The sequence below is a fragment of the Arvicola amphibius genome, chromosome 14 (genome assembly GCF_903992535.2).
Source record: "Arvicola amphibius chromosome 14, mArvAmp1.2, whole genome shotgun sequence".
Taxonomy (NCBI): domain Eukaryota; kingdom Metazoa; phylum Chordata; class Mammalia; order Rodentia; family Cricetidae; genus Arvicola; species Arvicola amphibius.
Window position 1 is genome coordinate 7,051,655 of NC_052060.1, and position 69,452 is coordinate 7,121,106.

The following is a 69,452-nucleotide window of genomic DNA, read 5'->3' on the forward strand; positions in this document are numbered from 1 at the left end:
CTTTCTAACCTGTGGGATCACACTAGTGTTCCCATTGCTTACTCAGAATCTGGACCACTTCCCGGCATGGCGCTTTCCGCCTGGCGTTACTCTGTACTCAGAAATGTACAAGATTTGCACTCTTCTCTCCTTGGCGTTTCTGTTCATTTTGGCCCCAGGGAAGCCTTTCTGACACTCTTGATTGCTAGTTCTCTTTTCTTACTGTACGTGTAGGCAACATCTATCATATTCATCTAAATTGACTTCCGCTTAGTGCCTACCCTCTGACTCCGTAGTTCACTGATATATCTTAAATACTTAACACTCGCACAATTAAGTACTTAATAAAAACTTGTCTTCCGTGGCATGTCCTCCACTACACCCCCAAAAAATGCAATACAAAAACAATTTTTTTAAAGAATGGAAATTCCTCTGGGAAAGGCGGGAGGAGTGGATATCGGTTAGATAAAAAAGTGCAGTTAGGTAAATTACTTCCGGTGTTGTACAGCATGTGCCACCATGCCAGCTTTAACTTCAGTCTTTTTTTTTGTTTTGTTTTGTTTTTCGAGACAGGGTTTCCCTGTAGTTTCTAGAGCCTGTCCTAAAAACTAGCTCTTGTAGACCAGGCTGGCCTCGAACTCACAGAGATCCGCCTGCCTCTGCCTCCCGAGTGCTGGGATTAAAGGCGTGAGCTACCACTGCCCGGCTTTAACTTCAGTCTTACACCTATGAATGCCCAGTTTTCCAATACTATATTTGCTTTGTTTTGAGATGATCTCGTGTCACCTAGGCTGACCCTAGTGGAGATGACCTTGAACTCCTTAAGTTCCCACCTTCATTTCTTTTCTTGTTTGAGACAGGGTTTCTCTGTGTTTGCCCTCGCCCTGACTGTCCTGAAACACATATATAGACCAGGCTGGCCTCAAACTCAGATCTATTTGCCTTTGCCTCCTAAGTGCTGGAACTAAAGGTATACACCACCACCTGGGCCATCTTCATTTCTTAACAACTGAGATTACAGGCCTGAACCACCAAATCCAGCTCTCCAGCATCTGTTGATCAGGCTGCCCTTTCCCCTTTGAATAGCTTGGATAGCCTTGTCAAAAATCAGATGAGGGCAGAGAGGGACAGAAGAGGTTTTTTGTTTGTTTTTGGTTTTTTTTGCATACACACACATATGTTCAAGCACACATAAATAAAAATAAAAATTTAAAATATCAGATGAGAGCCAGCTCTGTGAGCAGGCGGTGTCTGATAATGGCCTGACTTTCATTCCAGGATCCCAGGAGGCAAGAGGGAAACGGACTCCTAAGAGTTGTCTTCACACCTCCACATGCACACATACACAGATTTTTTTCCCACGCCACAAGAGGGCGTGGGAAATCTCACACACGGGACACAGACGGTCCAGGCCGCTCTGTGACAGAATCGAACAACTTGGGACCAGAACCGGGATTCGAACCCCAGGGCCCTCGGACTCGAAAGCGCCGCGCTTAACAGGCTGAGCTACTGCTTAAATGTTCTTTAAGTCAGCAAACCAGAACTTGGGATGTAGCTCAGTGGTTATTGTGCTTGCCTAGCTTGGTTCAGACCCTGGCTGTGATGCCCACACTACAACAATATCAACAATCTGACCGTGCATGAGCTTATTCTGTACTCCGTTCTACTCATCCACACCTGTTCCTTATACCAGGCCCCAGTCTAGTATGTATTAATACATTATATTTTTTTTTGTTTTTTTTTTTTTGTTTTGTTTGTTTTTCGAGACAGGGTTTCTAATACATTATTTAACCCGCCTGGTACCCTATTGAAGAGGGATTCCTGTTTCCCCCGTCTCCATCTAAGGTCTGTTTTCTCCAGATTGGCGCTGAGTTCCTGGGTGTAAGTGGTCCTCTTCTTCAGTTTGAGTAGTTGGGACTAAACGTGTGTGTCACGGTGCCTGACTCCTTTTGTCATTTCCTAACGGGAGGGAAACGATTCAGAAAATTATATGGAGGAACCACAGCCCGTTACTGAGAGACTAATATTATTTTAAACTCACCTGATTAAATACAAAAAAATAAAATCAGTTCCCCTAAAAACATTCCCCATAGAAATTGAACCCAGACTGTTAAAAAGCACTGAAAGAAGGGAGGGCGTGTTGGCGCAGGCTTTTAATCCCAGCCCGAGTGGCAGAGGCAGTCAGATCTCTGTGAGCTGAAGACCACCAGTGAGACCATGGAATACATTAAACAGGAACACATTTTGGCGGGAAAATCCACTTTATTCTGAGAAATTTCCAGCACTATTACTGAGGACTTTGGTTTTTTTTTTTTTTTAATGTAATTAACCCATTTATTTAGTTGGCTGTGCGTTATCGAGTAGCTTGGGTCTCAAATGGTAGCACTTTGCTGGTCTTTCAGTTCCTTCGGTCTTCTGATGGCAGAACTTCACTGCGACGGCAGTAAGTGTTGAGGTCCAGGCCTGCCAACCGCTGTTTTCATGCAGGACCCACGGCGCCAGATGCCGACGGCTGTCTCTTCATTTGGCTCTGCCACAGAAGGAGCACGTGTGTACTTGGCGTGGTGGCTGATTTCAATTTTCTTCACCATTTTTCCGGAGGGAGGCACCATAGAGGGTCCCCATATTTCCCGACGATCCAACCTCCCAAGGACTTTTTTTTTGTCAGATTCTTGTGAAAACTAAGATTGGAAACTAGCCAAGAACAGGTGTAATGTTTTGAAAACTGCACACTGCAGGCAGCAGCCTCATGAGGACTTGCGCTGGTCTCCAACTTTACACACACTCAGTGAACAACAGGCACAGACCTTGAGGCCAGTGGGGAAGGACCCCACCCACACAGGTAAGCGGCTACTTGGGGTTGGGCAGGGTAGGGAGTAGTCTGTTACAGCCAAACCCGTGCCAGTCAGCGTTCCCGAATGAAGTTTTCTCTATCAATAGCCTGTGTTTTGTGATGTGCTGGGACCAGGAGCTGTAAATGGGAGGACTGCGTGAGCTGTGCGGTGTGATACAGCTCCCCCACCATGTCACTCAAAAGGCAGGCTTTCTTCTGTTCGGTCATGCTACCCTGGCAGGGAAAGTGTGTTTAAGTTTGTATTTTTCAAATGATTGCACCTAGCTTTTAGCTGGGCACGGTGCCCCATGCCTGTACTAAGGGCTGGACAGGGACTGAGGTCGGCACATTACTTGAGCCCAGCCTGAACAATACAGCAAGAACCTCCCTCTTTAAGTCAGTCAACAAACTTTCCTTTAAATTTTATTTATATGCATTGATGTTTTTGGCCGCATGAGGGTATAGGGTCCCCTGGAACTGGACTTACAGACAGGTGTGGGCTGCCATGTGGATGCTGGGAATCGAACCTAGGTCCTCTGTAAGAACAGCTCACGCTCTAATTGCTGAACCAACTCTCCCGCCCCTAATAAACTTTTATATCGTGGAGGGGGGAGGAACTCCAAAAACACCTCATGCTACTGGAACATTCTAATTCCCATCTTTCTAGGAAATAACTGCATTTTCTGATGAGTTTACCACCAAGAAGATAACTTGTAATTTTAGTTCATGTTGGGGTTGGTAAGATCGCCATCAATTCTGGCAACCTGCTCATTTGATCCTCAGGACCCGTAAGGTGGAAGGAGAGAACCAAGTCTGAACATTGTCCTTTGACTTCCGACTGTGTGCTGTGTGCCATGATAACACACACAGAGTAAATAAATGTCTTATTTATTTATTTATTTATTTATTTATTTATTTATTGGTTTTTTCGAGACAGGGTTTCCCTGTAGTTTCTAGAGCCTGTCCTGGAACTAGCTCTTGTAGACCAGGCTGGCCTCGAACTCAGAGACCCGCCTGCCTCTGCCTCCTGAGTGCTGGGATTAAAGGCGTGCGCCACCACCACCCGGCTAAATGTCATTTTTAAAAGTTAATTTTTGGGCAGGCAGGCGGTGGTGATATATGCCTTCAATCTCAGCACTTAGAGACAGAGGCAGGCAGATTTCTAAGTTCCGGGCCAGTATGTTCTACAAAATATGTTCCAGGGACAGCCAAGGCTATACAGTGAGGCCCTGTCGCATTTTTTAGAAAAAGTTTTTGTTTGCAAACATGGAGTTGGATGCAGTGAGATTAGGTATGTAAAACCAATCTCAATTACATATTGAGATTGAGGTCAGTCTGGGCTACAAGGGATATTGAAACCCAACACCCCACTAACATAGTTAAATTTTCATTAATTTGAATGACTCAACAACCTACATTTAAAAACTACACTAAAATAAGAGCAGAAATTTATAAAACTCTTAGAAGACAGCAGGGTTAGTCTTCATTACACTAGACTTGGCAATGACTTCTTTTTTATATTTATTATGGATACAATATCCTGTCTGTGTGTATGCCTGCAGGTGAGAAGAGGGCACCAGATCTCATTATACAGATGGTTGTAAGCCACCGTGTGGTTGCTGGGAATCGAACTCAGGACCTTTGGAAGAGCAGGCAATGCTCTTAACTGCTGAGCCATCTCTCCAGCCAACAAGGAATTCTTGGTTATGACATCAAAGGCAACAAAGCAAAGTACTTCATGGATATGTTAACTTCTGTGCATTTGCCCCGGCATGGTAGCAGATGCCAGTAATCCCCGTCCTGGGGAGGTTGGAACAGGAGGATGGCAAGTTCCAAGCCAGTGGAGGCCACGTCACAACAAACAAGCATCAAAGGAAATGATCAACAGAATAAAAAGGCAGCCTGCAGAGTGGCTCATGCATCAGCCACTAGAGAAGGGAAAACCCTGTAGCATCAGCTGGGGAGGATAAGGCAGGTAGACTGCAAGTCTGCAGCCAGCTTGGGTTACCCTAAAACCCTAACTTAAAATAAAGTCAAGGCTAGAAATCTGAAACAATGCCTTTCACCACAAGGGGAACAAGGTCTACACACTAGCCCCTGAATTCTAACCCTTAAGTCCATGCCGAGAAGGCAGTGTCCCGGGGAGAGTAGGCAGCTAGACTTCCGCCTCTTCTCTGCCTTCTTCCACAGAGGCTGGGGTCAACTCCACAGACCATGAAGGTGCTCCAGTCAGGAGATGGCAGCAGAGAAGGAACAGAAGGCTGCTGTGGGGGAAGGTGCTAGTTGGAGACCCTCCAACTAGAGGCCCAGTGCACACAGGACAAAGGTTTGGCTAGCAGGGAATTAGAATTATCCACAGGCCCAGTAACAGGTTGCTGGACTTGACCTTCCAATTCGGCCCTACGTGCGCTGCACACTCCGATCCTGGACCACTGCACCTCTCCCTCTGAGCACGTCTACTCTTTCCTTACTGTGCATTACTGCATTGTCATCCACTAGTGCGCTGTGCGCGCGCCACCACACACACACACACACACACACACACACACACACACAGCACGCCCCACCCCCTCTTCTCTTAGCCCCTCTAGGAAGCGCAAGGACAGAAAACAGGAGTTAGCCTTCTTAGGTTTATTCTTTGGGATTCTTCCGCACTAGTTTAGTAGTTCTGTATTTTAGAATTTAGTGAGAATATATACATACTTCTCTACTCAAAGGGTGAAGGGTGTAGCTTAATAAATAGTCTCTTCTGCATTTCCCAGTGAGACTTGCTTTGGGCTCATAAAAATTGGGTAGGAAATGCAGTATATTTTTTACAGCTGGAACTTTTCCTTGCCTCTCCTAGATGCTGAAAAGGGGCTTTAAAATTCTAAAAGCATACCAATGTAGCTGGGTGTGTGGTGGCACACCATTGTCAATCCCCAGCACCGTGGAGGCAGAGGCAGATGGATCTAGGTTAGCCCTGGTCTACACAGTAAGATTCTATGTCAAAAATTCAAAAAACCAAACCAAAACCACAATTTTAACCAAGTGTACAACTCGGTAATATTAAAATACATTCACTTACTTAATCTGAAGAGTATTTGGCTTATGTGTATATCTATATACTGTGGGGGTCAGAAAAGAAACTCCCCCAGACTTTGTTGACTCCCCATGGGAACCCTATGGTGGGTGGGCTGGGATGGGTGAGGTGGGGGTGTGAGAAGAGATGGGAGGGATACTGTGGTTGGAATGTAAAATGAAATTTAAAAAAAGAAAAAGAAACTCCCTTGGAACTGGAGTTATAGTTGTGAGCCATCAGGTGGGTGTCAGGCAATTGAAGCCAGGGCCTCTGAAAGAGCAGCCAGTACTCTTAAAGAGCCAAGCCAGCTCTCCAGCCTCCACATTCACTAAAATTTTATTTCTATTCCCCGTGTATAAAGTCTTTTACACACTGAGAAACCCGCCTTAAAGACCAAAAAAAAAAAAAAAAAAGTGTTCCAAGTATGTGTACTACATCCACAAGGCCAGAAGGTGGCGAGAGAGCCCCCTGGAACTGTGAGGTACAGTGAGAAGCACCCAGGTGTTGGAACCAAAACAAGGTCCTCTTTGAAAAGAGCAGCAACCTGAACTGCTGAGTCATCTTTCCAACCCTAATATACATTTTTTAAAACAAATCTTTATAAACAGAAACTGTACTCATTACCTATAACTCCTGATCAGCCCCCCTCCTAGACTAGCAACCACCATTACTGCACCTATTCCATGTTTGGATTAGTTTTTTTTTCCTTTCAATAAAAGAAAGGGTCCATTGTGGATGAATGAGATGGCTTCTATATGTTCGGCCTTCTTGTTCACACGTGATCGAGTTTATTGTAGAGCAAGGTAACAGAGATTGGGTTGTGGGAAGAACAGCCAGACAACAGAACTAACGTGGCCTTAGCAGCCCAGCCATGGATCTGCCCGGTTCTTCCCTCATCAAGAAGTTAATCTTTCGAGCCATTTCCATGTTGTAGATCCTCCGGCATGTTTCATAGCTCTCCCGCTGGCGGCGGCGGCAGGGCTTCTCATAGAAACGCCGCCGCTTTATGACTTCAGTCAGCCCATCGGTAGTGAGGATTCTGTACAAAGACAGCAATGAAGGTCAGTCAGATCTGTGGCTCATCACTGTCCTTGCCCAGGGCCCTGCCCAACAGAAGCCAACAGACAAGAACAACGTGTGTGTGAAAAATTACAGTGGGAAGTGGTAACAACATAGTCCTGACGTCTTGCCAGATGCTCCAATAAGCACATGCGAGATAAATTTAAAAAGTTCTTTCTCTTGGGAGCTTATAGTACGTCATGCTCTCCGACTTTTGACTAGCACAACACACCTGAGCTACCTGGCAGCTTCCCACGGGAACACTGGTCCCTATGCACTGCGTTTTAACAACAGGAGCATTTCAGGAACTACACACAAAGCTGTGTATACGGAAGCAGAAGCAGGCAGATCTCTGTGAGCTGGAGGCCAATTAGGGCTACACAGGAAGACCTGTCTCAAAAAACCAAAACCAAAACATACCACAAATGGGTAAGTCATTCGTAATTAAAAAAAAAAAAAAGTTTGCTTCGGCAGCACGTATATACTATAATAGGAACGATACAGCGAAGATTAGCATGGCATGGTGCAAAGATGACACGCAAATTCGTGAAGCATTCCAGATTTAAAACAAACAATGAAGTGACTCCTATCCATCTTAGTGAGGAATGTGGCTCCTTCCTCTCTTGTATTAAGAATGTGGTGATGGTGCATCTGTCAGCCCAGGGCTTGGGAAGCTGATGCAAGAGGATCTCAAGTTTCAGATCAGCCTGGGCTACTTAGATCTTGCTTTAAAAGTAAAAATCAGTAAATAAATAAAAGGCATATAGCTCAGCAGTTAGAGCACTTGCTAAACTAGTATAAAATAAACCCAGGCAAAAATTTTTTTTGACACAATTGAAGTCTGAGCAATACTGGGGTCTACCTAAATATAGGCCCTCATCGTATCTAGTGATACAAATGGGAACATTATAATAGCCCCACCTGCCATTTCCCCCAGTAGCAGGCGCTCCAGTCACGTGACTCTGTAGACGGTTGTGAAGTGCTTGCGGAAGCTAGGGATCAACCCAGCTCTTTCTCAGGTCCACCCCACCTCACTTTTGTGGAGTGGTGGTTCCTAAATGTGTTTTTGAGACAGGATCTCTGATTGGCTCAAGGGCATCTAATGATTGGGCCAGATTTACGTAGACAATTGGGGGAGGAGAATGGATCTGGGTGAGGCTTCTTAACCAGGGGAAAGAGAAAATAGAAGCCAAGAAAGATGAGGTGCACAGAAGAAAGGAATCATCTCAATATCCAGGCATTTCTCTTTGCCTTAGTGCTGGAGACGAAACCAAGAGTATTTGTAGTGTGGTGGCACACACCTTTAATCCCACTTGGGAGGCCAAAGCAAGTGGATTGCTCTGAGTTCAAGGCCAGACTGACTTACATAGTGAGCTAAAAACTAGCCAGAACTACACAGTGAGACCTTGTCTCAAACAACCAACACAAAAAGAAAAAAATTTAAAAGCACCAGATTAGGCCGGAAAGATAGCTGAGCTCACACAAGACCTGAGTTCCATCCCAGAATCCATGTAAAAAGAATGGGCATGGGTGGTACCCACCTGTAATCCCCCGCACTGAAGGAGGGCAGACAGTTCAGCCCACTGAGACAGACCCAATTTCAAATGAGCAAGAAAAAAGGTGAACAGTGCCGGCGGTGGTGGTGGTGCACCTTTAATCCCAGCACTAGGGAGGCAGAGGCAGGTGGATCTTTGGATCTTTGAGTTGAGTTCGAGGCCAACCTGGTCTACAAGAGCTAGTTCCAGGACAGGCTCAAAGTTACAGAGAAACCCTGTCTCAAAATACCAAAAAAAAAAAAAAAGAAAAAGAAAAAATAAGGTGAATGGTGCTGGAGGAAGGTCTCTGATGTATCTTCTGGCCTCCAATACCAGCATGAGACTCACGGGAAAACACACATTACACTCACGCACGCACGCAGTAGAAGCACTTACTTAACTTTTTAATAGGCAAGGACATAGCTCACTTGGTAGAATGCCTGCCTGCCTGGTGTGAAAGGAGCCTGGTTTGCTCCCCGGTACCACGTAACCCAGTGTGGTGTCGCAACCTGAAGGCAGTTGTTCAAAGTTACACACCAGCCAGCCTAGGATACATGAGACCCTGTCTCAAAAAACCCTAAGACCTACCACATAAACAAAACCCAAAGGTTCAAGTAATACCGAAAGGGCTGTTGTGTAGTTAGTGGTAGAGGGCTTGCCGATCTTAAATGGAAGGCCCCTGGCTCGAGTTCCCAGTTCAGAGGCTGGGGACGTAGCTCAGTGGTAGCACCCGGGGAAGGTGTTACTAGTGCCGCTTCTGTTGCAAGGTAGTTCAAGGGCTAGCACACCAAAGACTGTGCTAGTGGTAAAACAGATCAGCTGGAGTTCTGGTCTGCCTGGCAACCTTACATGAAGGGAAACCAGCTGCCAGTTTTAGTAAAATTCAACTGATTATGTAAAGAGCTGTGCTGCTTACAAGGGAAAGCTGGGGGTGGCAGATTCACATGTCAGTGTAGCCAGCCTACGTCAACGGGCGTCTATTACCAGCAGGAACCCAGAAGCGGGCCCATCAGGAGGAAAGGGGTCAACCGGGCATGCTTCCAATGTGCTTGTCTTTCCTAGTTGGGGGCCAGCCAATCACACCACGGCTTCCCAGCAACCCCCACTCTCCACAGCCTCATCCAGGGCTCTGATGAGCCCGTTATATAACAGGCATTTTGCGGCAGTCTCCCAGGACAGCCACGCTCTTTTCCTTTATAAGGCTGGTTCCCTGTGCTCCCGACACAGCCTCTCTCACTTGCAAGCTACTGTAATCAGATCACCAAAATGAGTGACTTATTTTTTAAACCACAACCATCAGAAGCTGAGGAGAAGACTGGAGTGAGACAGGGTGTATAGAACGGTGACCCCAGAAGGAAGACATCAGAGAAGCGCCGAGGAGAGGAAAGGAAGCGAGGAAGCGTGAATGGTAGCTGGTCAGGAAACAGTGCACTGGCAAGGGAGGACCAGGCCCTCCAGGACCCCACTCGCACAGTGAGCTCACAGTACTTGCCTAGAACAGTTCACTAAGAGCAAAGTATTTGCCCACTTTGTCCCCCCTTAGACTAAATACAACTTATAAGACATTTCCTGTAACATTCCAAGACGTAAAAAAAAAGGATAGAAACACAGCTTTCTTCCACTTTGCAAATATATTTTTTTATACTAAAGTGCAGCTTTTTTGTTGTTTTTGAGACAGCATGCTAAATACCTCAGGCTGGCCTCTGAGGTAATACACAGCCAAGGACCTTGAACTCCTTACTGCCCTGCTGGGCACTCTTGTGCTGGCTGGGATTACAAACAAGAACCACCCTAACCAGTCTTTTAAAAGTCCTAGCTGGCCTAGTGCTCACTCTGTAGAACCAGGCTGGCTGAAACTCAGAGATCCACCTGCTTCTGCCTCCCGAGTGCTGGGATTAAAGTCCTGTGTCACCTTGCCAGGCAGCCAGTGCAGCTTCTGAAGAGTGACGGTGAACTGCCAATCCATCCCTGCACTGTTCCCAAGTCACGTTAAAGGGCTCAAAACCGCAGTGAGTCCAGGCCGTATCTCTTCTGCCACCTCTGTCTAACTCAAGTCTTCCTTTTCCATCGACTCTCCTTCCCGCCCTCCTTCCTTGTAGGTCTCACGTAGCCAGCTCGGCATCAAGCTTGCTGTGTAACCAAGGATAACTTGATCCTCCTGCTTCCCACTCTGAATGCCAGGGTTACAGACACAGGCCGCCATGCGGCATTTTCTACGTTACTGCTTATCCAAATGCCTTCTACCAAGTAAGCTATAGCCCCAGATACTATCTTTCTCTTTTTAGGTAATATAAATTGTCCCCCACCAACTTATAGCTTCCTTTGGTTTTAATAATTGAAGCAAGAAAAACATTATTTTATGAGACAGGGTTTGTGCAGCTCTTGCTGAGATCCTCCTGCCTCAGGCTCTCCAGAGCTGGAACTGCGAGTATAAGTCAACATTCTCAACTGCTTTTACTCTATTTTATTTTCTAAAGGAAACAGGTTTTTAGGCTGGGAAAACGGCTTAAAACTGGCAGCATGCTTCCTGGCATGTACGGACGGAGCCCTGGTTTCCATTCCAGAGCCTGTAGAGAAGGGGAGATTTGTGCGGAGGGGAGAGCACATGGCTGTAATCCCACTTAGGAGATGGTGGCAAGAGGACCAGGAACTTAAGGTTATTCTTGGTTAAATGATAAATTTGAAGCCAACATGGGCTACATAAGAATGTCCCAAAAAGAACAAGAACAGAGTCCTCAGAACAAGATCTGAAATAACACCAGGCCAGATAGTTTCTACACAGCATCTACTTTTTAAAATTATTTATTTATATTTGTGTATGAGGGCTTTGCATGTACACCTGCATGCCAGAAGAGGGCACTATATCTCATCATAGATGGTTGTGAGCCATCATGTTGTTGCTAGGAATTGGAGCTCTGGAAGAGCAGCCAGTGCTCTTAACCACTGAAGTCCATCTGTCCAGCCCCCACAGCATCTACTTTTAAGATTTTTATTTATTATTTTATGTGTGAAAGGGTTTTCCTTATTTTCCTTTATTTATGTGTGTGCAAGGGTGTGTGCCCGGCACCAACAGAGGTCGAAAGATGGTGTCAGATCCCAGGAGCCAGAGTTACAGACAGTTGTGGGCCAGTATATGGGTGCTGAGAATTGAACCAGGAAGGATGGCATTTTATCATATTTATTTAGCATGTGTTATGCACATGCTAGAGGATTAGTGGAGGTCAGAAGGTAATTTCCAAGAGTCAGTTCTCCCATTCCATTATCCACATAGTGGGGATCAAATTCACGTTCGGGTCATCCCCAGGATTGGCCTCAAATTGCAATACAGCCAAGGCCAACCTTGAACTTCTGATCCTCCACCACCACTTTCTAACTGCAGGAATTCTAAGGGGTGTCGACACAACCCAGTTTAAGAAGCCTCACGCACGCCAGGCAAGGCAAAGCGGCTGTGCCAACTCAAGCTCAGTCCCAAGATTACAATCCAGTTCCAGGGGAGTCCACACCTCCTCTGGGGGCACCCGAACACACATGGCATAGATATACATACACGTAAATAAAAAATAAAATAAAATTGGTTTTGTTTTATTTTTTGAGAGACAGCCCTGGTTGTCCTGGAACTCACCATGTAAACCACGCTGGCCTTGAACTCAGAGATCAAGTGCTGGGATTAAAGAAAAATAAATCTTAAACAAGCAAACCCCTAGTAATGATTAAATAAGACTGTGACCTGATGTCAAAGAAGACATGATCACCTTCAGGCAGGGGATGATAAGAATTTTATTTCTCATGTTTGCTTTATAATTTGAAAGTAGAAACGAGGAACACATTCCATTACACAGAACGGACAGAGACAGGAAATGCTGCTGGAAATGAGCAGTAGGTGAAGCGGAGCAGGACTTGGATGCTGGGTACTGCCAGCTGCAAAACTCTCTCCAAAGCCATCTTCATGTTAAAAGGAAGACAAGTATGGCGGGCAACCCACCCGGCACTGGAGGCAGAGTGGGTGGGTCTCGGGGAGCTCGGGGCCAGCCTCATCTACTCAGCAGTTCCAGAGACACACACACACACACACACACACACACACACACAAATTCCACTCACCCCCCAAAAATCAAACGATAACACAGCAAAGAAACAGCTGGAAAGATGGCTCCCTGGCTTCCAGCACCTTCGTCAATGCTCACAACTTTCTGACTCTCAGGCTCCAGGGGGAACTAATGCTTCTGGCCTCCAACAGTGCCTGTACTCAACTGCACATACCCACATACATATACATAATTAAAAATAAATAAAAACTGCAAATAAGGCATGCAAGACGAGGGAAGCCTAAAAGAATAGAGTAGCATGGCACCATTAGGTGGCACACGCCTTTAATCCCAGCATCAGGGAGGCAGAGGCAGGTGGATTTCTGTTTGAGGCTAGCCTGGTCTACAGAGTGAGTTCCAGGACAGCCAGAGATACATAGAGAAACCCTGTCTCAAAAAACCAAAATGACAAAACTATCTATCCAATAGTCTAGTGTTCAAATACATTTCCAGGGAGCCCTTCCTCTCCAGGTATGACTTAAAAAAAAAAAAAAAGACTTATTTATTTATTATATATAGTGTTCTGTCTGCATGTATGCCCGCGGGCCAGAAGAGGGCACCAAATCTTGTTATAAATGGTTTATGTGTCATCATGTGGTTGCTGGGAGTTGAACTCAGAACCTCTGGAAGAGTAGTCAGTGCTCTTAAGTCTGAGTCATCTCTCCAGTCCCAGGTATGACATTTTTAAGTGTAGGTGTGTGTGTGTGTGTATGTATATATATATATGTTTATGTAACCTGTGTGGGTACCTGCAGAAGGCAGAAGAGAGTATCAGATCCCTGACATCAGTTGTGGGTGCTAGGAACTGAACTCGGGCCCTCTCAAAGAGCAGCAAGCACTCCCTGCCAAGGAACCATCTCCCCAGCCTCTATCAAGCACTCCCTGCCATGGGGACATCTCCCCAGCCCCTACCTATATATTTTCGCTTATGCTGTAACTTTCCCTTGAACCTGTGATGCCTTCTCATCTTGACTGGTTTCTCCAAGAACCAAACCAGAACTCACCTTTTCTAACTGGGCACGAAAGTGGCATGGACAAGTCTCAGGACTTGAAGATAAAGGCAGGAGGATCAGGAGTCAAGGTTACCCTGAGCTATACTATAGTCCATTCTAGGCCAGCCTGAGCTACATGAGATGAACAAAATTACAAAGGAATTAAAGGAATTTATCTTTTCCAGTAGCCCTATTCCACAGAAACTCTCTCAGCTAGTTTTCATGCTCTGTGCCTCTTCTCCTAGTTTTTTTTTTGTTTTTGTTTTTGTTTTTAGATGCGGAGAGGTCAGCTGAGACAGAGTCTAGTCGATGTAGCCAAAATTCTTCCTGTCTTCATCTCCCAGGGGCTAAGATTACAGATGTGCACAAGCAGGCACAGACATAGGGGCTCTTTCCAAAACCTCGAGGAGAATTCAGGTTCATCAAGGAATGATGACTCCTTGCTGGAAAAGCTCCACCAAGTTTGATTTGGGGAAGATTTCCATTTTCACACTAAGAAATTGCAGAGCTAACAAGCGTCCAAAATCATAACACTGGGCTGGGACCAGCCTGGGAACAATTTATGATAGGATAAGATGGGTAAAGGATAATCCTACTTTTCCACAAGCAAAACTCTGATTCTTTTTACCTGTTCAGGGTCCTGTATGCACCTTCCACGTTCCCCTCCTGAACCATCACAGTCCTGGCAATGAACTTCAGGTGTTTAGCCATGGCCTTGCTTTCAAATCTTCATTCTTCAGGGCCTACAGGCTGGACAAGGAGCACGGAAACAGGAAAACAAGAAAATCAGTAAGAAAATGAAGCCCAACAGAGTCACACACTGCCATAGGCAGTTTTATTCGCTCTAGAGATAAAACCTTCTCAGGTACCCATGGAAACAGGTTGGAGGAATTTTTCTCATCTTAGAAATCTGGAGTCGCCGGGCGGTGGTGTCACAGGCCTTTAATCCCAGCACTCGGGAGGCAGAGGCAGGTGGATCTCTGAGTTCGAGGCCAGCCTGGTCTACAAGAGCTAGTTCCAGGACAGGCTCTAGAGACTACAGGGAAACCCTGTCTCAAATCTGGAGTCCTCTTGACGCATAGGCATACATGCAGATAGAACACTGTATACGTAATAAATAAATAAATCTTGGGCTGGAGAGATGGCTCAGAGGTTAAGAGCACTGACTGCTCTTCCAGAGGTCCTGAGTTCAATTCCCAGCAACCACATGGTGGCTCACAACCATCTGTAATGAGATCTGGTGCCCTCTTCTGGCCTGCAAGTATACATGCAAGCAGAACACTGTATATGTAATAAATAAATAAATCTTTTAAAAAAAAATCTTAAAAAAAAAAACAACTAAGTATAAGTAGGTCTGGAGAGATGGCTCAGTGGTTAATAAGACCCAGGTTTGATTCCTAGCACCCATATGGTAGCTCACCACCATCTGTAACTCCAGGCCAGAGGATACAATGTCCTCTTCTGGCTTCTGTGGTGCACACACATACATTCGAGCAAAACATGCATACGCAAAAAATATTTTAAAAACTTTTTAAGAAAGAAAAAGTACAAGCGAATTGTTATCAATATCCGTCTTCTCACTGCTCAGCGATATGGCTCAGCAAGTAAAGGCACTTGCAGCCAAGATTGACGACCTGAGTTCGAGCCTTGGACCTATACGGAAGGAGAGGACCAGCTCCTGCAAGTTGTTCTGACTTTCTCACCATCACCCCCCCCCCGCCACACAAACAAATAAGTAAACAAATAAAGGTAATTTTAAAAGCGAGGGGGGGTGAGGGTGGAGGTGCACACATTAATTCCCAGCCTTCGGGAGGCAGAGGCAGGCGGATCTCCGTGAGTTCGAGGACAGTCTTGTCTACATAGCATATGCCAGGACTACATAAATGCTGTCTCAAAACTTGAAAAACGAGGTTTTCGCTGCACGTTGGAAATGAGTCTTGGTCCGTCACTAGTGACCAGGCCGCCACGCGAAATTCTGCCCTCCCGCCACACCCGCTTTGCTCGAAGTCCCGCCGCGAGCTCCTTACCTGCGGCCGTAGCACTCGGACTCCAGGACTCTCCGGAGCGGAAGCGGAAGCTACGGAATCCCCGCGGCGGGAGGAAGCGGTGCCGAAGAACGCAGTCGGTTGCGGAAACCGTGCTTACGACCTGTCCTTGCAAAGGTTCGCTGCTTCTGAGCGCAGGCGCAGGACTCGACATCTGGCAAAGTCAAAGAAACAGCGTCCTCGCTCTCCTGTGGAGCCGGGGTCCTCGGGTCAGACCGATCCGTAGCTCTAATTCCGCTAAACCTTTACTAGATCTGAGCGGTTTCGTTTCCTGGATGGGAGATGGGATGCGTCCTCAGAATGTTTTCTATTTTAAAAGGACAGCTCTGCTCACCCGGTGAAGAACAGATTCACACCCTTCATCTGCCTAAAAGTTAAGGAAAAGAAATTACACAGTGAGCTTCCCGTTTCATCATCTACGTAAGCCACTTCACTAAATCAAGTGGAATCACGAAAGAAAGAAATGGGAAACGCCTGGAGGATTTAAAATCAAACTGTTTGTTTGTTTGTTTTTGTTTGCTTGTTTGTTTTTAAATTCCAACGTAGTCATTTGTTGCCTAGTAAGACCTGGTAGAAACATCTCCATTTCTTTCACACTGTCTTGACAACCTTGTGTGTATGCTGTCCCCACATATCCATGTACGCTTATTTACATGAGTTCAGAAGTAATGAGTGCGGGAAAACTTCCCCACAACACACACAGATGCGTCCTCATCAGTTATTTGTTTAAAAGATTTGTTTTTATTTTATGTGTGTATATATGTGTGCCTGAGTGTATGTACATGCGCCATGTGCCTTAGGAACCTGAAAGATAGGAGCGGTGTTGGATCTCTGGAGCTGGAGTTGTGAGCTGCCATGTGGATGCTGGGAACTGAATTCAGGTCCGCTGCAAGAGAAATAAATGTTCTTAACCCCTGGGCCGTCTATACAGAGCGTCATCAGTTAGCAGGTACTCGCACCAATCTTCAGCCCAGTCCAGAGTACCAAAGTGAAGCTAGACTCTGGGACACTCTTAAGCTGGTCCACAAACTTCTACTGAAATATCTAGCCTCTGCCAGGCACTGTTGCTGCTATTCCAGTGTCTCTTGTATTACTGAAAGACAATAAGTAGACACAAATTTAGGCCGGGTAGCATATAATAAGGGCAAAATTAATTATATGAACAGCCACATAATACTGTGGACAGAGTTTTAATTTCTGTTCAGTTTCTGAGAGCCGTCAGGTGTATGTAGGACTTTGAACAAGTTATTCAACTAGGCGTCTGCACTTTTTTGTATTAATAAAATATTGGAATATTATCCCGTTTATTTGCTGATTGTGTATGACTAGTTTGGGCTACAGCGGTAGAGCTGGATAGACGAAATGGGGCTATGTGACCTACAAATATTTACGATCTGGATCTGTGAGACACAAATTCTCAATCTGCTTCCTTATTTGTAAAACAACTCATAAAACTTGTGTGAATCGAATGGGATAAGATGCAAAGGTACTTTGTGATTTTTTTGTTTTAAGGTTTATTTTATTATTACATGTATACAAGTGTTTTGCCTACATGTGTATACATGTGTACTGCGTATGTGTCTGGTGCTCATGGAGGTCAGAGCAGGGCATTGCATCCCTTGGGTCTGAGTTACCATGTATGTGTAGGGAATTGAACCTGGATTTTCTGCAAGAGCAGCAAGTGCTCTTAACTGCTGAGCCAACTTTCCCATCCCTTTGTTAATTTTTTTCTTTTCTGTTGGATTAAAAAATTTTTAATGTGTATGGGTGTTTTGTCTGCATATATGCCTGGTGTCTAGGGAGGCCAGAAGAAGGCCTCAGATTCCCTGGACCTGGATTTACAGATAGTATGAGCCACCGTATGGGTGCTGGGAATCTAACCTGGGTCCTCGGGAAGCACCGTCGGTACTGTTAACCTCTGAGCCTTCTGCCCAACCTTAGTGCTCCCAAATTTTAAGCCTAGTTATCTGGAAAAATGTTGATAAAGTTAATCCTGTGTACTCAGCCTCAAACACAGGCTTGAGTCACAGCACATGGAGGTCAGAGAACAACTCGCCAAAATCGTTCTCTCCTTCCACCAGGTAGGTCCCATGGCTTGAACTCAGGTCATCAGGCTTTGGTGGTAACAGGGGCCTTTACTCACTGAGCTGTCTGACCAGGCCTTTTATTTTTAAAGACTGGTGTGCGTGTGCTTGCATGCCCATGTGTGAATGCACGTGCAGGTATATGTACAGGCGCATGTTCCTGTGCGTGTGATTCCAGAGGAGGCCCTTAGATTCCTCAGGGCTATAGAGGTATTTGTGAGGTGGCTATGCCTGGCTTATCAGCTAGTTTCCGGGATGCCAGCTCTAGTCCTCGTGATTAGTACCACTGCTCTTGGCAGCCTAGCCATCTCTCCAGGGTTCCACACTTGTTTTTAAAACAGTCTAAGCTGGTCTGGGAGAAGATGTGGGTGGACCTGAGGATGACCTTCAACTTTTGATCCTCCTGAGAGCTGAGCTCACATTGCCACCGTACCCAGTTTTATAGGGTGCTAGGGAGTGTACCCATGGCTTTGTGCATACTTAGCAAGCACTTTATAGAACTACCTCCCCAGCCATAAAGTGCTAAAATTTTAAACAAGTTTTTTGTTTGTTTTTTTCAAGACAGGGTTTCTCTGTGTAGCCCTGGCTGTCCTAAAACTCATAATGTAGACCAGGCCGGCCTCAGATTCAGAGATCTGCTGCCTGTGCCTCTCCCTCCTGAGTGCTGGGTTCAAAGGCCTGTACCAATGTCGCTACCACCACCCAAGCTACAAATTTTTAGTTAACTAAAAAATTTTAGATTTACTTTATGTGTTTAGCCTGCACGTATGTTCTTCATAGGCATGCCTGGTGCCAAAGGAGATCAGAAGAGAGCATCAGATGCCCTGCCACTGGAATTACAAAGGGTTGTGAGCCACCATGTGGGTGCTGGAAACTAAACACTGGTCTTCTGCAAGAGTGCTCTTAATTGCTGAGCAATCGCTCTGGCTCTCAATAGTTCAAAAAGAACAATAAAATATTCCTGTAATGTGTATATATGTGCCTACATGGGTATGTGCTTATTCAGAGACCAGTGAACAACTTGTGGGAGTTGGTTCTCTCCTACCGTGTGAAATCCAAGTATCAAACTCAGTAAGGCTTGTGTACAAGGGTCTTCTTTTTTGTTTATTATGTATACAGTGTTCTGTCTGCATCCAGAAGAGGGCACCAGATCCCATTATAGACAGTTGTGAACCACCATGTAGTTGTTGGAAATTAAACTCGGGACCTCTGGAAGAACAGTCAGTACCTTAACCTCTGAGCCATCTCTCCAGCCCCTGCCTACAAGGGTCTTTAGATAAAGGCCATGAGCCATGTTACCGGTCCCTTCAGTAATTTCTGTATAAGCAGTATATGACTAAAACTCCCCAGCAAAAAACACATGCATTCAGTGTGCCTTCTTAGGACAAACATTAGAGCAGGAAATGAAGATTTAGCATTTGTGTAATTTAAGGAAACAATAAAAGCAATAAAAAACACAAAGTTAACATGTCTGGCTGTACATAGAGAAAAGCCAAGACTGTCACCACAGAGAACACCCACACTCTGGGGTAGGTGGAACTGGAACCATTAAGAAACCTGGAAAGAGCTGCCAGCTGGGTAAGAGGAGCGCGGGACTGTGTCTAAGATGGAAGTAGGAAGGGCTCAGAGGCAGCTCTGCCAGGTGACTGAGTGTGCAGCCTTTGCAAAGGTGCCTGGGTTTCACTGCTGATTAGGGGAAGGTGAATGTAAAACACTGGAAATCTCATTTTGTTGGCTCCTTAGTTACTTTGGAAAGCGTAACAAAATCAAAGTAATGTAAGCCGACTGGACTGCCGGCAGCTAACTGCTGTGGTGAGGAGGAACTATGGAGTGTACTGGGGTGGTGGCTTGTGGTAGAGCACTTGCCTAGCGTGCACAGGGACCAAAGTTCAGTCCCAAATGCTGAGTGGAAGTGGGACTGGGGAAGGACTGGAGAGCAAAGAAGAGGAAGAGGATGGGTAGGCTCAAGCAGGCTTTTCAGTAAGGCTAATGACCCATGACACCAGGAAGTAATTATAAATTACCAAAGTTTCACAAATAGAAAACCTAAGGGGCTGGAAAGAGAGATGGCTCAGCGGTAAGAGCACTTGCTGTTCTTGCAGAGAATCTGAGATCAGTCCCAGCACCTACATGGTGACCCACAAACATCTGTAATTCCAGTTGTAGAGGATCCAATGCCTTCTGACCTTCTTGGGCACCAGGCATGCACATGGTATATCTACATCATATGTGCAGGCAAATAATCATACACATTAAATAAAATAAATCTTAAAAAATCAAACAAGGAGCCGGAATGATGGCTCAACATTGAGAACACTGGCTGCTCTTCCAGAGGACCTGAGTTCAATTCCAACACCCACTTGGCAGCTCAAAACTGTCTGTGGCTCTAGTTCTGGGAATCCGACACCCTCACACAGATATACATGCAGGAAAAACACCAATGCACATGAAAATAAGTAAATTTAAAATAAATAAAATGAATCAGGCATGATGGCTCATGCCTCCTTTAACCCCAGCACTCAGGAGGCAGAGGGAGAGGCAGGCCTGGTCTGTGTAGCAAGTTTTAGGCCAATCAGGGCTACATAGTGAAACCCTGTCGCTCTCTCTCTCTCTCTCTCTCTCTCTCTCTCTCTCTCTCTATATATATATATATATATATATATATATATATATATATATATAGGCAGTGGTGGCGCACACCTTTAATCCCAGCACTCAGGAGGCAGAGGCAGGTAGATCTCCGTGAATTCGAGGCCAGCCTGCTCTACAAGAGCTAGTTCTAGAACAGCTAGGACTGTTACACAGAGAAACCCTGTCTCGAAAAACATATATATTTTCTCCATCAAAGTCACAAATGGAGCTAAGAGTGGTATTTCACAGCTCTAATTCCTGGGACACAAGGATAACTTTGATTTCTAGGCCAACCTGAGCTACACAAATAATAATTTGCCTTAGAAGGAGGTCATATTTTCTGAAATAAAGGGAGGCAATTTATTTACCAGCAATGGGAAAAGCTGTCTGACTAGTGAGAAGCATGCTGAGCAGCTGAGAAGCAGTGACTAAGGTGACAGAATTATCTGATGCACTGGAAAGGCCAAGGATGAGAGAGGAAATGGTTTTGGTAGAAACTGGGACAAATCAGAACGAAAGAAGACACGAGCAGGCTACCACGCCATCCATTCATGGGCTTTGCTCAGTAACACTGGGTAGCTTTCCTTGGCCTAGCATGCCTTTGGCAGTTACAGCTGTTTGAGTCAGGCTATGTATGGCCCAGTCTGAGTCCCCCTATTCTGACCTCAACAATTCTAGGGCACTATGCCCTCTTCAAAATCCTAGTGGCTGTTTTGGCTTTCACTCTTCTGCAGGCAGCAGAAGGTTACATACATGCATTTACCCCCAAGCATCAACAGCTCCCATCAAAGCAGAGCTGCCCCAAAGCAGAAGAACCTGCTTGTCTAGCCAGCTGGGAGAGACAAAGAGAAAGGTACTAGCTCCTGAGTGTGAACAGAAAAAAATAACAACAAACCCACCTCAACTCTGGACCTCTAAGTGTGCCAAGGATGTTTCCGAGGGAAGCAGCAGCCACAGTGTCCCTCACAGCTTTGGTATTATCGCACCCAGACTCTACCTTTGGAGCCTGTATTCACAAACACTCCCATCTTCTTTCAGAAGCCCAGTGGGTAAGATTTAAGGTATTCAAGGCTGAAAGTTTTCAATTTACCACAGTCAGCAAGTGTTTAGGTAAAAAAATGTCTTTAATCAGAAAGGATTTATTTTTCCTCACCACAAATACATTAAAAGTAAAAAAAAAAAAAATACACATAACATAATATTTACACAAATGGGAAATCAGAGGATGTTGTAAAGCCTGAGCCAGGGGCTAAGGACCAGGGGCACCGGCAGGATGGCTGGTCAGCTGTGGCTCTAGGTGTCCTGTAGCTGTCTCTCTGACTGTGGCAGGGAGAGCAGGGGCACAGAGGGTGCAGCTCCGGTCTGATGGCAACGTTACTGGCAAAACTGTGGCAACAAGGCCCCTCTCCAGATGGTTTCTTCAGATCACCAGGGCTGACAGGAGACAGTGCAGCTGGTGGGATCGGAGTGCCGGGGGCAGAGTGGGTGAAGGGTTCTCCTGTCTTCTGGAGCACAAGGATGACACCAATGCTGGCTGCAGTGCCTTGGGAACTGTGGCTGGAGGCGGAGCCTTGGGGACTGAGGGGAGGGTTACAAATTGGAGTGCTATGACTCCAGGTGAGGTTCATAGCTGGCCACTCTGTCAGATGCCAGGGCTGCTTTGGTTTCAACACTACATGTCCATACTGTGTTTGGCCCAGCTTCTCCATGAGAGGTGCAGGAGAGGAGGCAGCTGAGTCACTGTGGGGGCTTGGAAAGTCCTGGACAGTAGGGACAGAAGGAAACAACCAATAGTTAAGAAAGCTGTACAGATTAGCTCCACTTAGCCTGGACCTTTGCTGTCCGTGAGAACGCATTGTGCAGTGCAAACACACATTGTTTTGTGCAACAGATGTGTTCTTGCCAGGTGATGATTAAGTAAAAATTTTAGCAATCACGTAATGCTTCCATTTATCCAACCAACAGCTGATAGGCGGCTCTGCAACACATAACGACTCTAACACGAGAAACGGATGAGATAAAACAGCCAGTTCTCACTAGCTACACAGTGATTCCCCTTTAGTTTCTTTAAAGGTTTTTTTCCCCTGTGGTGTTAAGAGGATCAAACCTAGACCTGCTATATGGCTGGAGAACACTAATAAATCACACCCCAGCCAGAGAAGTGTAAGCGAATTAACGTCCTGATTTCTGAGTTGAAGATCCTCATTTTCCATGTTTAGTTCTCCATGAGGCATATCCTGTTACTTTTCAATTATTTTCACATCATTAAAAAGTATGGTTGACTTAGTTGGATATGTTGGCAATTGCTTTTAATCCAAGTACTTGGGAGGCAGAGGCAAGTGGATTTCTGTGAGTTCCAGGACAGCCAGAGCTACACAGAAAAACCATGTCTTGAAAAAAAAAACAAAAGCAAACAAACAAACAAACAACAAACAAGAAACCCACTATTATAGAAGCCTAAGGTTTGACCTACGATATTTGACAGGAGTCAAAAGGTGGAGAGGGTAAGGGTTAGAGGGCTGCCGGAAGGATTTGTTAGAGGAAAACTGAGGTGTCTTCCTGTGAGAGTCATTTGTGTCTTCAGAAAGCAGATAAGCTGCAACAGAGATCCAACATCTAAGCTAAATATAAAAAGTACAGGAATGCCACAAAGTTGGGCATTCCTTTCCCTGAAAAAACCAAAAACCAAAAAAAATACCACCAACAATAAAACCTAAGGAAAATAGGAAGAGGAAACAATTTCCCATACACAGTCCATTTCTTGATTTTTCTCCCCATCTCTTCCTAGTTTTGAGGTTCTTACCTTGTTTATCTGATTCCTGCTCCTCCTAACGATGACTTCTGGGCAGCTATATGAGGAGAACCAAGTCTTTAACATCCCTTCCCACTTGCAGCAAAGTTCCTAGGTAACGTTCTCGTGGAAAAATGTAATTTAAAGATGAAAAAGAGACATGCAGAATTGTACAAGGCCTCCCCCAAGGAGATACTGAGGAAGGAAGAAAGAAACAGGGAGACTTACCCATCTGAGGCTTCCGTAAAACACCCACTATACGTTGGATCCGGTCCATGGCCACACTCTGCTGAAGCTACTCAATCCTAGGGTGAAGGAGAAGGTGGTCAGAGGGGTGGAATGTAGCTCGGTGGCAAAGGGCTTGGTCTAGTGTACACAAGGCACTAGGTTCATGCCCTAGCAGGAGAGAAAGCAGAGGTGAGGACCTGAGGTAGATGTAAAGACAGAGAGTAGATGGGGGTTAAAATCGATTCACCCCGAAGAAATCAAGTTGCAGATGCAAACAGGGAATAGCCCAGATCCAAAGAAGAGATTTAAGAATCGTACATTTCACACAGAGAAGGACATTACTATCCCCCGGCCCCAGAAACATAATCAATCAGCTTATTACCTCTGTCGAAGCGGCCCATTTTTAGTCCGTTCAGTAGATCTGTGAGGGGCCGTATGAACCCTTGGAGTTCTTTACACTGTAGGAAAACAGCAAAAAGACAGCAGGGATTTTTCTGCTGTCACGTATCTGGCGGCCAATACCATCCCCTCAGGGTCCTTACCAACCAGTTAGGTGCTTGACGCTGAACTACAGTCTCCTGCTTTCTTTTACCTTTTGAGCAAACAGCAGGGTCTCCCTCTGTGATACATCCCTGGGTGTGTAGACTGGTCTCCAGTTCCCCGTCTCTTGATCTTTTGACCCTAGATCCTCGCTGTTCCGGATGAGATGCTGTATGCTGGTTACCAGAAACCCTGGGTCGATGTCTGCAGCGGATAGGACCCGGACTGGGCTGGGCACCTCCCCTTTGCCCAACAGCTTCTGGCGTGAGCCCATGGGTGCTCTTGCCTTCCCTCTCATTATCAGAGGGGAAGCTAAAGTCACTGTTCACAGGGGATGTGGAAAATGACGAGGAGAGTGAGGAGGAGGAACAAGAAGAAACGCTAGATGGAGATTCCATAGGTCCAAGAGCAGAGGCTGAACAGCGAGCGGCTCCTGTAGTACCAAAGCTCAGAGCCCGCAACTGAAAAGCAAAGCGAGGGCCTCTGAAATCAGAGTCAAAGGATTAGGAAAGGGTCTGGGAGACTGGGGCGTTCTCAACAGAAACCAGAAAAAAAAACTTGCTTTTCCACCCCCATTCAAAATCCAGACCGCCGGCCCACGGCTCTTGACCCCACACAGCCTTTCTTCCTTTGGGTTCAGAGTGAATACCCGACTTTACACCTTCCCCTCCGTCTGCTGTTCTGGGCTGTTCCCTTCCAGACCTCATAGTGAGCTTATCGACCTAAAAAGCCACCCGCTAGTGGCTCGTCTGCGCACCAAAACCCACCTAAGGTCCCTATGGGGACCGTCCCCATGGACACCCGTCTCCGTAGCTTTCGCATCCCTCACCGTCAGGTGCCCTGCGGCTGGTCAGCCTACGGTCGCACATTTCAGGTGATGCAATTCCTCCCAACACCCAGATCTGCGGTCTCACAAGCCCACTCCCTCCGTCCGGGTCAGTCTTCCGGAGCGCTCCGCTCTGGTCCGCTCACCTGGGTCTGCCGGCTCAGCCCTACTCGGGCTCGGCACCCCGCTCCTTCCTCCGCCGTCTGCGCCGGTCTAGCCGACCCACCTCCGCCTCACTGTGTGGGTCCCGCCCCTTCCCCCTCCCAGACACGTGCGGCTCTGCACGTGCCTCCCCCTGCGTACACAGACCTCGTGCTCTCATTGGACAGCTTGCCGGCAACATGTGACTCGAGATACAGACACTCACAGCCCATTTGCTACCGCACGCGGGGGCTCGGCCAATAGAGAAGCAGCCAAGTGGTGATTGGCTGGAAGGGAAGCAGTCGATGCTCCACCCGTACATGCGGCTCCTCCGGTGATAAAAAGGAGGATGGAAAAAAAGTGAAAATGAAGCAAGGGGCGGAAAAGGGTGGAGCTCGTAGCCTTAAATAGGACGGGGCGCTGCGCGGGAGACTGCGCGGTTGGAGTGTGCAGAGCGAGACCATGCTACGGAGGCGGTGCCTCGGGACGTGGGCCCCTCCGAGCACCTCCGCGCACGGGCGCAGCACGTGGGAGCCCTCAGCAGCTCGTGTCCGCAACGTGTGTGACAACGGACGTGTGACGCCGGGCATCCGTTCCCGTGTCGGCGGCTCGCCCTCGTGACTCCCCACTCTTTCATCCTCCCCTCCTCGGCTGATAGTTGGGTGCCTCCTGCCCTGCTGGGCGAGGAGGGTGGGGACTGCAGCCGGAAACAGGCGCGTTCTCTCCGGGGCTCCCGCCGAGCGGCTTCTCCAGCCGGTTCTTACATAACCCGCCACGCACGTTACCATCTCAGATGCCAGCCCGCCAAGACTCTGGGGTCAAAGCCGAACTCGTCCCTGACTTTTCTGCCCTGGGCCCTTGGGACCCTTCAACTCAGAATTCTCTGATTCTCAGCACAGGGAACAGAGTAGAGTAGTAGTAGGTCCTTGATCCTCAAGGTTATGGCTTTATCTGGCGCCAGTTTATTTGTTCCTTTGAGAAGACTGGAAAGACGTTGAGGAAGGAAAAGAGCAGGTCCAGAGTCACCCATAGACGCTTACATCCGTTTTATCAAGTCAGAGTTAAAGCAAACAATAAAGAACAAGACCCTGTAATTTGAAGACAACAGAGGGATCGCGAGGGGGCACCCTAGTTCTGACTAGGGTCGGGAGGACAGAGACTTGAAATATTTTTTTAAATGCATATTCTTACTAAAGAAAAAGTTGAACAGGAATATAAGTCGGGGTTTAGAGAATGCATGATTATTTTAAATATATTCGAATACTCTTTACTTATATTTAGCAATGTGGTTATTTTAGAAAAAGAAAAAGTTTCTAAATTAAACCTCAGCACTGTTTCCCCAAAGTTTCAAGACATATCATAAAATATAATTAAGCTGGGTGTGATGTCTTATTCCTGCTGTAATCGTAGCGGTTGGATGCAGGAGATGGGTTCAAGACCAGCCTGAGCCATGGGAGACTGTTAGAAAAAAGAAAGATTAGAAGAAAAAAATTAGAATTACAGGCTCAGAATAAACCTGTTATCTGTGAGTATTCTCTTTTCTACCCCAAACTAGGTTTATTTACGGAGTATGATTCCTTCTAATTAACTGACATCTAATTCAAGGTTTTTTTTGTTTGTTTGTTGTTTTGTTTTGTGTCCCCTCCCCCCAGACAGGGTTTCTCTATGTAGTCCTGGCTGCCCTGGAGGAACTCTCTTTGCAGACCAGGCTGGCTTTGAACTCAGGAGATGTGCCTGCCTCTGCCTCCTGAATTCTAGGCATGCACCACTACACTGGTTTCTTATTCTCTTTCTAATCTGCCCTTCATGCCTCCCCCCCAAGTTTTGGTGTACGTGTTGACTTTAGAACAGTCATTAAGAAGTAGACAAAACTATTTTATTTTTCAACCAACTTCTTGCCAAACTCTTGTCCGAAGAGTCATAGCAGCCTTCTCTCACCTGGAGGGAGGGGAATAAAAATAGAATATAGAATCAGGTGGCTGACTTGATGTTTAAGAGGACACACTTTGTTTTGTTTTGTTTTTCTAGACAGGATTTTTCTGTGTAGCCTTGGCTGTCCTGGAACTTGCTCTGTAAACCAGGCTGGCTTCGGATTCTCAGAGATCTGCCCGCCTCTGCCTCTTGAGTGCTGGGTTTAAAAGCCTGCGCCACCACCCCCCCATTATTGACAATTGGCTGACTAAGTTCAATTCCCAGCACAAATGCCAGGCAGTTCCCAAACCCCAGTAAACTCCCATTCCTGGAACTCTGGGGGCTCTGGCCTCCTAAGCTCCACACTCATGTATACATCCCTCCTCTATACATACACAGGAAAGCAATAGATCCAAGAAACAAGAACATGAGGCCAAGGAAGTCTCCCCTTGCTCCCATTTCTATGCAGACCCCACATATTTCATGTTCTAAGATGGATTCTCCATTCTTTGTTGAGAAAGATGAGTCCCTTTCATGCCTCCTTGCTCCTCCTGGTGAACTTTGCCTCTTGGCTCTACAGGGTTGTAGGACACACCCATTTTGACCTCTGGCACCTGCCATAACTTCAAACCTGGGCAGAATCAGCCCTGATTTTTCCAGGCTTGTTGAGAGCTTGGAAAAAGGCTTCTCCATTCAGCCTGCCTCTCTCCTAGGAGGTCTTGAAAGTCCTCCCAGACCAGAATAAACCAATGGCATCACAAGTCTTTGTTTCAACTCATTCCAAATTTTAAGATTAGATAATTAGATATTTCTAAATGTGATCCTGCTTCTTTCCTTAAGCATAGGAGAACTGAGCAGGTTGGTAAGAATTGCTTCATAGCACCCCACCAAAGCCTGCGGCTGCTCTCTTACCTTCTACATAAAGTGCAGCCCCCCCTGAAGGAGGGTCCATAAGAGAAGACAGGACACAGAGCTCTGCAGACTGGACATGGCATCATTCTGATCTGGAATCTGCTAAAACATCCCCCCACACACAAGAGGTCATTGTCACCCTTCCTAACAATTCCCATTCCCCCTCCAAGGAGATAGCCACCTGCTTACACTAACCCTCTTTTTCCTTACCTCTGATCTCAAAGGAGATTCAGCCCTCCTCCCCATCGCTGTAAAGAGTTCTTCCTACTTAGGAGGCCATGACTCTGAATGACATTCGATGTTTTATCTTTGTGTGCATGACTTTGTGCTAGTCACTGTGGTAGGTGCTTTGGGGGTTATAAACGAGACATTATTACGGTCCTGCGTGTAAGAGGGGCTTACCACCTACAGAGAACCTACTGTGCATTTAAAAACCTGTGGGGGATTTAGTGTCAGGCTTTGCTGTCAGTACTTGCTGCTTCCTCTCATTTGTATTCAACTGCTTGTAGGCTGGTTTTCAGTCCCTTGTGTTGGCCTTGATAGCCATTGGTATTCTGGTTTGTTTTTTGTTTTAATTTCATATTTTTCAGATGGGTCTATATTTCATAATGTTCATCATCACACATACCCCCATAGGGATGAAAACCAGAGTTTTACAAATGCCATACCAGAGTGCTACCGCTGAGCTACACCCCAATCTCTTCTCTCCCTGCTGGCCTCTTTCTTTTATTGTTTTGTTTTTTTCAGACAGGGTCTCTCTACAATCGCTCTAGTTTTACTAGTACTCACTGTGTAGGACAGGCTAGACTCGAACTCAGAGAGCTCTTCCTGCCTCTGCCTCCTGAATGTGGAGACTAAAAGCATGTACATGAGCCTTCCTTAGTTTTGAGATAGGTTTTGGGCTCTCGGTAGCTTTTGACTGATTATATCAAGTTTTCTCTTCTAGTCCCTATAATCCAAAAGAAGAAGAAAAGGTTGGCTGTCTGCCTGCCTCTTCCTTTTGCTTGGTTGATTTCTCTTCCCTCCACTGACTGAGTCACTGGCCTTTCTGTTTTCACAACTGTAACTTTGCCCTTAGGTCTCTACTCCTGATCTAGCTCAGCCGCCTTCAGAACACCCACACAGGACTGTCAAACTTACCACTTCCAACCTAAGCCACAGTGGCCTCCAAGAGTTCCCATCTTGGTCAACCATTTCCCCAAACATGTTTATTAGATCCTATTTCTATTCATATGTACATGTGTGTGTTGGTGTGTGTATGTGTGCATATGTGGAGAGGTCAGAGGACAACGTAAAGTTTGTCCTTTCCTTCCATCACACGGGTCCTGGGGATTGAATTCAGATCATCCTGTGGCAGACATCTGTACCATCTGAGCCATCTCTCTGGTCCTCCCCAAACATCGTTAAAGTCTGCAAGTTATTTTAACTCCCCCCCCCCCGCTTTTTTTTTTAAATAAGATTACGACTGAAGAGAAGCATTTTCTTCTAACTTTATTCTTCTGCTCTCAACTTACATGCCATTTCCCTAGGCCAGCCCTTTATCGGGTGTTTCTGGACAGCATAAACTTTTCCACTATGCATCTTGCATTTAGTCAGATGAAGAGTTTTCCTAAATTTTGATTCCATTGTCTTCACCCTACTTGGAGGGCTTACCAGGCTCCTCATTGTGTATCAACCCAAAGTCCAGCCTGACACTTCAGACCATCTATTTATCCCTAACTTTAAGTATATAATATTACTACACAAATATGATTAGCCTTGTGCAATTTTTTACATTTATTTATTTAGGTAGGAGGGCATGGGATGTTACATGTGTGGAGGTCAAAGGACAACTCTTGGAATCTCTCCTACCCTACCAAGCAGGTCTCAGGGAGCAAACTTGTCCCAGGTCCTCATGCTTCTTAGCAAGTGCCTTTATTTATGAACCATGGCACTGCCAGAAAGAGTTTTTCTAACCCGGGCAGTGGAGGCGCACGCCTTCAATCCGAGCACTCCAGAGGCAGAGGCAGGTGAATCCCTGTGAGTTCGAGGCCAGCCTGGTCTATAAGAGCTAGTTTCAGGACAGCTAGGACTGTCACACAGGGAATCCCTGTCTTGAAAAAAAAGTTTTCTAAGACAAAATCTATTATTTATCTCTTCTGCCCTGGAAACTCGCTCTGTAGACCAAACTGCCCTGGAGCTCACAGAGATCCCCCTGCCTCTGGCTCTGAATGCTGGAATTAAAGCATGTGTCACCATGCCTGGCCATTTCGCCCCCCCCCCCATAGGGTCTTGCTATGTCACTCAGGTTGGTTTTGCTTCCATCCAGTAGCCCCCCCCCCCTACAAATGGCCTGTTTAGAGCTTTTCTCCTCATCACCCCTGTCCTGCAAGGAAGACTCCTGTCCCTGACCCCACATGGCAAAAACTTAATTCTTGAATTTCCTTTGCAGCCCAACCCTTGTCCATATGTTTTGATTCATACTGTCCTGCTCTGTAAACTTTCCTTCTGTCATACCCTCCTCACCAAGCCCAGCTATTCGCTCTGCTTCTCTTCCCTCGGCAGCTTTCTCTCTCCTAATAACTAGTCTTCTTTTTTTTTCTTCCTTTCAGAACACCTAACAAGCAAAAGCTATCTTAGTCTTAAGTTGTATCTAAAACAAAATCTGGACTGGCTCAGCAGGTAAAAGCGTGCCACTCAATCCTGACATACTGACTCCCCAAAGTCGTCCTCCCGGCCTCCACATAGGTGATGTGACCCAAGTGTGATACCTGTTTTGCTGGTTAGTTGACACAACAGAGTCGCCTGGGAAGATGGAACCTCATCTGAGGAGTTGTCCCCATCAGATTGGATTGTGGGAATGTCTTTGGGGGGAAATTTTCCTGATTAATGATTGATATGGAAAGGGCCAGCCCACTGTGGGCCAATGGTATAAAAGAAGCAAGTTGAGCAAGTCATGGAAGCAAGCCAGTAAGCAGTGTGCCTCCGAAGTCCACGCTGCAGCTCCTGGCTTGAGTTCCCTGCCCTGGGTGTGTGACCTGGAGTTGTAATAAACCTTTCCTCCCCAAGTCCCAAGTCAGTGTTCCAGCACAGCACAGGGAAACCAAGTTGGAACACCTACGTGGAAGTAGGAACCATTGGTTTCTCCTCCACCAGAACCCACCCCTCTATTTGTTCAAGGTCATAGGCCTGGGGTCTGTCAGGGTGAGAGAGTCACGCTGCCCTCCTCCTTAATCCCCATTTGACTCACTGGCTCTGTAGTCACTGGCTCCGTCGTCACTGGTCTGGTTGTCACGGGATTCTGAGGGTCCGCGAGTTCTGTGTGGAGACTAATGGTGGTCTCCACTGCCTCTGTGGTCACCTCCTTCTCCAACCCGTTCTGACCTCGGTAGGGTTGGGAAACAGTCATCATCTCTTCCTTCTGTCTAACATCCCCCACAGACGCTCTCTTCCTTCCAGCAAGCCTCCTATCTCACCCCAACCCCACAAGACCAAAACTTAGGTCAGGGATTGTCTGGGTCCAGTGGCAGCATGGGTTATCTATGTATTCCATTCAACAAGTCCCTAGACTGCCCCTCCTTCATGTGTTAGTAAGCCACTAGGTTCTAGCTTCCTTCCAGCCACAGTTAAGCAGCTGTGTGGGACCCACTTCCTAGTTTCTATCTACCAGGTTTTCTTTTCTTACTTGTTTTCTGTTCTTGCTGAATCAGTCTTATTAAACAGTCCTGGCTGGCCTGGAACTTGCTACATAGACCAGGCTGACTTTCAACCCATGGCAATCCTCCTGCCTCTGCCTCCCAAGTGCTGGGATTATAGGAGTGGACAACCATACCCAGCCCTGATGTTCACTCTTGCTAACCAGTTACATATCAGCTCTCCCCAGTTTCTGTTTGACTGTTATTTTCCTGACCCTCTTAGACAGAGAAGTCACTCACCAACCTATCCTCCGACTCAAACATGGAGTAATCGACAGTGAAGTTTGCACTAAAGTCATCTGGAGAAGAGAAAGAAAAAAAAAAACAGAAATAAAAGGGGAAGAAACTGCTCAGAATACTCCACCTTTCCTAAGTTACAAGATGGGTAGGTACTGTCTACTTCTAGTTATTTTTAGTGTTAAGAATCTTTATGAGCCGGGTGGTGGTGGCGCACGCCTTTAATCCCAGCACTTGGGAGGCAGAGGCAGGCGGATCTCTGTGAGTTCGAGGCCAGCCTGGTCTACAAGAGCTAGTTCCAGGACAGGCTCTAAAAAAGCTGCAGAAAAACCCTGTCTCAAAAACCAAAAAAAAGAAAAAAAAAAAAAAAGAATCTTTATGAGCCGGGTGGTGGTGGCGCACGCCTTTAATCCTAGCACTAGGGAGGCAAAGATAGGTGGATCTCTGTGAGTTTGAGGCCAGCCTGGTCTACAAGAGCTAGCTCCAGGGGGCTGGAGAGATGGCTCAGTGGTTAAGAGCATTGCCTGCTCTTCCAAAGGTTCTGAGTTCAATTCCCAGCAACCACATGGTGGCTCACAACCATCTGTAATGAGGTCTGGTGCCCTCTTCTGGCCTGCAGACATACACACAGACAGAATATTGTATACATAATAAATAAAAGTAAATAAAAAAAGAAAAGAAAAAAAAGAGCTAGTTCCAGGACAGGCTCCAAAGCTTCAGAGAAAACCCTGTCTCAAAAAAAAAAAAAAAAAAAGTTTATGAATTGGATCTTGCAAGATGGCTTAGCAGTTAAGAACACAAATTTCTCTTTCAGAGGGCCTGAGTCTAGTTTTGAGAAACCATCCTGAGCAGCTGTCAGTCTCTCCAACTCCAGCTTCAGTGGGATTTCAGAGCACTGATCCCCATGGCAACTTCACTCATGTATGAGCACACACACCCTCCAATATACATAATTTAAACTAATAATGAAAACCAAATTTTTGTTTTGTTTTTTGAGACAGAGTTTCTCTGTTTAACAGCCTTAGCTATCCTGAAACTCACTCTGTAGACCAGGCTGGCCTAGAACTCACAGAGATCCATCTGCCTTTGCTTCCCAAGTGCTGGGATTAAAGGTGCATCACCATGCCTGGCTAAATCTTTTTGTTTGTTTTGTTTTGTTTTTTGAGACAAGGTTTCTCTGTACCTTTGGAGCCTGTCCTGGAACTCACAGAGATTCACCTGTTTCTACTTCTCAAGTGCTGGGATTAAAGGCATGCCCCACCACTGCCCAGCTATAATAATTCTTAATTTAAAAATAAAAATCATGAACTTGAGAAATAGCAAGAATCCTGATAAGTTTTGCTTACAGCCAAAATTTTCTCTGATCCTCTTGTTCTGTTGCAACGTGAAGGGCAATCTTTGAATTAAGTATTCCCCAAATCTCTTCCGACCCCACCCCGAGTCAGAGCCTCTCATATACGCACCGTAATTAGGGGTAGTAATTGTGTAATAATAATATGACACTTGATAGTATTCACCCTCGTCCAGCTCTTCTTCGTCCTCGTATTCCTGTCCTGCAGGGACAAGAGCTACAGGTCAAAAGCTCTTGGAGCTCCTTAGCAACAGCACACGTGGAGTTGATCCCACATCTCCCTGTTCTCCTCCTTCCTTCTGCCTCCTCTCCAGAGGTCTCCTCTCCCTGCCTCTGTACCTCCAAACCCGCCCAGGCGAGGGAGGCCAGCAGTCTGCTTTCAGTGCAGAACTCCCAGGACAGAAAGCAGATCCATTCACATGTGCTAAAACCCCACGGGAGCTATAAACCCTTTGTGAGTGGAAGGCAGAGACCAGAAATTCAGAAAATTGTATAGATTCCACATGCTCCCAAATTTCTTATACATCTTTCACAAAACCACTAACATCTCAGGATTTTAGATTTGGGTTTACTTCTAGCTTCCCTGCTAACTAAGCAGACATTTGAACAGTCTGTTTATTCCCCTCCCCCCACACTTTTTTTTTTTTTTTGAGCCTACATACAGGGCTCCCTACATAGCCTTGGCTGTCCTGAAACTCATTGTATAGTTCAGGTTTGAAATTACAGAGATCTGCCTACTTATGCCTCTGCTTCCTAAATGCTGGGACTAAAGGCGTGCACCACCACGGCTGGCCTCACATCCCTTTCCTTAAAATGAGTCAGCTGAACCAAATGACCCATCATAGCTCCTCTTCCCTTCCCAAACTAAAAATGGTGGTGTTGATAATTGAATCCCGAATTCTGGGCCTTCTGCTAAAACACATCCCCCAACCCCAAACTAGGACACGGGAAAGGAAAACAATGAGACACACCTGGCAGACTGGAGAACAAAGAAGGGAAGGAGCCAAGCGACTCCTGGGACTCTGTCCCTAAAGACAGCAGTTTTCTGCTATCCTAGAGGCCAATCCAGATTTATGTCTTTTTTTTTAAGACAGGGTTCACTGTGTATCCCCAACCAGCCTCGAACTCAGAGAACCTCCTGTCTCCGCCTCTAGAGGGCAGAAATGAAAGAAGTGAGCAACCACACCCAACTTGGGTTTTGTTTTTTGAAATAGGGGTTATTTATTTATTTGAGACAGGGTTTCTCGAGTGTAGCCCTGGTTGTTCTGGAACTTGTTTTGGAGAGAAGGCTGGCCCCAAACTCAGAAATTTGCCTGCCTCTGCCGCCTGAGTGCTGGGACTAAAGGCATGCGCCACCAGGCCTTGCTGGGTGGGAGGTGGGGTCATGTATGGGGCTAGTCAGGAACCCACTGTGTAGTCAAGGTTGGCCTTAAATTTCTGCCCCTTTCCCCAGAGCTGGGGCATGTGTCATGAAGCTTGCTCCCATACCTATGTCTTTGCTAATAGAAGTGGGGTTTTTTGTTTGTTTGTTTGTTTTTTGTCTTCCTTCTACTTTGTAGGAAGGAGTTACTCTGGCCTCACTAGTTTCAGTCCCTGGCTTCCGAGCCCCCACCTCCTTCCTGTCCTTCTCCTCACTCTTCTGTTCAGCGTAACAGAAATCTGAGCTCAGTCTTGCTGAAGGAACTCTCTTTGGGGCTCCATCTGCTACCAGCCTTCTCTTCTTTGACAGGACTTAGCTTTGCTTTTCTGTTGTTTTTTCTGATTCACTTTCCAGGTCTCTACTCTGCCCCCAACCCCGGAGAAAGCACCATCACCCCTGCTGACATGCCCACTTACCTTCTCCTTCTAGCTCTTCTCTCATCCCGTTTATAAGAAAAGGACTGGCAGGCTCGGGCTCAGGAGTGGACTTACCCAGGATAAGTGGCACAGCAAGGGCGGCTAAGAAGAGGACATCCATTCTAGATTCTGCACTATCGCTGTGAAAGTAAAGAGGAAATTGCTCTGTTTCCCACCACACTTACCCCGCCTCTCCACCCCCCTGCCGTGAAGCTGGGAGGGAGCAGTGATTCTTCTCCCAGGGGATAGGAATCCCCGCCTACTTTCTCAGTAGATCTGTTACATGGCTGCTGGACTGAGGGGGCAAACCTCTAAGACTGATGCAAACTTGTTACTCCTGCAGAGTCCCTAGCTCTAGATTAGGTCCACTCGGGACTCCCTCTGCTGGGACCAAAATTTATACTCTGCCCTCCTTCCCAAGGCTCACAGGTGTCCACCCGCCTTGCAGCCCTTAACTCACCTTTGCCTTGCGGAGTTGCTCTTTACTCGTAATCTCTCCTCACAGAACGTTTTCTAGACAGTAAGTAAATCGTGCCTCTTCTCTGTCTTGGCTATCGGGGGATGGAAGTGATGTTTATGAACCATTGTTTGGACTCCCAAATCTCCTTAGCACTGCTGCTGATAAAAATCTCATAGCTGTCAGGTCCAAAGGAAACTCCAATTTCCAGCCTCCAAAAGGCTGATCATATATCCAGAAGTGAGCTAGCTAATCCTGGAGTATTTCTGGAAGTTAGATAAAAGCCAGCATTCCACAGGAACTCGTGGAACTAGTTCCCATCTGACAAATGGAGTCATTTCCCTTCCATCTGGCAGAAGGGACATATGGCTACCGGTGACACCTATCAGCTTACCAAATCCTATGCTGGCCTCCATGGTACCTCAGTATCAGAAGTACCTGTTACACATCTCAGAGTCCATACTAACATCCTAGCCTTTCTCACCTCCTCTCCACTATACGCTCTCCAGTTCATGGGCTCCCCACTCCCACAGCTGCTCGTTCTTTTTATAACTCAACTCTTCTCACTATGTTTGGCTTTTGCTATTCTCATTATTCTTGCTCCATTCTCTACCTCCCACTAGTCTCCCTCATCTTGCAGAGAGCCCTGTTCATGTCCAGTCTACTTTCTCTCTCTTCTCTGAGCTCTTCCAGATGCCTCTGGCTGTTCCTCTTTCCAATTAAAAAACCTTAACCGTACCATGAAATGATCATGCTGGCAGTTTCTGTACTGTTGCATACTCTACGCATAAAAAAGCCAAGGCTAGTTATTTCTCTCCATTTTGTGTTGACTTCATCCCTTTCCCCCAACTTTTTGGACCCAGGATGGAAGAGAGAGGAAGCAAACACCATCCTCCCCTCCGTTTGGCGCCATGCCTGTCTCCCACTTTCAGACACAAGGCAACCTTCCTCATCATTCTGTCTGCTCCTGTATTTCCTATTTTCATTCAGTTCAATTCAGAAGCAGTAGCATATTTATTCGGCACAATGAACTATTAGTCTGTTAGGCAATTGAGACTTCACAGACAAGACAATTAAAAACAAGACAATGGCCGGGCGGTGGTGGCGCACGCCTTTAATCCCAGCACTCGGGAGGCAGAAGCAGGCAGATCTCTGTGAGTTTCGAGACCAGCCTGGTCTACAAGAGCTAGTTCCAGGACAGGCTCCAAAGCTACAGAGAAAACCCTGTCTCGAAAAACCAAAAAAAAAAAAAAAAAAAAAAAAAGGACAATGCCAGGTGTGGTGTCATGGCCCTTTGATACCAGCATTTGGGAGGCAGAGCTCTGTGAGTTCGAGGCCAGCCTGATCTACAGAGTGAGTTCCTGGACAGTCAGGGCTGCATAGAGAGATCCTGTTTCAAGAAACCCAAACCAAACCAAACAAACAAAAGACCATACACACCAAACAACAATAAAATATATAGAGAGAGTAGGAAGAAGATGACATATGACTACAAAAACGTTTCCAAATAAATCATTATTTTCCTTACATTTGGCGTAAATCTGTAAACTTTGTAAACAAGATACAAAGCAAATGCAAAAAGAAAATAAAGTATATTTTAAAATCTCACAAACAGTGGGTGTGGTGATGCACATCTTTAATCTCGCGCTCAGGTGGCGGGGGCTGGTAGATAAGGCCAGCCTGGTCTACAAAGTGACTTCCACCCAAACAAACTCCACATACATAACAAATACTTGCTCAGCCCTCTAAAGTGAGTCCCTGGAGCACGGTGAGTCCCTGGAGCTCTGTGAGTCCCTGGAACACTCTGAGTCCCTGGAGCACTGTGAGTCCCTGGAACTCTGTGAGTCCCTGGAGCATTGTGAGTCCCTGGAGCACGCGAGTCCCTGGAGCTCTGTGAGTCCCTGGAACACTCTGAGTCCCTGGAACTCTGTGAGTCCCTGGAGCATAGTGAGTCCCTGGAGCACGGTGAGTCCCTGGAACTCTGTGAGTCCCTGGAGTACTCTGAGTCCCTGGAGCACGGTGAGTCCCTGGAGCTCTGTGAGTCCCTGGAACTCTGTGAGTCCTGGAGCACGGTGAGTCCCTGGAGCACTCTGAGTCCCTGGAGAACGGTGAGTCCCTGGAACTCTGTGAGTCCCTGGAGCACTCTGAGTCCCTGGAGCTCTGTGAGTCCCTGGAGCTCTGTGAGTCCCTGGAGCACTCTGAGTCCCTGGAGCACAGTGAGTCCCTGGAGCTCTGTGAGTCCCTGGAGCTCTGTGAGTCCCTGGAGCACTCTGAGTCCCTGGAGCACAGTGAGTCCCTGGAGCACGGTGAGTCCCCTGGAGCTCTGTGAGTCCCTGGAGCACTCTGAGTCCCTGGAGCACTGTGAGTCCCTGGAGCTCTGAGAGTCCCTGGAGCTCTGTGAGTCCCTGGAGCACTCTGAGTCCCTGGAGCTCCTTGAGTCCCTGGAGCACTCTGAGTCCCTGGAGCACTGTACAAGTGTCTGTGGAATCACCACTCACAAGACAAGTTTTCCAGGCTGCTCTCTACAGCCAGGCAATGTTCCATTGACAGTTTGCAGAGAGAAAGAAGGGTTATCTTGTCCGTATTTCCCCCTAACTCAGACTGCTGAACTCAGAAGCAGGGCACACTGGCCAGGATGTTCCCATCCTCTTAACTATGTGACAAGATGTGCCTGGTGTCTTTTAACAAAAACATGTTTCTCAGTTTCTTTCTGGAATTTATGGAAAAAAAAAAAGAAGTGTAAAACATCCTCCGTATGAGTGGCATACATGTATTAAATAAAAAAATCACTTCCAGGAAGCCTGGTTTTCTTCAAACAACTTCTGTAGTTTGCTGTTGCTTTGATTACATTCTCAAAAACAATTTTCCAGATCTGATCTTGTCGTAGGATTCTTTTGCTCATGCATCCTCCTAAGGACAAAATCTGTCCTCATACAAATGATGATTCTTTCTAGTATCACCCCCACCCCCCCCAGCTTGAGGAAAAGATACCACTCAAGTTTATTTTTCAGAATATAAATAGAGGAAGTGTGACATCAAGGGAACTAAGCGGCTCAGGGTGGGGGGTGGGGGCTGTCGGCTGTCATTTCCCCTCCGTCTCTGTTCACGGTGCTTTTTGACTCCTGAATTCTTTCTAAACATGTTTTTTTTTAAATATTTCTCTCCTGGCTCCTCTTGCTTCTCTGACTCTGTCGTCACAGAATACAGGTGAAATCTTCATTTGAAACAGATTATACCATATAATTCCCATACGAGGCTGCCCAAAGAGCTCCAATTTCTAAGACCAACTTTGATCTCTTAGTGTGCTTCTCTGGGTCATTTCCTCTAATTCAAATAAGAACAATGCCCATCCCTATCTTCTTACAATCCCCTATCCTGGGCTCTTTTTTTATATTTGTCTCTAGATTCAAACAGGATCTTCCCCGCCAAAGCTCTTCTAGAAATAGGTATGATTGTTATTAACCATTCTCCACAGAGTAATGAAAAGAAGCAGGCACAAGCGAACCCAGGATCCTTGCTCTGATTGGGCCCAGTCCCGACCCACTCTTCTGGAGCCACTCCCAGCACCAAGTGGAGGGCTCAGAGGATAGGCAGACTACAACTCCCAGAAGGCCGTGCTGCCACGACCCCGCCTCTGCAGTTCCTCCCCATAAGTATTCATTGGCCTTCCGGGGGTGGGGATTAGATGGGAGGGTGGCCATGGGGCAAGCGACCAGGGGGTTGTTCCCTCTTCGAGTATCGGCTTCCGTAGACGAGGTCGGGCGGACCTTCGTCCGGGGGTTTCGGTGCCCCCCCCTTCCCCTTCCTCCCGGGGTCCGGGGGTGACATTGCAACCGCGCCCCTCGTGGGGTTGCGTCGCCGCCCCACGCGGGACTCCCCCCCGGCCGCGCTGCTCCCTTATCGCCTCCCTTAGCCGGGGCTCCCTCCCGCCCCCAGCTGCCCAGGCATGGGGGCTGCTGTGTTTTTCGGGTGTACCTTCGTCGCGTTCGGCCAGCTTTTCGCCCTTTTCCTGATCACTGTGGCTGGAGATCCGCTTCGGTTATTCATCCTGGTCGCGGGGTGAGTAGCGAGTGGTGGAGACGGGGCCAAGCGTAGAGAAAATGATGCGGGAAAGAGCTGGAGGAACTGGGGCGAGCATGGGAGCCTGAGTTGGGGGACAGAAGTAGGAAAAGGTTGGACAGGGTCAATCGTGATCCAGGAGATTTTTCCGCAGTCGACTTTCCGCCTTCTAGGGATTTCACAGATTCCTCCTGTAGTCGTCCCGGCAGCGCCAGAGAAGGCCCAAGGCCGAGAGTAGTGAGGGGGCTGTGCTGACCTCGGGCCAGCCAGGACCCAGGAATGGATACCCTGCCCGTCCGCCCGTGCCGCGTACACTTTGACTCTCATCTCACTGATGACTCTAACCAGATTTTCTTCCCCTTCTGCTGCTTGCAGATTCCTACAGATGATTCTGTTGGTGGAGACACTTATCCTACCTGGTCCCTTTCTCCTGACACTTATCCTACCTGGTCCCTTTCTCCCTGACCATCCGGAAGTCTAACTTCCACTTTCATGCTGCAGCCTTGGCCGGTTCCCTCCTTGATTTTCTTGGCTGCCCCTCTACTTACCTCTCATTGTCCTTGTGTTTCCTCAGAGCCTTTTTCTGGCTGGTCTCCCGGCTCTTGGCCTCTGTGGTCTGGTTCAATCTTGGTCCATGTGACAGACCGATCAGATGCCCGGCTCCAGTATGGCTCCTCATTTTTGGTGCTGCTGTTTCTGTCCTTCTACAGGAAGTGTTTTCCGCTTTGCCTACTACAAGCTCCTTAAGTAAGGACTGGGGTGGTCTGGACGGGAGAGGGGACGTGGTGTGCATTGTGGGAAAGGGGCCAGCCCTTGGGTGGTGTGTTGGAATAAGGGGCATTCAAGGGAGGGTCTTGGAGGGAAAAGAACATCCTGCCCTCTCTTATATTCCTCTCTCTTATCCCAGGAAGCAGATGAGGGCTTAGCATCACTGAGTGAGGACGAAGATCACCCATCTCCATCCGTCAGATGGCTTATGGTGAGCCAAGGGGAGAGGGACCAGAGGAGGGAGTTGAACACCCCCTCCTCCCCTTCAGGTATGTGCTAAGTGTTTTCTCTTCATCCTTGACATCCAAGGAGAGGCAGTGTGGAGTCTGAGGGAGAGTAGGTATGGTGGTTCTCACTGGGCACGGGAGAGGTGCTGGCAATAGCGCTGTGGTAGCCTTGGACGTTGATGAGCGCCCTCCCCTCCCCCAGTTTCTGGTCTGTCCCTTCGGTATCATCAGTGGTGGCTTCTCTGTTATCAATATTTTGGCCGATGCCCTTGGGCCAGGTGTGGGTTGGGATCCATGCGACTCCGCCCTATTATACTTCCTGACTTCAGGTAAGGCTCGCTTCTAACCTCACCTTTATGCCCCGGTCCATCCCCAGCCCCGATCTGACCTTCCCTGGGGAGGCCTCCTCTGGCTCAGCATCTCATGAGGCTGGGAGAAGGTCAGGGACGCTCTCCTCCCCATCTCCCTCCTTGCAGCCTTTCTGACAGCAGCCATTATCCTGCTCCATACCTTTGGGGAGTTGTATTCTTTGATGCCTGTTAGAGGAAGGAGACCGGTAACTGGGGCTGTGGGCCTGGTAGTCGGAGTCACCTGCTGACATCAGGACTGTGAGTTGGAGCTAGGGGGCCTGAGTCAGGGAGAAGCATTCAGTGTGAGTGGGCTGGGTTATGTGTTCTCACTTCACTTGGTTAACTTACCTTGGGCGGAGGCAGAAAGGTGAGCCTCTAAGTCCTGTCACCTCAGCATCAGTTAGGCCACCTGCTCTGGGGAGGAGTCTGACATGCTTAGTCAGACCATGCAGATGACCTGAGGTTGACTAGGAGGAGCTGAAACCGTTGAGGAATCTGAAATCAAAAGCTCCCTTAGCTACAGGAATGTCTGGGGGAGGTTCGGTCAGAGGCACAAAATGAATGTTGGGGTTCGGTGCGGGGAGAATCATAATCTCTTTTCTATCCTCGTTCTCAGACATTCCTGAACCCCTGGTATGAGGCCAGCCTGCTGCCCATCTACGCAGTCACTGTTTCCATGGGGCCTCTGGCGTTCATCACACAGCTGGGGGCTCCTCCGAAGTATCCAGCGCAGCCTTTCGTGTAAGGACTGACTACCTGGACTGATCGCCTGACAGCTCCCATCTGCCTGTCCACTGCCCATGACTGAACCAGCCCCAGCCCGGGTCCATTGCCCACATCCTCCGTCTCCGCGCTGAGGTGTCCCGCTACCTTCCGGGTTTGGCGTTGTCCATTTGTGACCTGTAGTCTCTAAGCTTTCTCGAGCAGCCTGGGTGCAGCCCGTTAGGGACTAGTGGGTTGTGGATCTGCATTACTCCCCACCACCTGGGGGAGCCCCTTTCCAGGTCTCCCCATGTGGTCAGTGCTCTGCTCTCACCTCACCCTGCCCATGACTCACCCCGCTTGCCCCTCTGCAGGCCGACGGCAGGAGGACAGTCGGGTGATGGTGTATTCTGGCCCTGCGCATCCCACCCGAGGACTGAGGGAACATGGGGGGGGGACCCCTAGGGCCTGGGGTACCCTCGCCCGATCTCCTCGTCCTGTATTTCTCCTCTCCAGTTCTGGACAGTGCAGGTTGCCAAGAAAAGGGACCTAGGTTACTGTGGCCCTGGTGATGAAGTTACTAGAGGCTCAAGGGAGATGAGTTCAGGTCTCCAGTATCTACTGCCCAGACTGGACATCTTGGTCTTTTTCTCAGGTCTGAAAAGAACCATTTTTGGTATGATAAAGACCCCAGAAATGCCTTTTTTTTTTTTTTTTTTTAAAGTCGGGGGAGTGAGGAGGTCTATTGGGAGCCTCCTAACCTCCTTGGGCTGTATTTTTGCTCCTGAAACTGCTGATCATGGCTCATTTCTATCCCATTTTCCCCTTGGTCCCAGGCCCTGGGGAAAAGGAAGGAAGTGCATGTTTGGGAACTGGTACCACTGGAACTCATGTTTTAACGTCCGTGACCATCAGCACCCCTCCTCTCCCCAAGGTGAAGTGGAGGGTACTGTGGGGCTGGCCTACTCCATGGCAGTGCCCCTGGAGGAGTCAGACTACCGTGGCACGCAGGCCAAGCGGGCAGACATTTTTTAGTTTTTAACTGGGCTGTGGGAGGGCTGGGAGGGTTTCTACCACTGTAACCATTTTCTGCTGAGGTGGGATGTCCCATCCTTTTATCAAGGTGATTGGTGATTTTGACTAATAAAAAGGACTTTATAATTATGGGGAACTTGGCTTTTAAGAGAGGGGATAATGGCTTGAGATTTCCAGCCCTTGTGGCTTTCGCCATCTCCTACCTAGCCTGACAACCAGGGTTCACTGTTGTCAGCTTGGGTGTGAACGTCAGAGGGCATCGGTTGGAACTGAGTGGACTTTTCCACAAGTAGATCGCCCCGTGTCCAGGAATAGGATACAAGGAGTTAATCCCCCAGTTTTCTTTTTCTCTATGTCTGTCTCAGCCACCCAGAGGACAGAGGAACTCTCCCACCCTTGAAAGGCACAAAAGACAACCAGAAGTAAGGTCAGAAACTTGAGGTTTTTCAACATATATTGAGCAAAAAAATAACTAAACTAAACTCCATCAGCAGCTTTTCCTAGACGAGTAATTTAGGTGTGTCTAGGGGAGGGGCCATGAAGGTTGAGGTGAGGGACATCAGCGCACACCCTCAGCTTCTTATACTGCCCGTTAAAGCAGGGATCTCCCTGACCTACGTGCCTTTGGAAGGCCAGAGACTCCACTCTTCCTTGAAGCCCTGGGGTCCTTGCTTCTCTGGCGCACGTTGTGCAGAGTTGGTATCGAGAAGACATGTGTCTGCCTGCTACGTTCTAGTCCAGCCCCCGCACCCCCTTAGATACCCTGATGGGTATGAGGGGAGGGTGTCCATGGCTTGGAGATGGGGTTTATGCCTCTGTGGTTGCCCGTGCCGAGGTGAAGGCCACACTCTTCCTGTTTCCTAGCCTCTTCTTCTCTTCCTGGAAGTGAAGCAGTGGTTCATTAAGTGGCTAGTGTCCTAAGTGAAGTTAGAGTAGGACAGGAAACACTTTTTAAAAAAAACTCAATAAGTATCTGATATGACCTTAAACTTTCTCCTTCCCTCCACCTCCTGCATTTTGGTATTACAGTATGGTGCCAGCATGCCAGGTTATGTGGTGCTAGGGATCAAACCCAGGGACTCTGCATGCTAGGCAAGCACTCCACCAGCTGAGCTGCATCCCCAGAGAATTTTTTGAGGGGGGTGTCCTCTATGTAGCTCTGGCTGTCTTGGATCCCTCACTCTATGTAGACCAGGCTGGCCTTGAACTCAGAGTTCTGCTTTCTGCCTCCCAAGTGTTGGGATTAAAGGTGTATACCCCATGCCTGGCTGAGAATGCATTTTTTGTTTGTTTGCGTTTTTTTCTTGGTTTGTTTTTTCGAGACGGGGTTTTCTCTGAGTATTTCAGGCTTTCCTGAAACTCATTCTGTTAGAACAGGCTGGCTTCAAACTCAGAGAGATTGGCCTGCCTCTGCCTCCGAAATGCTTGGGATTAATGGTGTGCACACCACGGCCCAGCCCTCTGAGAATACTCTTTAATAGAAAATAAACTACTCTTCAGAGATAGAAAGTAGATCTACCTAATTTTTGAGCATGAAATAAACAGCCAGCAGAAGGCAAGACATCCAGCCAAGATTCCCACACCATAGACCCAGCATCTCTCCTGGGGGGACACAAAGTTGTTAGTCCAGTCTAACAGGTGCTGACAGGAACCCACACCCCCTTCACGGGTTCCGTACAGGGCCATCTTACCTGTGGTATACATGGTCCCACTGTGGAGGAAGAAAACTTGGGGTTAGAGGAGTTTCAGAACATCTTCCTGTTTGGGAGCCCCTGCTTCCACACCTGGAAAAACGACCTCTTGGGCATCCATGGGAGTGTTCCCAGTCTAAGGAATTGGGAATCCACCCTTAGCCTTATCCTGCCCAGGGCTTGACTATTCCTTGCCTCTTGAGTTCCTCACTTTCCCATCTCTTCTGAGCCCTGCCAGTCCACCTTGACGAAGGAAGCCAAGATGGTCCGCTGGTTAGAGGCTGGGGGACTCTGTAGTTCTGTGTGAGGGGCGCAGATGGCTCCTCTTCCGTAGAGAACAGCGTTCCCTGAAGCTTTTCTAACTGAGGAGCAGGAGTAGAAGTCACTCTGGGGGCCTGGGCAAGGGTCTGAATTAAGGCCGCTCTTAGCTTCTCCACACTCACCTGTCCCATTGAAATCTGGGCCCTTCTGTGGAAGACTGTCCAGAGCACACTCTGGTAACAGGGTGGGGTCGTGAGTGAGCCGTTGTACCGGAAGAACTGCTCCAGCTGCTGGGGGAACAGCTCTCTCACATTGAAGGGAGGCACTGAGGTATCCTCATCTATGGAGGGCAGAGCAAGTGTCAGCCTTCCTGCACAGGGGTCCTCTGGGCAGAGTGCAACAACTCCCTGCTCCTCCCGAAGCCTCTTAGATCAGGTTTTCAAAGTTTCTTCTCCTCCGCAGTTGAATTGTTTTGTTTTTTGTTTTGAGACAGGGTTTCTCTGTGTAAGCAGTCCTATCTACCCTAAAAACAAGCTCTCATAGACCAGGTTGTCCTCGAACTCACAGAGAGCTGCCTGCCTCTCTGCCTCCTGAGTGCTGGGATTTAAAAGCATGTGCTACCACTGCCTGACAAGGTTTCCTCTGTGAAACAGTCCTGGCTGTCCTGTAGACCAGGCTGGCCTTGAACGCACAGAGATATGCCCACCTCTGCCATCTGGAGTGCTGGGATTGAAGGTGTACCTACCAGCGCCCGGCTGCAGTTAAATTCTACTTACTAGGGGTTTCGGGCTCACCTTTATGCCTTATTTCGTGCAGATGTAACTCAGATGTGACCATAAGCCGGGGTGCTCAGATCTCGCCCACCTGTGGAGGAGTGTACGCTAGAGGTGCGGCAGAAGCGCGTGTTTTGGAGTAAGAGGCAGCAACAGAGCAGAGCCTGAGGGATGTGAGCAGAGAGCTGAGAGGGGGTTAGGGGTTACTGACCTCAATTAAGATCCTAGGACACCAGGCCCTGAGGCTTCTGAGCAGCCTCACTCAGACTGCCATAGGACTCCGAGTCATATGGACCACGTGGAGCTGTGGAAGGGAGGCGGGAATGAGTGACCTCACCTGTCTTCATGCTTTCCAGGGCTTTGACTTTGGTCACCACCTCAATCCCCAGTCTGAGTCTCTGCCCCCAAAGCTTTGCCTTGTCCCTTCAGATCCACTTTTCAAGGGTTCACATCCATCCGTTCTCTAAGATCAAACCACATCCTGTGTCCTAGCCTGTACCTCTGCACCGGGGCTTCGCTGTTGATCTGGTGCTCAGAGCCCTCTTGGGATCCTCTCTGACCCCAGTGCAGGTGAAGCTGGGCTGCTGTGTATTTCCGGGGCAGTCCGCCCAGGTGCAGGGTAGAGGGCAGGGAGAGCTGCACTGTGAGGAAAGAGGTAGGGTTGGGTGGGGGAAAGGGGGGGCCGTTCCCACCCTGACTGGCCACCACCGTGGGACAACTTGGCTTCTCCTCTTCTTTCTCCCTTCCAGAATGGCCTGGCTCCTCTCATAGGCTGCCGGCTTGTCTACCACAGTGGCCTCTCAGTGCTATGACACTAACCTACACATTGAACTTGACCATAGACATTCAATCCCACCTTAGCTGCAAGAGCACGAATCTCGGTTTGAGACAGGGTTTCTCTATGTAGCCTTGGCTGTCCTGGAACTCGCTAGGTAGATCAGGCTGGCCTTGAACTCAGAGAGATCCGTCTGCCTCTGCCTTACCCTCCCAATGCTGGGATTAGAGGCCTGCAGCAACCATTGCCTGGCTCTGAATCTCATTTGTCCACATTTATTAATGGAGTACTCTGAGATCTTGTGTGTTAGTAGTTTGTTTTCCTCTGACTCTTTTAAAGTTCTGAACTGGAACCTGCAGTTACTTGGAGCAGAGACTTTTAACCTGTATGGCCATTATTGTGTAGCTCCAAAGGCTCAAACCAGGCTGGTCTATCATGGGGCTGTACACAGGCAGATCAGGGTCAAATATCACACTGTCTGTCTGAATGTTGATGGGGGACTGGGCATCGCCTCCACACTCAGGGGTAGAGGTTGGCCAGTGGTCCTGACCATGTTGGCCTGGGGGAGGGGGTAGGTTACCATTGGGTCCATGTCCAGCCCCACAGCCCCAACCTCCCTTTAGTAAACCCCCCACCCCCCATACACATTACAGTGGAAGCAGAAATCCACTTCCTCGCCACCCAGTTGGGTGGGCAGGGTGAGGTGGAAGTGCCCCACTGCCCTCTAGACTGCAGCGCCCCTCGCTGCCCCAGAATCAGGGTGATTCTCCAGCTCCCCCTAATTAGTGCGTGCGTGCGTGCATGCGTGTGGGTGTGCACCCGCGTGGGTTAGCCTTCACTCACCTGTAGTTGGAGAACAATGAAGCTGAAATGAGGGGAAATAGAACAAAAAGCCCGAACACCCGGTGAAGCAGAATCTGGGGGACCACTGACCCTAAACAGATGAAGTATCTCTGGGGGCTCCCTATCAAGTAGTCTTGGGGTTCAGATATCCTTTCTGTCATTCACCTCCTTAATCTCACAAGGACCTTGCTTTGACTCCAGCTAGGTCAGTAATCAGAAGTTCAAAGGGATTGAGTTCCTCTGTCCCTAGTGTCACAGTATCCTGCCAGCCTCTTCCTCCTGACCTCAGGCTCTGTCTGGGGGTAGGAGTGTTGGGGAGGAAGAGCCAGAAGAACGGCACTGAGTGCATCGTGCCTCTCCCCACCCACCTCTTCATTTCGGCTGCTTCATTTCCACACAGATTTGCGGAGGACCCGTGGGCTTTTCTGCTGAATCAGCAGACATGGGATATGGATATATATATATATATATATATATATTTAATGCTTAGTGCAGGGTCTAGCAACCACATGTATAAAGCCAGGGCGTGTGTCTGTGTGTGCAGTGCAGAAGAGGGGCTAGCATGTGAAGCTCAAGGAAAGCTCTTCCTCCCCAGGAGTCTTCGTGTCAGGTGAGGGGGGTGTCCCAGGGCGAAAGGAGTGCCAGGCGGCCGGGAGTTCTGCTCTCTCTCACCTTCATACGTCCAGTGGTGACCTGTAAGAGAGGGATCTGGGCTGTGGCCAGCGTAGCCTGGAACAGTGTCCTGGCCTCCACTCTCCTCTCCTCCAGCGCTCCTCCTCTTCAGCTGCTTCCCTCCACCCCAACTCCAGCAGTTCCCAAGTGAAGTCATGAAACTGAACACCTTGGTGAAAGGTCGGGGGGTCCTGTTTAAAATAACTAGCCAGGCTGTGCCCGTGGTTAATGAGTAGAGAGGGAGGAGGCATGAAAAGAGATAAAGCCGGGAGACTAAATTAACCTGGATCCAAATGTGCAGGCGGGCCCAACCCTTAGCTTTCTCCAGCTGGAGCCAAGTTAGTGTAACTCTTAGAAGATCGGGGTGGAGTAGGGTAAGGGTGTGGGCAGAGGGCTCGGAAGGATAGAGAACAAAAGAGGACCGAGGGAAAAACGTGCCCCGGCGTTGCTGACGAGAGGAGGGCTATCAGTCCTTTGCCTGGATGCACCACTGCATGTGCAAAGGCCAGAACTTCGATGAAAAATTCTAATTCTTCCTTTCTGGTCTGACTGGCTCTGCAGGAGAGTTTCTCACAGCTGTGCCCCTCAGCTCCTGCACTCTCAGATGGCACAGAGAGGCGCAGGAGTCAGGGTAGGCTCTAGTCTAGGTTAGGGTGGTGGGTGGGGCAAAGCAGTCAGGCTGGCAAGGACAGGAAGAAAGTGAAGCATTGGTGTGTAGAGAGGAGAGCTGCCAGGCTGGTCACATGTCAGGCTCCATGCCGTCCTGCCTTTAGCCAAGAAGCCTGGGGGGGGGTCTATGGATCTAACTACCCCCCCATGGCTAAACCTGCTTTGAGGCGGAAAGGGAGTCTAATTGGTAGATTGGCTTGTACTACTTAAATCTAGAAACCAGAAAAAAATCCTAATTCCTTTTTATTCTTTATTAGTTCTTTATTTATCTTGTTTGTTTGAGGCAAGGTTTTGCTATGTGGTCCATACTGGCCCAGTATTCATTATGTTGTTCAGGCTGACCTCAAACTTGTGGCAACTCTGCCGCAGCCTCCTGAGTGCTCAGATCACAAGCATATGGTACAATGCCCACGTTTCTATTACTCTTTTAACAGCCCAGACCGTAAGATGCTTTGGCCTTCACCCTTGGTCTGTCCAGCTGGCCCACTCCTCAGCTCAAGGGCCTCTGCAAAATAGCTCAAGGTGCATGCACGCCTTAATCCTAGCACTTGGAAGCAGAGACGGGGATCTCTGGGAATTCCAGGCCAGCCTGGTCTAACGAGTGAGTTCCAGGACAGTCAGGTCTGACACAGAGAAACCCTGTCTTGAAAACAACACAAAACAAAAATACCCACCCCCAACGCAAGTGGGGTTGGAGGCAATCTCTCATTGTTTATCTCTGTGGGATACTACCACAGGCTGGAGTTCTTGGTTTAGTGAAGGTGCCCTGCTCTTCCTGTTAAAGGCTCTGGGCGGATTCTAATACCTGTTTCTTTTTCCCGTTTCTTCTCAGAAGGGATTTTTAGCTCTCTCCGTTTTTCATTCCCTTGGTCTCATCTGCTTCCTGCCTCCTCTTGCTTTCTAGATACTTCCTCCCCGCTTAGTTCTTCCAACAAACCTTAGTCCCTCACCTACTATGGCTGGATACCGAATGAGGCATGGGAAGCGCAAAAGCCGGGTGTAGCGGCCAGGCATAGCGCTGTAGACTGAGGAAGAAGCAAGACTAAACTCAGATCTGTCTAGTGAGTTGGAGACGCGTCTGGCCTTGCATGAACCTTGTCTCAAAAACAAAACAAACAAGCAACAACATCAACAAAAAAAGGTGTGGGAATCCCCGAGGCAGCCCTGGACTTCAGGAACCACTGTTTCCAGTCTTTCCCTCTCTCTCCCACTCCTGAAAGTACACTGGTTAGGGGCTAGTGACTAACTCGATCATTGTGTTGATTTTAGGAAATTGACAATGGATTAGGTTTCGTCTGTGCACCTTGGCAGGTGGTGGGGAATTATCATCTGATCAGCGGGGAATCAGACACACCCGTGTGGTGTGTATGTGTGGTGTGTGTGTGTGTGTGGTGTGGGTGTGTGTTGTGTGTTCCCAGCCCTGCTCTCCCTAACCAGAGTGCACGAACAAAGAGGGCAGGAGGGCTGCCTGAGACTGGGGCAGTAGGGAAAGAGCTTCAGAGCTAGCTGTAGCTGCCTGGCACGGAGAGAGAGGTTCCCACACGTGTGAGCATTCACACACTGGCCCCAGCTAGTTCTCGCTGCCACAGCAATAGCAGTAATAGCTGGGCTAGAGAGGAGAGGAAAAGAATGGGCGGGATCTCCCCCACACTCTTACACTACGCTCCCCAACCGTCGTGCCTTTTGTCCCCAGCCCCCAAGTGTCCCTTTACACCTCTCCTCCCCCACTTAAGTACACATGGCGTGGACATTAGCACAGTCGTACCTACCCCCTTCTGCAGCCAGGATCCAAGTCACCTTTAACAGGAGAGCGAAGAACAACATATTATCTCCACAAGGGTACTCAGGGGACCAGGAATTTGGGAGCAAGGAGATTTAGGTGGTGAGGGAGATAGAGAGGAGTTTCTGGCGTCCGTATCTTTTCCTCTTGTCTCTGCGGGCTTCCAGGGATTTGACTTTCCTCAGGTGAGAACGAACTTCTGGATCCCAGGATAAATTAATTCTCTCTCTCTCTCTCTTCTCTCCCTCTCTCTCTCCTCTCTCCCTCTCTCTCTCTCTCTCTCTCATCTCTCTCTCTCTCTCTCTCTCTCTCTCTCTCCTCTCTCTCTCTCTCTCTCTCTCTCTGTTTCTCTCACTCTCTCTCTCTGTATGTCCTCCGGAGTCTCCACACCACTTACTGGCCAGCAACTTCACAGTTGCCTCCCGCTTTTAAGGTGGCTCTGAACCGGTGTACGTGAGGAGGGGGGTGGCGCCCGGGCTGCAGGCGAGCAGCTCCTTAAATAGCGGATTAGGCGAGCAGGATGGTCCTGCGGAGCCCAGCGTCCTGGCCTTGGCTCAGGAACCCAGCTGAAGTGAGCTCTTCCTTGGCTATTTGCAATGCGGCTGGATGGGGTTGTCCCCAGGAACTCTCGGGCAGAGAAGGGGGATTTCTCACCTCTCCTCCCCCGGGACACTGTGTTCTCACTCATTCGCCTGCCTGAGGCGCATACCCCTGGGTGGTGTGGGACAGCTGGTGGGAACCTGTTTCCAACCAGAAAGGATTCATACTTGGGACACAGAAGAACAGAAGTTGGGGCTCAGGACGCAGGTGGGGACTGGAAAGTCAAAGTTTAAAATCTGGATTGCGGAGATCAGAAGTGGGGCGAGGAGAATTTAGTCTTCCGTGCTGTCTTTCTCTGGTGGCCTGTCGCCACCCCCCTTCCCTTGGTGAGGCTTAGGTCCACGTGCCTGTGTAGCCGGGGTGGGGGTGCAGTTTTGTTTGCCGTATAAAGCCCATTTGTGTGCACAGCGGGGGGAGGGGTTGTCACAGCACCAGGGAGAGACAGCATTCTAACTACCAGACCCAGCCACCTCCCTCCCCGGGGAGCCCAGATCTAGGGCGTTCTTTGTCACTGAAGAGGACACTGACCCCTAGCAGAGAGGCCTGGGCAGGAGGGGCGACGGGTGACTGGGGAAACAATTACTGTCACCATGAGAAAAGGCGGACTCCAGAGAAAGAGAGGGAGGGGCCAGAGAGGCCATGTGACCAGGGGGTGAGGGTCTAGGGGCTTCCCGCCCACCCAACAAAGGGTCGCCGTAGGCCCAATGGGACGAGTGAAACCTGCCACCGTGGAGTTAGCCAGTGGAGCACGGAGGCTGCGTGGCGTCTCAGGAATGTGCGCTGTTGAGCGCTCCCCCACGGGACTAGAAATCCTGATCGGAATGTACATCCTAGGTCCCTCATTAGTGAGTGTAAAAACCACAGACAGTTTGAAGTTAGGTGGTGAAATCTCTCTCCTCCGTACCCTTCACTCACTAGACTAGGGCATGGACCTACTGAGGTCTTTCTGCCCTCCTTGCTCCCAACAAGTAGCAATAAATAGCCAAAACAAAGGGAGCAGAAGCCAAACAAGGGCACAGGATAAAAGCCAAGCAAACAGAATAATGCATGTGCTGGGTCATCACTCTTGCGGAGACAGGAGCTTCGAGCGCTTTTCTGTCCCGTGATTGAGCTTCAGAGCAAGGTTATGTTTTCTTTTGTTTTGAATGTAATTCTTTTTTTTTTTTTAAATACTTCTACCGCTTTACAAATTCTTCACCCCCTGAAGAAAAGTTTCCGTCTGAAGTACCTCCAAAGTTCCATCTATCCCATCTAGGAAGATAAGAGATGTAAAATGTAAGTTAAGACTTCTTTGGAATCAGGGAAGCTAATAGGAGGTGGAATGGGGGAGGGAGAACGGATGCATATTTCACAAGGTAGGAAAGAAGAGCTAGGGATAGAATGACCCGGTCCTGCCAAAGCTCCTCTGGAGCATCTGCGACTGGAGATTTAGCGTCGCCGGCAGGAAGTGCGTCTCGCCTGGCGCCACCTCCTGGCTTCTCTATGAATTTAATTTTTAAAACGTGGGGTTCCTTCTGGACAGGCAGTAGGTGATGGGCATTTGGGGACTTTGCCTACACGATTGAACATTGCTTCACAAAAGAAATCTTAGCCCCTAGTCAACACTTCGACTCCCCGAGCAAGCAGCCTCTCCTGGAGTTCCGATCCCCCAGATGAACAAAGGCTGGGTTCTAGGAGGAGAGAAAGAACTGCCTCCGCCGGCTTGACTTTTTGTTTGGGTCTCCGGCATTACTGTGAACACGTTGCTTTCTAGCTATGTTGATTTGAAGTAAGTGCAAAGGGACTGGTAATGTGAGAAGGGACAGGAAAAGAGAAGAAAGAAGAAAAGGTGACTGGGTTGTACGACCCTCCTCCGGGTAGTTTCTTCTCATAACTCCCGAGTCTTTGTTTAGGTTTTGCCCTTTTCACTCCCAAGCCCTATTCTCGCCCTGCACCTGGCCCAAAGCCCTCCAAGCCCGAGACATTCTTCCATTGTCCTACGGCCGCCATCTCCCGTCCTTGCCAAGCAGCGAAAAGTGAATGTCAGATCAAAATGTTTCCAGCGCGGGGACTTTTTGTCTTTTCTTAAATATCTAAACTCACTGCTTTAGAAAGCTCCTATAGCAAACCCACTCTGGGCCCTGAGTTGCCTGGTAGGGGGACAAGGAAGTTCAATAAAGGAAGGGAGTTAAGACCATAACAGTCAAGGAGAAGGATTAGATGAATTAGATTTTCTAGAAAAGCTCATAACAAAAACGAGAGACAACAAAAGCAACAAAAAGAACGCTAATAAGGTTGGTGAGATGATGTAATGGAGGACAAGCATTCTAATTTGATAGTAGTCACTTTAGTATTACACACTGCACTTGTCTTCTGACTCCTCAGGCCTGAAGCCCCTTCAGCAAGCACAAAAGTGTTCACAAATAGCCGGGCGGTGGTGGCGCACGCCTTTAATCCCAGCACTCGGGAGGCAGAGGCAGGCGGATCTCTGTGAGTTCGAGACCAGCCTGGTCTACAAGAGCTAGTTCCAGGATAGGCTTCAAAGCTACAGAGAAACCCTGTCTCAAAAAACCAAAAAAAAAAAAAAAAAAAAAAAAAAAAAAAAAAGTGTTCCCAAATAAAAGTCACCCGAGGAACAGGTGATCCGAGTCCTCTGGGCCATTCTCAGTTTTCCAATCCAATAGATGCCGGATGAGAGTCTTGTGGACAGAGAGCTGGCCAATTTGTCATTAGAAATATTGCAGGTTTATATGTGTGTATAATATATATACATATATATTATACATACATATGTATGTATGTATCAGCTGGGCAGTGGTGGCCACACACCCTTTAATTCCCAGCACTTGGGAGGCAGAGGCAGACAGATTGCTGTGAGTTCGAGGCCAGCCTGGTCTACAAGAGCTAGTTCCAGGACAGGCTCGAAAGCTACAGAGAAACCCTGTCTCCAAAAAACAAATATGTGTGTGTGTGTGTGTATACACATATGTGTATATGTATATATAATTTATTTGTATTTTATGTATATTGGTGTTTTGCTTGCATATATGTCTGTGTGAGGGTGTAGAATTCCCTGGAACAGGAGTTACAGACAGTTGTGAGCTGCCATGTGGTTGCTGGGAATTGAACTCCAGGTAGAACAGCCAGTGCTCTTAACCACGGAGCCACCTCTCCAGACCTGCAGGGTTTTGTTGTTGTTGTTATTATTATTGAAAAGTAATTTTCTGTCATGAACTGATTGCATGCACAGAACCCTGTATATGAATACTTGTGGATTAAGTGAATGGATCTAGTCAGTGGAACAAATTACTCTCTTTCGTCCTGCCTCTGGTATTTCATAGACTTTAGACCAGCAGAGCCCTTAGGCATCCGTCCAAACGCCTTGTTATACTCAGTGGAGAATGAATTTTGAGGGATTTAGGGATTCTGCTGTGGTTGGTGAGAAAGCTGCTGGTCTCCAGCAGAAAGAGAACCCAGGCCCTGTGAGCATTCCTCCACAACACTGGCTCTCAAGCGTTGCTGAGCATTGGCGTCCCCGGGAAAGCTTGTTAACACAGATTTCCAGCCTGCGACCTCACGGCTAAAGCTTTGTCTTGTTTTGTCTTTTTCCTTTTATCCCCCCGCCTCCCCCCCCCAGACAGGATATCTCTACATAGCCCTGGCTGTCCTGAAACTCACTGACTGTGTAGACTAGAATGCACAGAGATCGCCTCTGCCTCCAGAGTGATGAGTTAAAATTAAGGCTTGCGCCACCACACCCGGCCTACCATCTCAGTCTGTAAATCCAGATGTTTGCATTTCTTTTCACTTTGTTTGTTTGTTTGTTGTGAGTGTGTGGGTGTGCAGGCTCGTGCCCTGTTACACGTCTGGAGAATTTACTGCTATTTATTTACTTATTTTACACTTACTTATTTTTGTTGTACATATGCCTGCGGGGCATACAGGAAGAGGTCAAGGACAACTCGTGGGAATTGGTTCTCTCCTTCCAACACGTGCTTTGCAGGGTTCCAGCATAGGTCTTTAAGCTTAACAGCCTTTGCCACTGAGCAGTTTGCTGGTCCCCAGAGGTTTGCATCTGTAGCAGGTTCCTAGGTGAGATCAGGTTGCTGCTGGTCGTCCTGCAGGACTCCCTGAGAGCACCTGCTCTACACCGACTCCAGGAGCAGACGTGTGAGTTTGCTATGTTTTGTAGAGATTTAAAACCACCAGTTCACTCTGTGGTCACCATGTTCTCTGAGCTTAGCAACAGAATTAAGTACTTCCAGGTCCCGGGAACCAGTCATGACTTAGAAATAAACAAATGAGCCGGGCGGTGGTGGCGCACGCCTTTAATCCCAGCACTCAGGAGGCAGAGGCAGGCGGATCTCTGAGTTCGAGGCCAGCCTGGTCTACAAGAGCTAGTTCCAGGACAGGCTCTAGAAACTACAGGGAAACCCTGTCTCGAAAAACCAAAAAAAAAAAAAAAAAAAAAAAGAAAGAAATAACAAATGAGTAAGACATGATCTTTGCCCTGACACGCTCCCAAACCTCTATCCAGTGTCTGGACTAGACAGGTGGTGTTCCACACAGCAGCGGGTGGAAGTGCGAGGGAGCTGCGACCCTGGAGGAATGATTAGCATCCCGACTTCTACCCTTACCAGTCTTTCTGTGGATGACGATGTAACCATTGTGATTACCCAGGTCTGATCATCCATAATAACACAACAGCGGCCACTCCATCCTCTATGAGAACGACACCAAAGAATGGGTTGTCAAAGGAGGATCCTCCCTGAGAGGTGTAGCAAACTGCTTCCTGCAGGAAAAGGCTCTCAAGGGACCCTGGAATATAATGACTTCTCCCAGCTGTTCTGGTGGCTGCCTCATGCTGCCTGTCTTTCCTACTTCTTTCTTACTCTTTACCTTCCAAGTCAAGCTTGTGCACCAACCCTAACAAAGTTCTTCTGACAAGGAGAAATCCAGCCCCATCTCTTCATGTGTCCTAGGCTGGACACCAACTTCTCGTGTAGTTGACGACGCTAACCTTTGATTCTTGATCCTCCTGCTTGACTTCCCAATACCATCGGTGTGTAATCTGTGCCTGGTTGAAAGTTTTTAAAGTTTGTTTTATTATTTTAAAGATTAATTAATTTATTTTATGCTTCTGAGTATTTCCCCTGTAGGTACGTAAGTGGATGTTGGTTTAGGGTGTCTGTGGAGGCCAGAAGAGGGTGTGGATCCTCTGGAGCTGAAGTTGGAGGTGGCAGGAACTGAACCCTGGTCCTCTGCAGGACTCGTCCTCTTAACCACCGAGCAGCTTAGTGTCTGTCTGCCTATCTATCTATCTATCTATCTATCTATCTATCTATCTATCTATCTATCTATCTATCTATCTATCTCTTTGAGACAAGGTTTCTCTATGCTGTCCTACCTGCCCTGGAACTCCCTTGTAGACCAGGTAGGTTGCAACTCACAGAGATGCACCTGCTGCCTCCTGAGGATGAAAGGCATGCCCCACCACTACCATGCTCAGCTTTTTTTTTTTTTTTTTTTTTTTTTTTTTTTTTTTTTTTTTTTTTGATATGGGATCTCACTAAGTAACCCAGGAAGGCCTGGAACTTGAAGTAATCTTCTGGTCTCAACCCTTGGCTGTTGTGATCACAAGCATAAGAAGGGGGCTGACAAAGTCTCTGGAGTGAATGCATATTGTTGACACAAACTCAGCTGGATGCCTCAGACCCCTGGGAAGGGCAATGCCTCCCACTGCTTCAGAGGGGTGGCAAGGTTTCTTTTGGGCAAGAGTACAGATGTTGACAGTGTTTGCAGAAAGTATCAACAGCTTCCTTCCGACTCCTGCTCCCCTACAGAGACCCCTCAGAGATGAGCCAAAGCCTCTTTTGTGGTGTGCATAATAAAGGTCCTGCTGTTGCCTCTCCATCAGACACCTGTATATGTGTCTGTCATTGGCTGCCCCAGGCAGCTCAAACTCAAGATGATGTCCCTTCTCCCAACAAAGTTTGTTTTCAGGGTTAGGGACATTATTTAGGTGTTGATTATAATTGGTATAGGGTTAGGGGTTGGGGGGAACTTTTATAGGTTCAGGGATCTCTTTTAAAAAAAGGCTGGAGGGGGCTGGAGAGATGGCTCAGCGGTTAAGAGCGTGGGCTGCTCTTTCAGAGGCTCCAAGTTCAATTCCCAGAACCCACATGACAGTTCACAGCTGTCTGTCCTTCAGTTCCAGGGCATCTGAAACCTCCACACCAATGCACATAAATAAAGTTTAAACAAACTATATATACAATTAAAAAAAAATAAAATAAAAAATAAAAAAAAAATAAAAAAAGGCTGGAGAGATGGCTCAGTGGTTAAGAGCACAGGCTGCTCTTCCAGAGGTCCTGAGTTCAATTCCAGCACCCACATGGTGGCTCACAACCATCTGTAATGAGATCTGGTGCCCTCTTCTGGTATGCGGGCATACATGGAGACAGAACACTGTATGTATAATAAAGAAATAAATTTTTTAAAAAAGGAAAATTGATTGGGTGGGATTATAGATTAGTATGAGCTTACTCACACTAATAATAATAATGAGTAATAGAGTGAATACTGTGAGTTATTATTTATAAAAAAAAAAAAAGAAAAAAGAAGGCCAGGCGGTGGTGGCACACGCCTTTAATCCCAGCACTCGGGAGGCAGAGGCAGGCGGATCTCTGTGAGTTCGAGGCCAGCCTGGTCTACAAGAGCTAGTTCCAGGACAGGCTCTAAAAAAGCTACAGAGAAACCCTGTCTCGAAAAACCAAAAAAAAAAAAGAGTTATTATTTATAGGCAATTACATTGGCATAGATTTTTGTATATTGATACAAAGTTAAATTATATTGAATATTGTATGCATGCATGCTTCTACCTCTGCTTAAAACATTTTTTATATATTGACATATTTATCATATTGCAATGTACATTTCTACCTCTGATCAAGATACTTATACATTGTTTACATTTTGAGGTCATTGTTCTCACTTGTTGAACAGTTGTTTATTGTACAATATTCTAATATGAAGTCTTAGTCTTTAAGTTTTAAAGGTATTAAGAATTATAGAGGGGCTGGAGAGATGGCTCAGTGGTTAAGAGCACTGCCTGCTCTTCCAAAGGTCCTGAGTTCAATTCCCAGCAACCACATGGTGGCTCACAACCATCTGTAATGAGATCTGGTGCCCTCTTCTGGCCTGCAGGCAGACATAATACTGTATACATAATAAATAAATCTTTAAAAAAAAGAATTATAGATCATCCACCGGGCAGTGGTGATGCATGTCTTTAATCCCAGCACTCGGGAGGCAGAGGCAGGAGGATCTCTGCTAGCCTGGTCTACAAGAGCTAGTTCCAGGATAGGCTCTAAAGCTACAGAGAAACCCTCTCTCAAAAAAACCAATAAAAAAAAGAATTAAAGAATTGTAGATCAATAGTCATCTATGTTTGTCATACTTATAGTTAGACTAATCAGGTTCTTTAGATACATAGAGATTATATTCTGCATAGATAGATAATCTTCAACCACTTCAAAGAGCTGTAAAATATGTTATTTAGGTAACTTAGGGTTCTGTTGAAGTGAGACACGATTGTCCTGGCAGCACTGATCTATTCCCAAGAGAATGTTGAGCACTGAAGACACTCCACTTGGAGCTTGTTTCCTTCTTGGCAAAACTGGCCTTTGAGCAAAGAACTGCCCATGCCTCAACCAAGACAGGGAGATGGTTTTGAAAATTTTCCTGACTCTGAAAATGGTCTGTCAGTTACTCTAGGCCTTAACCAAAATTGGTTGCTTCAACATTGCAAATGAGACTCTGAGTGATTGCCCAGGTAACCAGTTGTCTCTGTCATTTGTTGCACATTTTGGAAATTGCTTGATTGCACTTCCTGTTTACTCAAGTAATTTTTCTTTCTTTTTTTTAAGAAGAAGAAGAAGAAGCAGAAGCAGCAGCAGCGGAGGAGAAATGATGACGAAGACTTCGGATTTTTTTTTAATATTTATTATGTATACTATATTCGGTCTGTGTATGCCTGCTGGCCAGAAGAGGGCCCCAGACCCCCTTACAAGATGGTTGTGAGCCACCATGTGGTTGCTGGGATTTGAACTCAGGTCCTCTGAAAGAACAGTTAATGCTCTTAACCACTGAGCCATCTCTCCAGCCCTCTTTCCTTCTTTTTTCTAAGACAGGATTTCTCTCTGTAGCCCTGCCTGTCCTGGAACTAGCTCTTATAGACCAGACTGGCCTCGAACTCGCAGATATCCGCCTGCCTCTGCCTCCTGAGTGCTGGGATTAAAGGTGTGGGCACCACTGCCGGGTTTATTATTTTATTTATTCACCTATCTACATCTTGTGTTGAATGCTGAAAGGAAGCGCATTAGAAAGAGTGACGTTTCACTCCTTATTTCTCTCCCCCTCTGCTGCACCTGCCCCTCCCAGTGCCGGAAGCTGAAGTTAGGACCTTGTACATGGTGGGCAAACACTCAGGCACTGAGCACACGCTATGCATGCATTGATCTGAGCACTGAGCACACACCACGCATCGACCCTAGCACTGAGCACAGGCTACGCATGCGTTGATCCGAGCACTGAGCACTGAGCACACGCCATGCATCGACCTTAGCACTGAGCACACACCCCGCATCGACCCTAGCACTGAGCACACGCTACGCATGCGTTGATCCGAGCACTGAGCACACGCCACGCATCGACCCTAGTAGCATTGAGCACACGCACACATCGACCCTAGCATTGAGCACACGCACGAATAGACCCCAACACTGAGCACATGCCACGCATCGACCCCAGCGCTGAGCACATGCTACACATCGATCCCATGTCCTCTCACGGTTTGTTGTTGTGGCTGCTGTTTGTGTATATTTTCCCCTTTTCTCAGATGAGGGTCTCGCAGCGTAGCTCAGATTGGCCTTACACTCCAGATTCTTCTGTCCCTGTTTCCTGAGCGCTGCGGGTACAGCTGTGTTTCAGCGTGCCTGGCCCAAATGACTCCTCTTTCATTGAACCCAGGGCCTTGTGTGCCATAATCAAAAGCTTAAACACCGAGTTTCAGCCTCAGCTCTCTTGTTCCTTCTTGTTTTGAGACAGAGTCTCACCAGATTGCCCAGGCTAGCCTTGAATTTATGCTCTTCCTCACAGTCTCTCCAGTGGCGGAGATAAGGGCTTTTCAAAGACCAAAAGAGAAGGGGGGATGGGGGGGTGGAGTTTGCTCAGCGGAGAAAGCACTTCCTTTGTGAGCATGAGGAGAAGGGCTCAGATCTCTGCAGTTTATGTAAATATGGACAGGTTTGGTGGCTGGGAGAAATCAAGGAAGACCTTGTAAACCTATGGTGAACTTCGGACACGGATGGAAACACACACACACACACACACACCCCAACATGCACACCACACACATACCCATAATAGAAAAAAGAAAACATAGTACTCATAGTTGGCCTCAGGATAGTGGGGAACAACAGATTTCAGCAAAGCATAATTAGTTCCCCCCTCCTTTGTTATTTAAATTTTAAAATGAAAAATATTCTCACTATAAAATATTGTTTAATAATTATTAACAATGTTATAAAATATCTTTAAAACTTGGTTGGGGCCGGGCGGTGGTGGCGCATGCCTCTAATCCCAGCACTTGGGAAGCAGAGGCAGGTGAATCTCTGTGAGTTCAAGATCAGCCTGGTCTACAGAGTGGGTTCCAGGAGAGCCAGGACTGTTTCACAGAGAAACCCTGTCTCAAGAAACCAAAACTAGGGCTGGAGAGATGGTTCAGAGGTTAAGAGCACTGGCTGCTCTTCCGGAGATCCTAAATTCAATTCCCAGCAACCACATGGTGGCTCACAACCATCTGTACTGAGATCTGGCGCCCTCCTCTGGCATGCGGGCATACATGGAGGCAGAATGTTGTATACATAATAAATAAATAAATCTTAAAAAAAAAGAAACCAAAGTCAAAGAAAAAAACCCCAAAAGAAAACCAAACCAAATTTCTTCTTAGCCAAATGGTGGTGGTGCACACCTTAATCCCAGCACTCAGGAGGCAGAGGCAGGTGGATCTCTATGAGTCTGAGGTCAGCCTGGTCTACAGAGTGAGTTCCAGGACAGCCAGGACTGTTACATAGAGAAATCCTGTCTCAAAAAAAAAAATAAAGACAAACAAAAAATTTGGTTGAAATAAAATTTATTTTATCTTTATGTGAATAAGTTATTTAATAGTTTTGTTGTTGTTGTTTTTAAGATGAGGTCTTACCACATAGCCCTGGCCTGGACCTCACTATGTAGATCAGGCTGACCTGGAATTCACTAAGATCCAAGTGCCGTGATTAAAGGCATGCACCCCCACGCCCGGCTAATTATGCCATTTTGAAAATGCACATCAAATCAGGGGCTGACTGGATGGCTCAGGCCTTAAGGGCACTTGCTACTCTTTTTTTTTTTTTTTTTTTTTTTTTTTTTTTTTTTTTTTTGGTTTTTTGAGACAGGGTTTCTCTGTAGTTTTGGAGCCAGTCCTGGAACTAGCTCTTGTAGACCAGGCTGGCCTTGAACTCACAGAGATCTGCCTGCCTCTGCCTCCCAAGTGCTGGGATTAAACGGCACTTGCTGCTCTTTCAGAGCTGAATTCACTTCTCAGCACCTATGCTGGGCTGCTCACAGCCACCTCTAACCTAACTCCTGCTTCAGGGACTCTGACCCCTTCTTCTGCCTCCACTGGCCCCTACACAGATATGCATCCACACACAGACACATAATACAGTTCTCTTTTCTTTTTGTTTTATTTTTTGTTTTTGGCTTTAGTTTCTTGAGACAGGGTTTTTCTGTGTATCTCTGGCTATCCTAGAACCTGCTCTATAGACCAGGCTGACCTCAAACATGGTGATCCCTCTGCCTGTCTCCCAAGTCCTGGGATTAAAGGCGTGCAGCACCACCACCTGGCCACGAATATATTGTTTAAAATGTGTTTTTCAGACTGTACCCAGATGCAGAAATGTGCAGAGGAAGAAATGGACTAATTAGTAACAATCTTTGTTTTTTAAGATTTTGTGCATTATGTACAATATTCAAACAATAGAAGAAGCAAATACTAGAATGTCCCTAAAATAAAGCAATTCAAAAGAAAAAAATCAATGGCTAAGAGTGGTGGTATATCCCTTTCATCCTAGGACTCAGGAGGCAGGAGGTTCCCTGGGTTTGAGGCCAGCCTGGTCTACATAGGGAATTCTAGGATAGCCAGGACTACACAATAGAAAGACTCTGTCTGAAAAGAGAGAAAAAAGGAGGTGGCAGAGAGAGAGAGAGAGAGAGAGAGAGAGAGAGAGAGAGAGAGAAGTGGTTCCCTGGTTAAGAGCATATCCTGCTCTTGGAGAGGGCTAACTTTCAGTTCTCAACACCCATGACTGATGGCTGGCGTACCTGCACTCACACACATCCCCTCACACAGACACAGTCAAATAAATCTTTAAAGTTAAACCTTTGTAGGCTTCAAATCTGCAGAGAAACCTTGTCTTGAAAAATCAAAAGAGCCAGGTGATGGTGGTGCAGGCCTTTAATCCCAGCACTCGGGAGGCAGAGGCAGGCGGATCTCTGTGAGTTTGAGGCCAGCCTGGTCTACAAGAGCTAGTTCCAAAGGTACAGAGAAACCCTGTCTCAAAAAACCAGGAAAAAAAAAAGAAAAGAAAAGAAAAAGAAAAATCCAAAGAAAAAATAAAATAAAAAACAAAACAAAACAAAAAAACCCTCAAAAAACCTAAACTGCAGGGTTGGTTCTGTGCAGAATAAACTGGACATATTCCAGATGCTTTGGGGGGGCAGTGCTCCTATTTACAGTTTTATTAGAGTAGGGCTGGAGAGCAAAGAGAAGGATGGGGGATTCCGAGCTGTTGTGTTCCTAGGGACCCATCCCATCGTTATGGCCACTGTGAGGCCATGGGAGGAAGTGCTGTTACAGTTGCTTTTTTTCCATGTCCTGGAGACCCAAGAAAGGGTCTGCTCAAGGGCAACCACTGCAGCCCCTAATAGCTCATTGACAGGAGAGAAATTAATCGTGTTAAATAAACCAGGCACTAAAGCGAGTGGATGTAAACCAGACTCCTCATGCGCAAAGGGAGGGGATGAGATGGGAGGGCCGTGTGTGTCCATGCCCTGCAAAGGGAGGGGTGAGAAGGGAGGGCCGTGTGTGTCCATGCCCTGCAAAGGGAGGGGTGAGAAGGGAGGGCCATGAAACACCCATGCCCATGCAAAGGGAGGGGTGAGAAGGGAGGGCCATGAAACACCCATGCCCATGCAAAGGGAGGGGTGAGAAGGGAGGGCCATGAAACACCCATGCCCATGCAAAGGGAGGGGTGAGAAGATAGGGCAGTGAGCACCCATGATCTTGCAAAGGGAGGGGTGAGAAGAGAGGGCCTTGAATGCCCATGCCCTTTTCCCTCCAGGTTGTGCCTGCAAAAGGAGTACAAGCCAAGCAAGTGCTCACAGGGCTGAAAAGGCATGAATCACACTGGAGATCATACAACTCCTACTTTGCCTAATATGACTTATTTTTGTAGTCAATGTCCCCTTAATTGCTAAGAAAAAGTGAAGCCGCAATCTTCTCCCAGATTCGGTGTCATGTGACTCACAACTGGGTTGTGATAGGATACCAGATAAAGGCTGGTTATGTGCAGTGGGTAACATACAGTGACCTTTTGGGCAAATAGGAATCACGACACTAGAAAACAGGTAAGAAAGTTAGCTTCCATCTATATAGTCTGGTGGCACCTTGATTGTCGTTGGTGGTGAAGACAGTAGCTGGGTAGATGGGGAAGGCTGCTCACTCGTGAGACCTCGTCACTCATGAAGGGAGCCCACACGCTTTCTTGTTAAGTGTGCCGCCGGGGACACTTTCCTTTCCCTTGGTCAGAGCTGAGCTGGCCCACAAGGAGAGGAAAGTGAACACAGTTATCTAAGGGGGCATGTGGACAACTCTCCTTACTGACACAGGTGTACAGACATAGATTCATAACTCACCACCAGGCATTGCTCAAAAAATTTACAGATTCAGCCTGGCGTAGTGGCGCACACCTTTAATCCCAGCACTCGGGAGGCAGAGGCAGATGGATCTCTGAATTTGAGGCCAGCCTGGTCTACAAAGTGAGTTCCTGGATAGCCAGGGCTACACAGAGAAATCCTGTCTCAAAAAGCCAACCCCCTCCCCCCAAAAAACTCCAGATTCAAGACTTAAGCTCATGATTGGTAAAGTTTAAGAACATTTACCCAGGTTTGGAGAGATGGCTCAGTGGTTAAGAGCATTGCCTGCTCTTCCAAAGGTCCTGAGTTCAATTCCCAGCAACCACATAGTGGCTCACAACCATCTGTAATAGGGTCTGGTGCCCTCTTCTGGCCTGTAGGTATGCACAAAGACAGAATATTGTATACATAATAAATAAATAAATAAATAAATAAATATTTTTAAAAAATGTGTTCGGGGCCGGGCGGTGGTGGAGCACGCCTTTAATCCCAGCACTCGGGAGGCAGAGGCAGGCGGATCTCTGAGTTCGAGGCCAGCCTGGTCTACAAGAGCTAGTTCCAGGACAGGCTCTAGAAACTGCAGGGAAACCCTGTCTCAAAAAACCAAAAAAAAAAAAAAAAAAAAATGTGTTCGGTCTGCATGTATGCCTTTAAGCCAGAAGAGGGCACCAGATCTCATTACAGATGGTTATGAACCACCATGAGGATGCTGGGAATTGATCTCAGGACCTCTAGGAAGAGTAGTCAGTACTCTTAACCACTGAGCCATCTCTCCAGCCACCCCACCCCCACCCCCATCTTCCTGTTTCTATGGATTCCCTGGTCAGGCTACTCAGTCATATGTGGTATTGAGGAAATCATTGCATATTAGGTTATTTATCCCTGTGGCTCTGTCAACAGACCATCTTTTTTTTTTCCTCTGTGTAGCCTGTCTGGCTGTCCTAGAACTCACTGTAGCCCAAGCTGGCCTCAAACTCACTGAGATCCGCCTGCCTCTGACTCCTGAGTGCTGGGATTAAAGGCGTGCGCCACCAGCTGACTGATTTCAACAGGCCATCTTTAAGCTCTTCATACTGCAGAGGGGACCGTGAGGAACCAATACTTTTTTAAAAAACATTTTATTAATTAATTAATTAATTAATTTTTTGTTGTTGTTTTTCGAGACAGGGCTTCCCTGTGTAACAGACGAGCTGTCCTGGAATCAGTTCTTGTAGACCAAGTTGGCCTTGAACTCACAGAGATCCGCCTGCCTCTGCTTCCTGAGTGCTGGGATTAAAGGCCTGGGCCACCACCACTGCCCAAGCCTTATTTATTAATTTTTATGTATACATTTATCTGAGTGAGGGTGTCAGATCGCCTGCAAGTGGAGTTACACACAGCTGGGAGCTGCCATGTAGGTGATAGGAATTGAACCCAGGTCCTCTGGAAGAGCAGCCTATGCTCTTAACCACTGAGCCATCTCTCCAATTCCTGGACCCAATACTTTTGTTTGTTTGTTTGTTTGTTTACTTGTTTTTGTTTTTTGTCTTTGGGTTTTTGTTTTTGTTTTGTGACAGGGTTTCTCTGTAGCACTGGAGCCTGTCCTGGAACTAGCTCTTGCAGACCAAACTGGCCTCACACTCACAGAGATCCGCCCACCTCTGCCTCCCAAGTGCTGGGATTAAAGGTGTGCGCCACCACTGCCTGGCTTTGTTTTTGTTTTTTGAGACTGGGCTTCCCTGTGTAACAGTCCTGGCTGTCCTGAAATTTGCTCAGTTGACTAGGCTGGTGTTGAACTCACAGAGATCTATCTGCCTCTCTCTCCTGAGTGCTGGGATTAAGCGTGTATACCACCACTGCCTGGCATGAATAAGTAAATTCTTTAATAAAATAAAATAAAAACTTCAAGTAACACTCAATTAGGAAAAGTTGAAGACTATAAGAATGAAAAGTCAGGCATTGGGGTCCAGGTTCGGATTCCCAGCACTTGGGAGTTTGCAGCAAGAGGATCATGAGTTCGGGACCACCCTGGACTACCTAGCAAGACTACCAAATAGACAGATAAGGAAGTAAGTAAGTAAACGAATAAACCAAGTTTAAAAAGAAGTATTAACAGAAATAAAAATAACATCTCCCAAAATTCAAAATTCTCCTGGTTAGAAACAACCGCTGTTCATTCTTTGTTAATTTGAGAGAAAACCTCATTGTGCAGCCCAGGTTAGCATGTAACCCTTAATCTTCCTCCACCTCCCAGGTACTAGGATGGATGACTATGCCACCATGCCTGCTAACCTTCTGACGGTGACCTCTAACTTACGATCTTCCTGCCTCCACTTCGGAGTTTATGTGCATTTATGTGCTCCGGGAAATCAAATCTAGGGCTTTCCCCAGACTACAGATATATGCTCACAGCCACATTCTGATGTCTTCGGAATTGTTTTCTGTGATGCTATATATTAATGAATGTTTTGGGTACATATACATTTTAGATTTTATAAAAACAGGACCTCCAAAGATACAGAGAAACCCTGTATCAAAAAACAAAAACAACAACAACAAAAAATAATAAAATAAATAAAATAAAAAGGGACCATATCATATTCATAATTTGTGAAAGTTATTCTGTATCAATAAATATAAGTCCTTGCCACAATGATGTCATAGTATGGAAATAGCATTATTTTGCCAGGCATGCTTTGGCAGGTTTGGACTCAGCTGTTCTGGGTGGGTGAGGCAGGAGGATCGAAAGTTTAAGACCTGCCTGGGCACCTGTGTGGCATACTTTTATGTCAACTTGACTGACACAAGCTAAAGTCATCTTAGAGGGAACCTCAATTAAAAAAAATACTTCCATAAGATTGGGCTATAGGGCTGGGCGGTGGTGATGCACACCTTTAATCCCAGCACTTGGGAGGCAGAGGCAGGCAGATCTCTGTAAATCTGAGGCCATCCTGGTCTCCAAGAGCTAGTTCCAGGACTGGTTCCAAAGTTGGTTCCAAAGCTACTGAGAAACCCTGTCTTTCTTTCTTTTTTTTCTTTTTTTTCTTTTTTTTTTTTTTTGGGTTTTTCGAGACAGGGTTTCTCTGTAGCTTTTTTAGAGCCTGTCCTGGAACTAGCTCTTGTAGACCAGGTTGGCCTCGAACTCACAGAGATCTGCCTGCCTCTGCCTCCCGAGTGCTGGGATTAAAGGCGTGCGCCACCACCGCCCGGCTGAGAAACCCTGTCTTAAAACAAAAACAAAAACAAAACAAACAACAACAACAACAAAAAGGGCTACGGGCAAGCCTGTAGGACATTTTCTTAATTAGTGGTTGACTGGGAGAGCCCAGCCCATTGTGGGTGGTCCTTCTCTGAGCTGGAGTTCTGAGCAGGTTGGGCAAGCTGGGAGGAGCAAGCCAGTAAACGGCGGCTCCTCTGGGGCCTCAGCCTTATCTCCTGCCTGAGACTCTTGCCCCGAGTGAGGTTCGTCCTGGCTTTCTTTACTGACGGACTGCAGTGCAGAAGTCTAAACCAAGAGACCACCCCCCACCCCAACTTGCTTTTCACGGTGTTTTGTTGCAGCAGTAGAAACCCTGACTAAGACAGCAGCTTTGGCAGACCCTGTAAAGTGTACGTTTGAGGACAGAGTTCAGTGGTAGAGTTGCTTGTCATGTGAGAGGCTAAGGAAGAAAATAAGGTAATAACATGGACCTACTGATGTTTGGCGCTATGGATTGAATTCCAGGGCACCCTAAGTCCATGCTCTCCCACCTAACTGCACCCCCAGCCCCAGGCTGATATCTCACCCCTCCTTTGTGTTTTCCTAAGGCATTTTCAGTTTTTACCCCTGACCAACAACAGAATACTCTCACGCATATATATTTATGCACGTGTCCCGTTGTTGCTCAGAAGTGGACTCTCAAGTGGGCAGTGCGGTTTTTCCTTTAACGTTGTACTGTGAAAAAAGTCCCGTCAGGCTTACGGAGGTATACTTTATATGCGGTAAAATCACTCTTTTTCTTGTACACGTCCATGAGTTTTGACAAGTCCATTGGGTAACTACCCCATAATCAAGACAGAGAAGACAGAGAACAGGCTCACCACCACCGCCCCCCGCAATAAGGCCCCTGTGTCCTTTGTAGCTAACTCCTCTTCCCACACTCATCCTTTGGTAACGACTGCTTTCTGACCCGATAATTTTGGCTTTCTCAGCACATCTTATGGATCAAATTATACATCCTTTGGATGTGGCTTCTTAAACTTAGTGTTTATTCGTGTTGCTGGGTACCGGGAATTTGCTCTACTTTATCACTGAATGACTATCAGGTTTGTCATCCCCACCCGCTATGTATGAGAGCTTTCCTGGCTCATTCTTCTTTAGTGCATATGGTGTGTGTTTGCTATGATGCAAGCATGCACGTGCACACGTGTGTGGAGGCCAGCAGCCACCCTTAAATGTCATTCCTCAAGGCCTTGCTTTAAATAAAGTATTTAATACTTAAATCTTAAACTAATCTCAGAGAGATATGGATGCAGCTGTTAGCTGGCTTTCTCCCTTTTATTCAGTCAGGAATCCCAGTACATGTGATGATACCACTCAAGTCGGGGCAGTGGGGGCACACTTTAACCCCAGCACTCGTGAGGCAGAGGCAGGCAGATCTCTGTGAGTTCAAGGCCAGCCTGGTCTACAGAAAAGAAAAAAAAAAAAAAAAAGACACTATGTATGACCAAGGCAACTTATAGAAGAAAGCGTCTAACCCGGGCTTGCTTACAGTCTCAGAGGGTGAGTCTAAGAGCATCAGGGCAGAGTGTTGGCATCGGGCGGGCAGGCAGGCACCCGTCTGGAACAGCTGGGAGTTTACATCCTGATCTGAAGGTCAGTTTATCTGAAGATGAGCTTAGGTTTTAAACGGTAAAGACATGTGGACTTCAACTTTCTTTTTTAACATTTATTATTTATGTGTGCGCGCGTGTGTGTGGATATGCATGTACCATAGCATGAATGTGGGAGTCAGAGAACAACTTTCGGGCGTCAGTTCTTTCCTCCCACCGTGGGGTTTCCAGGGATGGCGACTCAGGTTGATAGGCTTGGCTGCAAGTGTCTTTACCCCGAGGCATCTACAGGCCCAGGAGTTTAATAATCTCCCAGGGCTCCTTCTTGCCAGCAGTTTGAAGGCATTGTCTGAACCAGTCCACCCTTTCTCCTCCTCCCTCTCCCCCTCTCCTCCTCCTTCTTGAGGCAGGGTCTATGCAGCCCTGGCTGGCCTGGAACTGTGTAGGCCAGGCCGACCTCAAGGTCACAGAGCTCCACCTGCCTCTGCTTTCTCTTCTGTGTCTTGTGTCTTGTTCAGCTCCCATATACCACTCCTTCTGTGTCCATTCCTGTTTCTTTAGTAGACAACTCTTTCCTCCCCTCTCTCCTCCCTTAATCATATTTTTCTCTCCTTTTTGTTTAAGGCATGTCCTCTTGGGTTGCTACCCTCCCCCATGCTCAGCTATCGTTGGGTGGGATCAGAATTCACGATATAGTCCCAGGTTGGTCCCAAAATGTGTTTTTTTTTTCTTTTCTTTTCTCTTTCTTTCTTTCTTTCTTTCTTTCTTTCTTTCTTTCTTTCTTCCTTCCTTCCTTCCTTCCTTTCTTTCTTTTTTTTTTTTGTGAGATACGGTTTCTCTCTAGCTTTGGCAGCTTTGGCTGACTTGGAGCTCCCTATGTAACCAGACTAGCCTTAAACTCACAAAGCCCTGCCTTCCCCTGCCTCTGGAATGCTGGGAATAAAGGTGTGCACCACCAGGCCGCCACTCTTCCCTTGCTGTGTATTTTGGTTGCTTTCATAGTCGACTTCCTTTAGCATTGCTGGTATTGAAATCTAACTTCGGATGTCCTTAGAGGCGAGGTGACATTTTACTACTTATGCTATTTGTTATTAGAAGTCAGCCTATTTGTCTGTTCCCGTGCCTGGGTGGGGGTAAGGGTGGAGTGGTGAAGAGTCTGCTGGAGACCCAAAGGTCTCTCGGCTGGGAAACTGAAACTGGGAGATGCACGCTATTCACTCACTTGCCCACGTCATCTGGGGTTTAAAGAAAT

The 69,452-nt window shown here is 47.4% G+C and overlaps 5 protein-coding genes and 1 non-coding gene across 12 annotated transcripts; 2 read left to right on the forward strand and 4 right to left on the reverse strand.

Annotated features, from left to right (window-relative positions):
* Window positions 1-6,627: 6,627 nt before the first annotated feature.
* Mrps21 (mitochondrial ribosomal protein S21) lies at window positions 6,628-15,727 on the reverse strand. The gene is given in 4 exon segments (XM_038312077.2): window positions 6,628-6,763; window positions 6,765-6,912; window positions 14,173-14,294; window positions 15,572-15,727. Coding segments are annotated over 3 exon segments (264 nt in total). The 5' UTR covers window positions 14,256-14,294; window positions 15,572-15,727; the 3' UTR covers window positions 6,628-6,730.
* LOC119801564 lies at window positions 7,393-7,498 on the forward strand. The gene has a single exon (XR_005283246.1). It is a non-coding gene; the product is annotated as a U6 spliceosomal RNA (small nuclear RNA).
* A 5,748-nt stretch (window positions 15,728-21,475) lies between the features above and the next one.
* Ciart (circadian associated repressor of transcription) lies at window positions 21,476-24,829 on the reverse strand. Its single transcript, XM_038311340.1, is given in 10 exon segments — window positions 21,476-21,688; window positions 21,690-22,064; window positions 23,108-23,127; window positions 23,130-23,163; window positions 23,165-23,188; window positions 23,190-23,218; window positions 23,312-23,390; window positions 23,686-23,781; window positions 23,916-23,933; window positions 23,935-24,829. Coding segments are annotated over 10 exon segments (1,137 nt in total). The 5' UTR covers window positions 24,262-24,829; the 3' UTR covers window positions 21,476-21,553.
* Window positions 24,830-25,859: 1,030 nt separating this feature from the next.
* On the reverse strand, window positions 25,860-38,779 carry C14H1orf54 (chromosome 14 C1orf54 homolog). Of its 7 annotated transcripts, none has more exons than XM_038312017.1 (8): window positions 35,212-35,403; window positions 34,752-34,891; window positions 33,028-33,117; window positions 31,568-31,626; window positions 30,883-31,011; window positions 27,654-27,755; window positions 26,723-26,768; window positions 25,860-26,288 (listed from the first exon to the last, which is right to left on the reverse strand). In XM_038312017.1, the coding sequence occupies exons 2-6, from the start codon at window positions 34,870-34,872 to the stop codon at window positions 27,657-27,659; spliced, it is 498 nt and encodes a 165-aa protein (XP_038167945.1). In that variant the 5' UTR covers window positions 34,873-34,891; window positions 35,212-35,403; the 3' UTR covers window positions 25,860-26,288; window positions 26,723-26,768; window positions 27,654-27,656. The 7 variants fall into 7 exon arrangements, with proteins under 7 accessions (XP_038167945.1, XP_038167944.1, XP_038167947.1 ...); XM_038312014.1 differs by lacking the exon at window positions 25,860-26,288 and adding an exon at window positions 38,672-38,779 and having other exon boundaries at window positions 26,685-26,768; window positions 35,212-35,302; XM_038312016.1 differs by lacking the exon at window positions 26,723-26,768 and having other exon boundaries at window positions 35,212-35,402.
* A 173-nt stretch (window positions 38,780-38,952) lies between these two features.
* On the forward strand, window positions 38,953-42,478 carry Aph1a (aph-1 homolog A, gamma-secretase subunit). Its single transcript, XM_038311295.1, is given in 16 exon segments — window positions 38,953-39,267; window positions 39,842-39,890; window positions 39,892-39,937; window positions 39,940-39,980; window positions 39,983-40,014; window position 40,118; window positions 40,175-40,208; window positions 40,211-40,246; window positions 40,465-40,478; window positions 40,480-40,591; window positions 40,739-40,771; window positions 40,774-40,874; window positions 41,229-41,312; window positions 41,314-41,353; window positions 41,689-41,726; window positions 41,728-42,478. Coding segments are annotated over 16 exon segments (801 nt in total). The 5' UTR covers window positions 38,953-39,154; the 3' UTR covers window positions 41,755-42,478.
* A 414-nt stretch (window positions 42,479-42,892) lies between these two features.
* Window positions 42,893-50,771, reverse strand: Ca14 (carbonic anhydrase 14). The gene is given in 12 exon segments (XM_038311688.1): window positions 42,893-43,228; window positions 43,869-43,951; window positions 44,041-44,060; window positions 44,276-44,318; window positions 44,321-44,402; window positions 44,484-44,726; window positions 45,308-45,364; window positions 45,558-45,715; window positions 46,233-46,268; window positions 46,271-46,408; window positions 47,365-47,385; window positions 49,803-50,771. Coding segments are annotated over 12 exon segments (1,008 nt in total). The 5' UTR covers window positions 49,858-50,771; the 3' UTR covers window positions 42,893-43,156.
* Window positions 50,772-69,452: the final 18,681 nt, after the last annotated feature.

Coding starts and splice junctions, on each gene's coding strand:
- C14H1orf54 (XM_038312017.1), bottom strand. CDS start 34,872: ATGGATGTCCTCTTCTTAGCCGCCCTTGCTGTGCCACTTATCCTGGGT. Junction 31,627..33,027: donor AATTACTACCCCTAATTACG/GTGCGTATATGA, acceptor TCTCTTCTCCAG/ATGACTTTAGTGCAAACTTC. Junction 31,012..31,567: donor TTGAGTCGGAGGATAGGTTG/GTGAGTGACTTC, acceptor TACCGAGGTCAG/AACGGGTTGGAGAAGGAGGT.